Source organism: Candoia aspera, chromosome 5, assembly GCF_035149785.1.
Source record: "Candoia aspera isolate rCanAsp1 chromosome 5, rCanAsp1.hap2, whole genome shotgun sequence".
NCBI lineage: Eukaryota > Metazoa > Chordata > Lepidosauria > Squamata > Boidae > Candoia > Candoia aspera.
Genome location: NC_086157.1, coordinates 117175941 through 117242058, shown reverse-complemented (window position 1 = coordinate 117242058; position 66118 = coordinate 117175941). Strand labels below are relative to the sequence as shown.

The 66118-nt window shown below is 57.3% G+C and overlaps 5 protein-coding genes across 9 annotated transcripts in view; 3 read left to right on the top strand and 2 right to left on the bottom strand.

Moving 5' to 3' along the window:
• TRIM3 (tripartite motif containing 3) overlaps positions 1 to 5247 on the top strand; it is a 9775-nt gene extending 4528 nt beyond the window's left edge. For all 3 annotated transcript variants that reach the window (XM_063306078.1, XM_063306079.1, XM_063306080.1), the window contains 8 exons: positions 61 to 241; positions 453 to 1176; positions 1277 to 1380; positions 1465 to 1632; positions 2315 to 2483; positions 2575 to 2645; positions 3112 to 3252; positions 3994 to 5247. In XM_063306078.1, the coding sequence (XP_063162148.1) occupies positions 61 to 241; positions 453 to 1176; positions 1277 to 1380; positions 1465 to 1632; positions 2315 to 2483; positions 2575 to 2645; positions 3112 to 3252; positions 3994 to 4146 (1711 nt within the window). In that variant the 3' untranslated portion in view covers positions 4147 to 5247. The remainder of the gene's footprint in view (positions 1 to 60; positions 242 to 452; positions 1177 to 1276; positions 1381 to 1464; positions 1633 to 2314; positions 2484 to 2574; positions 2646 to 3111; positions 3253 to 3993) is intronic.
• An 8628-nt stretch (positions 5248 to 13875) lies between these two features.
• Positions 13876 to 18696, top strand: HPX (hemopexin). 2 transcript variants are annotated; one of them, XM_063306075.1, is made up of 10 exons: positions 13876 to 13977; positions 14282 to 14358; positions 14831 to 14911; positions 15180 to 15325; positions 15501 to 15654; positions 15804 to 16016; positions 16262 to 16378; positions 16774 to 16904; positions 17481 to 17625; positions 18396 to 18696. In XM_063306075.1, the coding sequence occupies exons 1-10, from the start codon at positions 13913 to 13915 to the stop codon at positions 18680 to 18682; spliced, it is 1416 nt and encodes a 471-aa protein (XP_063162145.1). In that variant the 5' UTR covers positions 13876 to 13912; the 3' UTR covers positions 18683 to 18696. The 2 variants fall into 2 exon arrangements, with proteins under 2 accessions (XP_063162145.1, XP_063162146.1); XM_063306076.1 differs by lacking the exon at positions 14282 to 14358 and having other exon boundaries at positions 13900 to 13977.
• Positions 18697 to 18787: 91 nt separating this feature from the next.
• Positions 18788 to 22314, bottom strand: LOC134499375 (uncharacterized). Its single transcript, XM_063306077.1, has 2 exons — positions 21776 to 22314; positions 18788 to 20144 (listed from the first exon to the last, which is right to left on the bottom strand). The coding sequence occupies exons 1-2, from the start codon at positions 21900 to 21902 to the stop codon at positions 18994 to 18996; spliced, it is 1278 nt and encodes a 425-aa protein (XP_063162147.1). The 5' UTR covers positions 21903 to 22314; the 3' UTR covers positions 18788 to 18993.
• Positions 22315 to 24518: 2204 nt separating this feature from the next.
• On the top strand, positions 24519 to 37527 carry APBB1 (amyloid beta precursor protein binding family B member 1). Of its 2 annotated transcripts, none has more exons than XM_063306074.1 (15): positions 24519 to 24966; positions 26344 to 26438; positions 27093 to 27691; positions 30106 to 30287; positions 31089 to 31145; positions 31231 to 31307; positions 32345 to 32408; positions 32835 to 32972; positions 33150 to 33277; positions 34388 to 34502; positions 34747 to 34831; positions 35069 to 35152; positions 36159 to 36274; positions 36415 to 36591; positions 36883 to 37527. In XM_063306074.1, exons 3-15 carry the CDS (start codon positions 27100 to 27102, stop codon positions 37051 to 37053), a joined length of 1986 nt encoding a protein of 661 aa, XP_063162144.1. In that variant the 5' UTR covers positions 24519 to 24966; positions 26344 to 26438; positions 27093 to 27099; the 3' UTR covers positions 37054 to 37527. The 2 variants fall into 2 exon arrangements, with proteins under 2 accessions (XP_063162144.1, XP_063162143.1); XM_063306073.1 differs by having other exon boundaries at positions 30103 to 30287.
• A 722-nt stretch (positions 37528 to 38249) lies between these two features.
• SMPD1 (sphingomyelin phosphodiesterase 1) lies at positions 38250 to 46462 on the bottom strand. Its single transcript, XM_063306071.1, has 6 exons — positions 46245 to 46462; positions 42811 to 43571; positions 41197 to 41368; positions 40914 to 40990; positions 39229 to 39374; positions 38250 to 39154 (listed from the first exon to the last, which is right to left on the bottom strand). Exons 1-6 carry the CDS (start codon positions 46452 to 46454, stop codon positions 38751 to 38753), a joined length of 1770 nt encoding a protein of 589 aa, XP_063162141.1. The 5' UTR covers positions 46455 to 46462; the 3' UTR covers positions 38250 to 38750.
• Between the last annotated feature and the right edge of the window lie 19656 nt (positions 46463 to 66118).

Sequence of the window (66118 nt, the reverse complement as noted above, 5' to 3'; positions counted from 1 at the left end):
TAGGGGGGGCTGCCACTCTGCTGCATACCTGGGCTCCTGAGGGACCCCCTTGCCTTCCAGCCTGCCGCAGTTGGCCGCAGCCATGGAACTTGTGTCCGAGATCAGCCAGCAGCTGGCGGAGCGCAAGAACGATGCTGTGGCTGAAATTGGGACCACCTTTGCCGAGCTGGAGAAGGCTCTGGGGCAGCGTAAGGGGCTGCTGGTCCGGGACCTGGAGGCCCTCTGTGCGGCCAAGCAAAAGGTACTCCCAGAGCCCTTTCCATGGCTGAGGCTCCTCCTGGTGCCCTTGGGTGGCCAGCCAGGGGCGAAGCCTCCCAGGCCATGGTGCGGGGTGGCAGGGGGAGGACATAGCTCACCAGCTCCGACCTTGCCAGGCCCGCTCTGCCATCCCTCCTAACCCCACAGGGGTCTGCTGGGCAGGGCCAAGCAGTCTCCCTCCCTCGCTCGTGCAGGTGCTGCAGGCCCAGCTGGAAGTCCTGCGCCGAGGCCAGGAGAACATCCTCAGCAGCTGCAGCTTCACCGAGCAGGCGCTGGACCACGGCTCGGAGACAGAGGTGCTGCTGGTAAAGAAGCAGATGAGCGAGCGGCTGAGCGAGCTGGCGAGTCGCGAGTTCCCGGAGCAGCCCCACGAGAATGCCCAGGTGGACTACGTGGTGGAGACAGAGGGCGTGCGCAAGTCCATCCTCAATCTGGGTGTGCTGCTCACCACCAGTGCTATTGCCCACAAGACCGTGGCAACGGGGGAAGGCCTCCGCCACGCTGTGGTGGGCCAGGCAGCCTCACTGACCATCACTACCAAGGATAAGGATGGGGAGCTGGTGCGCAATGGCAGTGCCTGCCTGCGGGCTGAGGTGCTGGCTCCTGATGGCTGCGCCCTGGAGCACGAGGTGCAGGACAACAAGAACGGCACCTATGAACTGCTCTATGCCCCACGCCAGGAGGGCGACCACGTCCTCTCCATCTGCCTCTATGGGCAGCCCATCCGAGGCAGCCCCTTCAGAGTCAAGGCTGTCAAGGCCTCCGACGTGCCCCCCTCCCCAGATGACGTCAAGCGCCGCGTGAAGTCTCCCAGCAGCGGCCACATCCGACAAAAGGCGGTGCGCCGCCCCTCCAGCATGTACAGCAGCGGCAAGAAGAAGGAGAACCCCATTGAGGATGAGCTGATCTTCCGCGTCGGTCAGTGCCTGGAAGGGAAGGAGGGTGAAAGGGGCTCTGCAGCCACTTGCTGCACAACAGGCCCATCCTGCTCTCACCCAGGGGCACCCTGTCTTGGCAGGAAGCCGTGGCCGGGAAAAGGGAGAATTCACCAACCTGCAGGGCATTTCCACCTCGAGCAGCGGGCGCATCGTGGTGGCAGACAGCAATAACCAGTGCGTGCAGGTAGGAACACATCCTCTGTGGGCCCCCAGGGTGGCCGCCCAGGACCCCCTTCAACAGGCTCTCCCCCCTCCCCCCGTGCACCAGGTCTTCTCCAATGAGGGCCAGTTCCGCCTGCGCTTCGGCGTACGGGGACGCTCCCCTGGACAGCTGCAGCGCCCAACCGGGGTAACAGTGGACCTTAATGGTGACATCATCATCGCGGACTATGACAATCGCTGGGTCAGCATCTTCTCCCCCGAAGGCAAATTCAAGGTAAGTGTCTTGGGAGGCAGACTGGGACTTGCAGGGCTTGGGGGCTGTGTACGGGGTCACTGGTGGTGTAGGTGGCCCCCATGAACCCTAGAACAGGGAGAATGACTGCTTTGGCCTGCCCCCACCCCCACGCATTCTCCTGTTGAGAGCCCACAGATCATCATTTGCCTCTTGATATGAAGGGAGTTGTGGCAATGATAGGAAGAATAAAGGTGGCACTGGGGGAAAGTGGCTGAAAGAGGTGAGTCTGAAAGTGCCGTTACTGGGAAAGGGGGGAAGGAGGGAGCTGCAGAGGGGCAACACCTGGCTTGAGGCTCGCCTGGAGGACCTACCTGGGAACCCGCCATCTGCCTTTGTGCAACAGTAGTCCGGTCCTCTAGCTCACCCCCTTCAGATGTGTTTGATTCCCATTCTCCATGCTTGGAGGAGGGAGTGGATGATGGGGGCTGCACCGCAACCACTCTGGAGGGCATCCTGTTGGGGAACGTTGGTCTACTGATTGGCTGCAGTCGGGACTGGGGTAGGCCGCACTGCCCTTCTGCCTGATCCTTCCTCTAAAGGGAAGGGACTGGCTGCCAGGTGAGGGGTCAGTAGGGTCTGCCTCTGGGGCTGACCTCTGCATGAGAGTGCCCTGGAGCTGGTACGTGCCTGTATGCCTTTCCCAAGCTTGCCTTCTCCCCAGACCAAGATTGGAGCTGGCCGCTTGATGGGCCCCAAGGGCGTGGCGGTGGACCGCAATGGGCACATAATTGTGGTGGATAACAAGGCGTGCTGCGTCTTCATCTTCCAATCCAACGGAAAGCTGGTAGCCAAGTTTGGGAGCCGCGGCACATCGGAGCGCCAGTTTGCAGGTACCCTCCACGGTTCCTCTCCTTTGCCGCAGATCCGGCTGGGAAGGGCTGGGTGGTGTTCTTTCCAACTTCCCTTGTTTCCTTTGCTCAGGGCCACACTTTGTCGCTGTCAACAACAAGAACGAGATTGTGGTGACTGACTTCCACAACCACTCTGTGAAGGTGAGGGGTGGCCCAGCCAGTTCCAGGGGATTCTGGGGAGCCGGTGTCTGCCTGAGAGCTATTTTGCGCACCATGGGAGAAAGTGTGCAGAGTTGGGGCTCCTTTCTGTTCCTTGGCTGCTCCTGTGGAACAAGGGCCCTGCCCCCCAGGCCCCCCGGAGTGCTTCCCCTGCCTCCAGGAGAAGTGTTCCAAGGCTGAGGCAGGCCCCAGCTTGGCAAGGGAGGGAGACGGAGTGGGGGTCCCTGTAAAGCATAGAGGCCCTTGCCCGCCGGAGGGCACTTCCCCTGTATTTGAGCCAAGCAGCTCAAGGGCTGGGCACAGAGCCTCCTGTGCCAGATGCAAGTGCGGGTCCTTGCACCAGAACCCACCCACCTGCTCTGCAGGCGGTTGCTCTCCTCCTCCTCCCCCTCCTCACTGGGCAGGGACTGTGAGGGCCCCGCCAAGCCGCCTCTCCCCCCTCCCTCAGGTCTACAGTGCTGATGGAGAGTTTCTCTTCAAGTTTGGCTCCCATGGTGAGGGGAATGGGCAGTTCAATGCCCCGACGGGTGTGGCTGTGGATTCCAATGGGAACATCATCGTGGCCGACTGGGGCAACAGCCGGATCCAGGTGTTTTGGTGGGAGCTGGTAGTGCTGGGAACTCTGCCAGGTGGATGGTGGAAGTGCAGGGGGGCCCTCCGCCCCGGCCCTAAGGCCTGCTGGTGGCACGGGTGCGGGCTCCAGGCCAGCAACCTCCCTGAGTTTCTACCAGAGTCCAGGCTGAGGAAAACGGAGGCTGGCTGGCACCGAGCCCCATCTCTCTTTCAGGCCCTCCTTGGGGTTCAGCTACTGGGGCAGAGGGGTCCCCCTGATACGGCAGCTGCAGCCTCTTTCCAGTGTCATGCGGGGCAGCAGGGATGAAGGCAGTGGTCCCCCGTAGGGCCCCTCCCCTTCCCAGGGACCTGGCCCTTGGCATCCTGCTCCTGAGGGTGGCTCACCCGCTAGCATTCCTGCCATGGGGTCCTTCGTGCTGCAGCTGTTAGCGTGTGGTGCAAGCTTTCCTCCTGCCACTGCTCAGCGATGCACCCCTTCTACGAGGTGTGCCTAAGCATGTTTCTCTTAGGTGGTGGGAGAAGGGTGCGGCTGCTCCCTGGTAGGTGAGGCACCCCTAAATTGTTCTGGCTGTCCTTTCCTACCCTCTCCTGAGCCAGCCCTGTTGCTTTTGAGATGTGGCAGCCAGAAGTGTACACTACCTTCCATGGTGGGGCCACACCATTGATCTGGGCGGAGAGAAGCCTCCCGGCCCATGAGGTCAGCTGGGCTGCAGCACGGTCTCCCTCAGGGTTCATGGCCCCAATCCTCTCTTTCCAGGTTTTTGACAGCTCAGGCTCCTTCCTGTCCTACATCAATACCACCGCAGATCCACTCTACGGGCCGCAGGGCCTGGCGCTCACCTCGGACGGACATGTGGTGGTGGCCGATTCGGGCAACCACTGTTTCAAGGCTTACCGCTACCTGCAGTAACCATGGCAGGCAGGCCGGAGGGGGGGCTCTCTCGACCCTCCCAGCCAGCCTGCTGGACTGTGTGCTTGGGGGTGGGCTGGCCCTCCGTGGGGCCTCTTCCCCATGCCGGGTTGGGGGCTCTGGCAGCTGTTTGTGAAGGTGCCAATAGCCACAAAGGCAGCTATGCAGCATTGGGATTGCTTCCCGGGGGAGTGAGCATGGGTGGCCCTGCAATGTCTCCAGAGCAGGCTGCCACAAGCCTCTGACCTTTTCCACAGGGAGCAGGAGAGTCCCACGCAGGCACTGCCATGTGGCTCCTGCTTTTCTGGTGCTTGGCAGGTCTTGCCCCCCTGCCCAAGATCCCTGGAGCAGGAATCCCTTGGAGTCTCCCAGCTCTCCCCATACTGCTCCTCCCCTCGATTTTCTCTGCACTTTATCCCTGCCCAGAAAGGGGGCCAAGGCAGCCTCCCCTGCCTGGCAGCAGAAGGCCGGCCCGGCAGCCCAGCTGGCCACAGGGACAGGGTGGGTGACCCCCTCCTCACCTTGTGCAGAGCAGTCCTCGTGCTTGGCAGCTCCAGGGTTTCCACAACTGCTGCTCAACCGCTGCGCGTGCCTGTGGGGAGCAGCAAGCCCAAGGGGTGCTTCAGACCCACCTGGGGCTGCTGGACTCTTGCCTTTCCCAGGAGCTGGAGGTTGGGGCTCTGCTAAGACCCCGGGCCCCCCACCTCCCTGGCCATGGGGTGGTTGCCCCCCCCGGCTTCCATTTTCCCTACTGGGTGAGTTTCTGGAGCACAACCAGCAGTCTTTCTCGAAGACAACTCTTCCATGGAAAGACCCTCCGGCTATTCCGGCACCCTTCCCCATATGGAGCGGGGCGGGGTCCTGACCCGGGCAGCTTCTGTTCTTTGGGGGACGGGAGAGATGGGCTGCACAGAGTGGAAGAGGATGCGGCGTCCAATTTCTCCGGCTCCCCGGAAGCGCCGTCCTGCCCCAGCCCGGATCTGCAGCGAAGCAGCAGGCCCAGCTCTTCCCCGATCTGAATGAAGCCGATCTTCCTGAAGAGCGCAAAACCTGTCCTCTGTTCCTTGGGCTTTCTACACCCACTCCCCCGTTTGGCTGAGCTGAGGCAGCCACGTGCTAACAAAATCATGTAAAAATAAAGTATTCTGAAAATAATAAGCATTTCTCATGTCAGGTCCTGGGGGTGGGTGGTGCAGGGCAGGGGACAAGGGACTGGGGCCACGGCTGCTCTCCAAAGGGCCGTGCATGCCCACTGCTGCAGAGGCCAGTCGGGGGGTGCCTGAAAGCAGCTGCCACCTACAAAGCACCCCCAACCCCTGAGCAAAAACTGCACTCTTGCTGCTGGAACCCTAGGAGGATGTTGGGCTGGCACCATCTTCCCTGCTCCTGCACTCTTGGCGCCCCGCAGACTCATGAGATGGGAAGGGCCTTCTCGCTCTCACCAGATGTGCACCTTCTGCATGCACCATTGGCTGTGAAGCCATTGATTCCCCCCTTCCTCTCTTCCCAAAGATGTGCAGTTGCCTTCAAAGCCACAATTTGCTGTAGCCAGTTTCTCAGTTTAAGCCTGCTGAGTGAACAACGTGGCCGGATGACCCCCCTGAGATTCTGCCCAATTCAAAATTCCCCAGTGATGTTCTCTTGAGTTGTTTGCCCTCGTGTGTAACCTTTCCTTCCTGGTTGTCTTTTCCTGTGCTACAAAACTCTTGCTTCAAGCACCATGGTGATAACTGTGAAGTATTCCAAACACAATTTGCACACAGACTCACAGTGCTTGTTTTTTTATTCCTTTCCTGCTTGCTTTTGGCATCAATTTACTCCCCCTTCCCTCTGCCACCACACCCTGGCTTGGTTCACCAAATAAGCCACAGGTAGCTGCATTCCCACCAGTGCTTTAACTCGTTTTCCTTCGGAGCCATGAACTGCCTCCACCGGCTAGTTTGTCCCCTGCGCTGAGCCACCATGTTGCTGCCACGTTTTAACGGGGCACATCCGCAAGCCCGGGCTGAGACTGCCATTCCTTCCCATGCGTCTCCCACATGGCTGCCGCGACCGGCTTCGCGTGAGAGAATTTGCCTAATGGTCGCTCGCCTGGGCTCTGGCCTGCGGGGTAAACACGGCTGATTATGATTTATCCAATAAGCCTCAGTAAAACAACCCAACCCCGCTGCGGCTCCGCGAACAGTCAGAGTGACAGGCGGTCACCCGACTCTGCATCATTTAGGGGGCGTCAAGCGAAGAGCCTGTGGGAAATAAGACTCGGCAGACCCCCGCGGGGGGTGTGACCGCCCGCTAAGCATCCGGGCGAGGGGTCGGCACAGCCCTCCTTCGCCCGCCGCTCTGCAACCCTACCCCGGGGGCGCCAAAGGGGCCGCCCCAACCTCGCCTCGGGGGCCTTTAAGATTCGACCGAGAGGGGCGCTGCACAGCGGCATCCCGGTTTCCCCCCCTTCATTCACACCCTAGGGAAACACGTGGCGGCGGTGTCGCGGTCAGCAGCCCCCGCTCCGGCCGCCCCCAAGTTTCCCCGGTCGATGGAGCGAAGGCCGGGCTGGCTGTCGGCCCCTCGGGGCGATCCCAGCGCGGGCAGCGGGCTCCGGCCGGGAAACCCCGACCCGGCGCCCGCCCGCCCGCCAGCTGCTCTTCCCGGACGCCGGAGGCCCCTGCCCGGCCCGCGCGCGGGTTCCCTTCCTCGAGGCCAGCGGCGGCCCGGCGAGTCCCCGGAGCCCAAGCCCTGTCCTGCCCGAGGAGGCCCCGGTCCCCAGCCCCCGCTGCCTCCGGGCCAAGGGCCGCCGGTCGCCGGGACTCCCGGGGACGCTCCGACCCTGCCCGCCCTTCGGAGCGGAGCCCCCAGACAGCCGGGCCGCCCTGGCTCCTGCCCCGCGAGAGGCCGCGGAGAGGAGGGCGGTCCCGGGTCGGCCCCTCCCGGCCACCAGGCCTCCAAAGACCACCGCGGGCGCTGCCAGGCCCCCGGCCTGCCTGGCTGGCGTCACTCAGCCGCCCCGCCCCTCGCCCGGAGGGGAGGTCACGGGACGGGAAGCCCCGCCCGCGCCCTCCCGGCCTCGGCAACAGCGGCTCGATTGGCCGCGGCGCTGACGACGGAGGAGGCTTCCCAGCCGGGCGGGGCGCGCTGCTGCCCCTAGCGGCGCTGCGAGGCTCCTGCGGCCGTGCGAGGTCAGCGACGTTTCTCGGCTGTTGGTTCCAAAGATGAGCTCCGAATCCCCCGGGGTGGAAAAGGCGGGCGCGCCACATCATTCGACTTTCACAGGGACGCGTCCTCCGCTGGTTGCCCGTGTAAAAACTCAGCCGGTTCTGCAAATGCAACCCGAGCCTTGGGAAGTTGTTGGTATTTGTTTGTTCTGCTTGGGAGCAAGTCACAGAGACATCAGGTATCCATGGTAATTAACTACTTCTTAAGTGTCCAGCAAGGATGGGGAGCTCGGGCACCATTGTTCTCAGGTTAAAATGTAACCAGAGGTCAGAAAAGTGTTGCATGACCATGTATGGGAATCTGTAGTTTGAAACCTGTCCTCCGCTTCCTTGCTTGATTTGCATTTAAATAAGCCAGCTCTGCCAGAGCCTGCTCCTTGCTCGCTTCTTCTGCTTTTGGAACTCAGCAGCCTCTCTTTTTTGCTCCTTCTGAGAGCGGGAGTGTGGGTGAGCTTGTAAATACGCCTTTTTGTATTTAAGAAGCTTTTGAACCCCGTCCGGGAATCTGGATGAGCAGCTGTTTATGTTGTATGTTTTGTTTGAATACAACTTTTCTGCTGAAATGCCTAGTGTCTTCTTTCTGAACTCGTGCCAAACGCTTTCCAGCACTCTGCACATGCTGTGCAAACTCCAACTCATGCTGCAATTAGCTCCGTGTTACCGTGAGTCTGTGTTGCTCACGTGTTGAGCAGGCAAGCCCATTTCTTTCAGTCGCCGCAGCGGTGCATCCCAGGCCACATTGAGCACACCTGCTCAGCTTCCGAATTCAGCCACCGTGGCTTTTCCCCAAGGGGTTCCTTCTTCAAAGGCAACGGGGAGAGAGCGGCTCCGCAGGTTGGTGCTCCCTGTGGGTGGAAATTGCCAGATAAAATTTGGCCCAGAATGAGAAAGAAAACCACTGAAACAATGCTTCTGAGGGCCAGAGAGGGTGCTGAGGGGGTTTCTGTTCTCAGCGTTCTGAGGTTGGTGGGTGCAGCAAAGATGCTTTATTTAAAAATAAATAAATAAATGGAATGACCAGCTGCTGTGAGATATTTTATGGAAAGTGCCATATAAATGTTTTTGACTTACGACAGTTGTAGGTGGCCTCCCGCACACCCTCCTCTAGGCCTCCTTCTTGGGGGGGGGCATCCTTCCAAAATGTAGAGCTTTGGGGCTGCATTGTAGCATCTCTCCTGTGTGGCTTGCAGATCTGTATTTGGCACAATGCAATTGGGCATTGCGCTGAAACTTCTGGGAGAGCAGTGTGAATGAGCATGGCGAGTTCCCTGCGTTCTCTCCTCCTGCCTTCAGAAAGTGGCCCCATCACAGCAAATGGGGCAGGCCAAAAGGGAGTTTGGGCACACAGTGGGAAATCCCCGTTTCTGGATAAGCAGGCGGCAAACGCGGCCCTTTGGGGGAGTGGAATAGGTTGGCCACCATGGGACTTGCTTTTTGCAGTCCTGAAGAGGGTGGATTCAATGTGAAGATGATGATGCCCCCCCAATTCCTTTTCAAAGCTGCCCTTTGCAACCGTTGAAATGGGAACTCACTCCCTGCAGTGCAGAAACCTGGCTGAGAGATGAAGAACGGCTCTTGCCTCTGGGAGGAAATCAAAGAAAGTACTGGGGGTGGTAGTGGCACAGGCCGGGCTTGAGAAGAGGGCCTTTGAAAATTCCTCGGCTCCTGTGCATTGGGGTTGGAAATAGATATACTCACATCAAAGCTACGATAGGGGAGGTACAATAACTGTCACCAGGCCTCTGAAGGGTTGTCTCACATTGCACCAGAGGGCAGGATCAAATCCAGTGGGCCATTTATTTAGAATTTCTTTGATTTCTATCCCGCCTTTCTTTTATACAACTCAAGGCAGCATATGCAATTCTCCCTTCTCCTCCTCACTATAACAACAACCCTGTGAGGTGGGTGAAGTTGAGGGAGGTTGACAGACACCCAGGTGGCTTTTGTGCCTAAGGGAGGCCTAGAACTCACAGGCTCCACCACTAAATGGTCTCTCTGTGGCCAGAAGGACAGGGAGGTCGATTCGGGTTGGGTATTAGGCAGACCTTCCTGACCATGGGAGGTGACAGCCAGTGGAACCGGTTAGGGTTAGGTCCCTAATCCTAGCCCTGAGTGTCTGAGTTTCAACTGGGAAACTGAGCATCCTAAACCAAGCCAAATCCAAAAACGCCAGAGAATTCCTGGAAGCCTGGCACTCAGACAGAGCAGCCATCAACAGGCACATAGAGGCAAACAACATTTACATACCATTCAGAAGAGACAATAGGAAAGCCGAAAGACCAGAACACCTCCTCGCCAGCAATCAACACCCACATTTGCAAAGATTAACACCAAAATTAACACCAGATGAACAATCAAATGATACTTTATCAAGGAACTATTAACTCGGTCAATCAACCAAGCAGCAAACAACAGCCAATCAAGGAACTCCTAAGGAGAGAACAGCACCCCCACCAACCCAGGCAGGGCAAGCCACCCCCACTCCCTCGTCACACTGAAGATATTGCCTAGTCTGGCAATGAAATGTTTGCAAGAAAACAACCAGGCTCAGAGAGCACCCAGGACTCCAAAGTTGGACTATATATACCTTTCTAAAGACAGAACTGGACATGGGACTTGAGGCGTAGTCTGACCGAAGCAGAATAGGAAGGGACGAGTATTTAGAACTGACGCATTGGCCGTCTTTGCAGCCACATCATGCTGCAGCCCCTCTTCAATATGAAATCACCTTCTACTCTACTCTTTCCGCAAGTGGTACTGCAAAATCAGATAACCCCCGTTCTATAACTGTGAGGGTTTTTTTCCCCTCAGTGCAAAACTGCACTGGTCTCTACTAAATTACAAGCAACTAACTTTCAGCCCATTTCTCCAACCTTTCAAGATAATTTTGAATTTTATTTCAGTCTTCTAGGGTATTAGCTATCCCATCCTATTCTGTGTCATTGGCAAATCTGATTATGTTCCCCCCCACATCTTAATCTAAAGCATGAATAAAAAATGTTGAAGAGAAGAGGCCCAACAGTATGCTTTGGTAGAGCTTATTAAGCAATCGAGCAGGTGAAATGTTTTTCCATGGGGTCTCTGAAATGACTGAAGATACCTAAAAGCACAGGAAACACAGCTTTACATTCTCCTAAGCCACTGCAGTGCCATTAGTTAAATTGTCAACTGAAATGCCACACAATACAGGCTTCGGAGTTCTTTGGAGCATCCAACAGACGGCTGTACGTGTGTGTGTGTGTGTGTGTGTGAGAGAGGGGGGGGGAGGGTGTCTCCAGCCACCTTGCAGAATCCTCCAGAGCACCCACCAATCGGCATTACAAGGCGTGGTGGTACTGTGAAGGATCAGGACGTGGCACACACAGACAGTGGTTTCCTTTCCTTGGGAATTGTAAATGAGCAAAGTGGGCAATGGCTTAAAAGATTCCAATGGTATCCTTGGTGGAGGGGGAAGGATCATCTATACCTCCCTCTTTTCCCCTTGGGACCCTCCTGGCTGAGGGTCAGGAAGAGACTCTTCCTGATGTGACAGTTCTGAGGACTTCCTCATAGCTGGAGGCTTGGCCGAACAAAGCCCCACTCGGCTTCAGACACACACACACACACACACCCATGCCAGGCACATTCCTCTGGTATTACTTTGCAGCTTCACTCTGCAAAGGGTGTGGAACAATAATTGCTTTGGCTTCTTCCTCAGGTTTCTGGTTAGCCTGCTTATCATCTAGAAAACAGGAATGTGTTTTACCCTTCAAAATTAGTCAGATCTGTGCATATTTGCAGAGAGAAATTGGATTAAAACATCTACTAAACATGATATTGAGCAGCAGTATCTCCAGCATTTTTGTGGTGCATCTTTGCACATTTTTCTGAACACAGCAGAAGCCACTGTGTGTTTAAAATGTATTTATGGAGCAACAATTACATCTGGGAAAATTCCCATCACTGCAGTGGTCCTAGGATGTAAATCCCCCCCCCCCCCCCATTAGTTGCTTTAAAAGTTAGAAGTGCCAGAGAACATCATGGAGCAGCCACAGGCAGAACAGTATTTGCATGCCTCAGAGGATGGGTATTGCAGAACCAGAAAAGGTGAAGAAGGTTATCCAGATGATCAAGAAAATAGACTACTGGACTCCTACAAAATTTTGAACTAAAAACACAATGAGGGTCAGCAAAACGTGTGTGCATAAAGTAGGCATGGTGTGAAGAAAATGGATGTCACTAGTTTGGCCCAGTCTTCATGCATTCAATGGTGGCCATTACCAAAGTGACATGAATTACAAGTACTGCTGGATACAGTTTAGAAAGTATATTTTCTATTATATTTGGTAGCTCTGCGAAATGGTTTTATAATGTGTTTCATATTGAAATTTTATTGTGTATTTATTGTTTTATATTGTAAACCGCTCAGAGTTCCTCCGCTCGGAGGAGATGGGCGGTGACAAATTTGACAAATAAGTAAATAAATATACTTCTGTTGATGCAACATCAAACTGCATCTGTTTTTTCCGCAGTTCCTTTTTCACAAATATTATCAAGCCAGATATATCCCATCCTAGTTCTACCCTGGAGTTTTGTTTTCTAGGTGAAGAACATTGCACTTGTTACTGTCAAATTTCATTCTATTGCTTTCAGCTCATTTTATTTCTGTCTTCCTGGGTATTAGCTATTCCATCCAAGTGTGTATCCTCTGCAGGTTTGATAAGGATCTCTTCTGCATCATCCTTCAAGTCATTAATAATGATCCGGAAAAGTGGAAGGCCCAGGACTGATTCTTGTGATACTCTGCTTAAGGCCTTGATAGACTTATTGTTTACAAACTATAATTGGCTGTCATAATACAGACATTACCTCCATAGCTCTAACATGAGATCTTGTTTTGTAATTTTGGAGCAGCCCATCCCTGTCCAGGCCTGCCCACATGGGTCCTGTGGAAAGCCCTGGGAAGCCTGCTCCTTTCTCATCTGCTCTTGGGTGGGGGGCGGGGGGGCGGGGCTGGGCCCCACTTTAGTTTCCCTTCCTGTCTTTTTCAACACGCCACCTGAGGTGGGGGGGGACACTCGCTTGGGAGGACTCTGCCCTCAGGTTCCAAAGCTCCCTGGACAGCAAGACCACGTGTCTGGCTGCAGAGGCCAGTGCCTGCCTTTGGTCTCAACTGTAACCTGGTGGCCTGGCCTCCACTGGCCGGCGAGGGCCTTCAGCAAGCCCGTCCAGCCTTCAAGCAAGGGGGAAGAAGCCACCAAAAAGCTCTGCTGGGCCGGATCCCCCCCTCCCTTCCAAAACGGCACCTTCCCACAGATGGAGCAGACATCTCTGGGCACATTTTGTTGAGAGTTTGCTCAGGAAAGGTCTGGAAAGGGAGTGACCTTTAAATCTCCTAATTGTCCATACCCATCCAGGCTGTTTTCCACTTGATCAAAACGGCACCATCCTGGATCTGCAGTGTCCCTAGTGTCTCCCCGAAATCACCCATTTTCTGGATTGCACAGTTCTTTGCCCCCCAAGCTAAGCAAAGGGGCTGGGCTGACACCGAGCCCCAAGGAAACTAACCTCTCCCCAAACTTAGCGTCCGGTGCTAGTGCAGCTCCAAGGTCCCAGCCATGTTCATTTTCGCCTGCAACTAAGGGGTCCCTTTGATTCTTCTCTCGTTCAAAGGAAATTTTCTGGTTTAGCCCCTACCGAAGGGAAAGCTTGCAAGGTTTTGGCCAGGCAAGGCTGCTCTGGGGCCTGGATCCTTCCCTGCTCGGAGCAGGACAGCTGAGCTTCCTGCCCTCTGGCTACCTGACAGAAGGGCAGCCCCTGCAGTCAAAAGACATCTTAAACCTTGGCCCATTTGCCACCACCCAAGACGCTGGGTGAGACCCCTCGTCCAGAGGGGCTGGGGCCAGCTGCTGTCTCACGTTAGGGGAGCTGTTCGGCTCGATGGCGGCTGGGCCAAGCGCGGGAGGTGGGAGGGGCAGCGCTGGGCACTCCTGAGCCTGGGTGGGTGCTCCTGCACTGAGCACACAGAAGCTTGCCCGTCTGGCTCTTGCCCTCGGCTGGCTGGCCCGGCTGGGGAAGGGAGTGGGCTGGGGAGATGGTGCCTTTCCTCCTCTGCAGCTGGCAGGGCCCCTTCGATCACTCAGTTGCAGCAGTCAAGAGGCATTCCACGCCGAAGCCCTGGGGTTGGCCTCACCCCACAGCTGCAGCTCCCAAGTTCTGGGTCTGCTCCTTTGCTTAGCAGGGGGGATGGCTCCAGGCCAGAGGCAGGCTCAGCAGCCTGGCCTTTGCCATTCATGGATTACCAGCAGCTGAGCTGCCACCTTTCCTCAGAGGGGAACTGACTCCTGCGTGGCAATATTTATTTTAGCAGCAGATCAAACTCAGCTGTTTAGCAAAGAAGGTCATGGGGGGGGGGTGTATCTGCCCTCCAGGGGAGAAGCAGCCATCACCGGGGTGCAAGGGGTTACAGTGCGTAGTCCGGCTTGTGCAATGTGCCGAGCGCATTCCTGGGTTGGGAAATGCCTGGGCTCTCCCTTATAAGAGGCCGGGCACCAAGGCTAGACTTGCAGTGCAGCACCATGGGTGGCCTGTCTGTGGTTTTCTGCCTTGGCTGGGCCCTGGTGCTGGTGGGCACCCACCCCTTGTGAGTTGCCATGGGAAGGGGACCGGGAAGGCCACCTGTGGGGGAAGGAAGGCTGTTGTGTACGGGGAGGGGAACAGCGGTGTGTTTGGAAGGGCCAGAGGCTGGAGTCTCTGCCTTGGCACTTCAGTGACCATGCTCCCTTTCTTTGGATGGGGGATTTGCAGTGGGGGGAGGGCTGTGAGCCAGGAGCAGACCAGGGATTCCTTCTGGCTCCTGGGCTGCGGGAGGCATCCACCTTGCTGCAGGAAGGTGGGTCAAGGTGCAAGGACAAACATTAACAGGGCAGGGGGAATTTCTCTGGCAGGGGATATGGGGGCGATGGCAACAAGATGGTCGGCAGCTGGCATCATCTGGACTCAGAGCCTCCAGCCAACAACACTGGTGGGTGGGCTGCCCTGTGGGCAGAAGCAGAAGCAGCCTCGTCCAAGCTGCCGCTTGGCTGAAGCCCTTCTGGGACGGCCTGTTTGGGACGGTCTTCCTCACCCCAAATCTCTGTCTCCTTCCCTGGGGGGCAGGGCAGGATTCTTCCCTGGGGAGCCCACTGCACCCTGCCCTGTAGGTGCGTGGCCCATGATGCCTGGGGCCCACCTCAGACAGGGAGCAAGGAGCACTAAGGGAGGGATCTAGAAAGACCAGGAGAACCTGGGGCTGGGAGGGGGGCTACCTCCACCCTGACCTTGGCCCTCAGCCAGTAGGTTCTCCCAGGCTAGCAGGAGAGGCGGGGGGTGGTGCCCCCCTGCAAACAAGGGGCTGTGGAAATGAGCCTCCTGTGCAGAACAGGTGGGGGCGTCTCTGGCTCAGGGGCCATCACTGCAGGGGGGGGGTTGCTTGATAACTCCTCCACTCCTCCCAGAGTTACTGCGGCACTGTGAGGATGTGGAAGGCTTTGACGCTGTCACATTGGACGCGGCAGGCACCATGCTCTTCTTCAAAGGTATGGGGGGGCGGGGGATCAAACAGAGGTCTAGCGATCTCTCCCCTACCCCAGAGGACACGGGCAGGGTGGGGAAATGGTCAGCGCAGCCCTGTTAGCAGAAGGTGGCGCAATGGCTCAGGACAAGGTCTTCCAGCGGCTCAGGGCCCTTTAAATGCAGCCGGATGCCGCTCCTCCAGAGGCAGCTCCTGTTGTCCAGAGGGCCCAAGCAGCACGTGAAGGGGGCGGTGGAGTGCCCTCAGCCGTGCTCTCCGGGCCCTTCCTGCAGGCCTCTCTGTCTGGAAGGGGTTCACAGGCACCTCTGAGCCCATCGAGGCCTCCTGGCCCGAGATCCGAGGCCCCATCGATGCTGCCCTCCGGCTCCACTACCACAACCACCCAGACCGTCTTCACGACCATGTTCTCCTCTTCCAGGTGCGCGATCTGTGGTGGGCTCAGGGCCAAGGCTGCGAGGGCAGGAAGGCCCCCCCGGCACCACGGCAGGGAGGTGGGCTGGTGGGTTCTGGCACACCGGTGCCCTGGGGACCAAGGGGTGGTCGGGAAGTCTGTATGAAACGCGGGTCTAGCCTTGCCGTGCCTTGCCTTGCAGGGCAAGCGGCTCTGGGCGTACGGTGAGGGGCGGCTGCGGCCTGGTTACCCCCGGCTGATCGAGGAGGAGTTCCCTGGCGTGCCGGCCGACCTGGACGCGGCGGTGGAGTGCCACCCAAAGGAATGCCCCTCCGAGACGGTCCTGTTCTTCAAGGGTGAGAGGGAGGGTGCTCCTGCTCTTGAGGCCTGGGCCTGACGGGGTGCTCTGCGTCGGGAAGGCCTCCACTCGCCGCCCACCTCCTGGGCTCCAGTTCCCAGGCTCCTACGGTACTGCACTGACCGCTGCTGCCTCCTTTCTGCGCAGGCCCGATGGTCTTCGCCTTCGACCTGAGGACGAAGGCGCTGAAGCAGCGTGCATGGCCGGCCGTCTCCGGGTGCTCAGCAGCCGTGCGCTGGATTGAGCGCTACTACTGCTTCCAAAGCATCCACTTCCTGCGCTTCGATCCAGTGCGGGGTGACGTGGCCGCCCACTATCCACTGGATGCCAGGGACTACTTCATGAGCTGCCCTGGGAGAGGTGGGCCCCCTTCCGACTGTGGCTGCTGGGAGAGGCGCCGCTGATCCCTGGGACAAGGGTCTGGGCTGTGGAAGCTAGGCCTGAAAGTGCGAGGGGGTGCGAGAAATCCTTGGTCCTGGGCCCGGGAGGAAGCGAGGCCGCAGGCTCAACTTGGTGCCCTAGAGGAGGGGAAGGGAGGGGGCACCTCGTAGCCGTGAACCAGGCAGGTGGCCACTCCCTTCACCCCTTGCCCTGCACCCCTGCAGGCCATGGGAAGGATACGCGGAAGAACGCCACGCTCTGGGGCATCGCCCACGCCTGCAGTGGACGCCCTTTCCAGGCATTCTCCTCTGATGACTCTGGGCGGATATACGCCTTTCGTGGTCAGTAAGCGGGCCTGCACGTGGGGGGGGGGGAGTCGGAGGGGACTGGCGAAAGGGTCGTGCACTGCGAGTGCACTCAGCGGACCCACAGTCAGGGAGCGTAGCGTGGGTTATGTACCACGTGCTCCCGTGGGCTGGATTCACACCTGTTGAATCCCAGCCCCGAGTTAGCCGGCCACGCCTCCCATCTCCCTAAGGGGCCAGGAGTTAACGGGAGGGTTTCCCGAACACGCCACTGGGTCCTGATCCAGCCGCTGCGCAGTCCAGCCAGAGGGAGTGAGGCGGCCGGTCTGCACCTCCGGGGCTGGCAGAAGGCGGGGCGGAGGCGCCCTGTCCTCGCGGCTCTTCAGCGGGGGCTGGCGGGGCTCCCACTGCGGCCGCTCTCCCCCACTCAGGCGGCCAGTACTTCCGCGTCGACTCCGTGCGAGACGGCCTGCATGCCTGGCCCCTGAACCACACCTGGCCGGCGCTGGAGGGGGAGGTGGACGCGGCGTTCAGCTGGGCGGACAAGCTCTACCTAATCCAGGTGCGGCTGCCCGGGGGCGGTGGGACTGTTGCGCTCTTCAAAGGTGCAGGGCTGCGGCCGGCACTGCCCCATCGCAGGGCGCTCCCTCTGGGTCGCCGGCCCCGCACCTGCCCCTGGCCTCGGCTGGCGCAGAGCAGCCCCTCCTTGTTCCGGCGCGGGAAGCCGGCGCGCGGGGATTCTTCCGGGAAGGGAGCCGCTGAGGTGCACGCTCCTCGGGGCGTCCTGCCTCCGGCTGCTGCTGCGCTGGCCCCGGGGAAAAGAGAAGCGCCAGCCGGGGCTTTGTCTGCCCTCTCAGTAAACCCGAGGCCTCCGGACCCCGCTCCCCGCCCGGCCGGTCCCGGCTCCTCCCCAGCACATCCGTGCCCTTGGCTGCCTGTCTTAACCGCCGGCTGCCCAGGTCGGAGGGCGGGCCAGCCCCCGAGCCAGAAGGACCGGGACCGAGATGCGGTTTCTTTTCAACATGGGGCAGCCACCGGGGGCAGCCTTGGGGGACCAGCCTAGGAGCTCCCCCGGGTCGCCGTGGGGCATCTGAGCCCCAGCGGCTGATCTTTCCCTCTCTTCTCTCCCTCCGAGCAGGGCTCCGAGGTCACGATCTATAGGTCCGGCCATGGCTACAGCCGCGTGGAGGGCTACCCCCGGTCCCTGTCGGAGGAGCTGGGCGTGTCCCAAGCAGACGCTGCCTTCACTTGCCCTCACTCCGGGGAGCTGTACATCATCCAAGGTGTGCAACCCAAGAGTGGGGTCAATGGTCGCTTTTCTTAAGGGGGGGGGGCTCAGAGGGCAAGCCTACCCAAGGACATCCTTTCTTCTCCTAGCTAGCCGCCCCTCTGAAATTCCAAAGCAAATCAGAGATTTGGGGAGGTTCTTTTGCAGGTGTGTTGCAAGTGGTTTAGGTCTCTGGTGGGCTAGAGAAGGAGGAAAAATGCTACCCCCAAAGCAGATTGAAATGCTCAACCAGCCCTTCCAGGGATGCCCCCTGTGAGGTATTACCCTGAAATAACCAGACCAAGGGCAAACATGGATTCCGCCCCCCCCCCCCGCCCCATGGCTTGGTGAGGGAGGATTTTGTCATTTTGGCAGGCCCCCAGTACAGCACCCGGGGTACATGCCCCGCTCCCCCCACCCCGTTGCGGCCCTGGAAATAATGCCTCTCACCCTAACCCGGGGAAATGCAGGGACCTGATGGGGAGGTGCTCAGGGTGAGGCCTGGCCCTGGAAATCCCTCCTGGGGCTGAGCTGCAGCTCAACCAAGCCAGGAAGATCCCATCCAGTCCAGTTTTTAGGTGCTGGAGGGCAGGTGAAGTTGTGACAGGAAGCAGATGGGAGAGAGAATGAGGGGCTTTGGAGCCACGGGAGGGGGCTATGGAAGGTAGGGGAGGACAAGGGCAACCGCTTCTGCTTGTGGCCAGCCCCCACTCAATCTGGCATCCCAGATCAGGTTGCCCAGGGTTAGGTGAGCCCCACTGACCAGATTCCTCCCCTCCCTCCCAGGAAGCTATCTCAGGCAGATTGACCTGCAGCAGAGCCCTCGCCACCCAGGAGCAGCATGGCTCCTTCCTCATCCCCATGTGGACAGCGCCATGTGTACCACCAAGGGGGTGTACCTTTTCATTGGAGCTGAGTTCTACCAGTACACAGACGTGGCCCAGCTCAGTACTGCCACTGTCGCCCCCCCAGCCCAGAACACTGCGGCCGTCTTTTTCCGGTGCTCCCTGCCAGGGGCTCCCCAGCAGCCTCCTGCCCAAGGACAGCACCTCCCCCAAGACAACACCCAATAAATCCCTTGCCTCAGCGCTGGTGTGAATGCTCTGCTGAGGGGGGGGGGGCGCTGCAGACGTCCACTTGGCAGGGAGCACTGCAGACCAGCACAGGTGGTGTCTTGACCAAGACAGTGCTGAAGCCAAGCTGGACACAGGCTGGCATTGTCCCAGCTGGGACCTGCCGCCACTGCATTTGGAGTGGGGAGGGGGTCATGCAGGAAGGACTGAAACAGATTGGGCTTGGTGGAACAAGCTTTATTCGCAGCCTCTTAGCTCAGCTGCTAGCAAGCAGGAGGGTGGCCATGGGGCACCACTTGGCTTTGTGGTGCTTAGCCGAAGATGCAGACAGTGCCCGATGCCAGGCGGTGGTGGTATTCGTGCAGCAGGCTGGCAGCTAGCGGGAAGCTGCTCTTCATTTCCAGTTTTCCTGGCACCACAAGGAGGGTGACGCCGGGTCCCAGCCCTTCTCCAAGCTTCTGCAGCATGCGGCGGGCGAGGTAGCCGCTGGCACGGGCTGGCTCAGCCTCCAAGCTGGCATAGACCTCGGGAGGTGGGTTGGGCAGCTTCCATTCCAGCTCGCCGATCAGCTGGTTAGTGCGAGCTCTGTCTAGAGCAGAGGGGCTCTCTTGGTAGCAGGCCACCAGGTGGAGCCCCGTGGTGGACCGCGCAGTCACGAAGCAGCCCTGGGCCAGCACCTCTTGGCTGCCTGCCCCTGCCTCTCCCTCCCCCTCTGCTTGCCAGGCCATCACAGCCCAGCACAGCCAGTCGTAGCTCTGCTCCAGCTTCCTTAAGACTGAGGCCGCCAGCTCTGGCAGGTCGGGAGGTGCTGCCTGGCTTACCGCCTGGTCCACATCCTCCTGGGCTTGCTCACGGAAGTAGCCAGTGCACTGGCCCAAGGCCTCCTTCATGCGCGTGTGCAGCGCGGCCACGCGCGGGTCCCACACGCCCAGCAGCAGGGCCGGGTCACGCTTAATCAGACCCGCCTGGCTGAGCAGGCACAGCAGCCCGGCCCCCAGCACGGCATTCAGCTTCTGGCAGAACCGCGCCATCTGCGGGCGGCGCGGGCGGTGGCGCTGCACGGCCTGCTCCAACAGGGGACGCTGCAGGGCCATCACGGCGTTGCCCTGCAGGCGGCGCCACAGGCCCAGCAGGCGGCGCTCCAGCTTGTCCCGCGAGCAGGCCTGCAGGAAGAGCTCCGTCTCCAGGGGGGCATGGGGTGGCGCGGTGCGCACCGCCAGGCAGAGCTGCCCGAAGGCAGCGGCCACGCAGTCCTCGCAGGCGCCCAGCCCGCCGTCCTCCAGCAGCCCTGGCCCCGCGGCCAGCTCGCGCTCCAGCAGCTCCAGTTCCCTCCGCACGAAGGCCAGCTCCTCGGCGGTGGCCGATCCTTGCAGATGGGACACGGCCCCCAGGGCCAGCGACCGCAGCGACTGCAGGAAGCCCACCGGCTCCAGGCACTGGGAGAAGAGTGCCATGCTGCCTCCTGCCAGGAGAGGGGGAGAGGGAGGGAGGGCTCAGGGTGCTTGGCCCACCGCGGGGCGAGGCGAGGGGGCTGGGCCCCAGGCGATGCGGGGCCCGCCAGCCAGCCAGCCAGTCAGCCAGCCCTGCGTGCCTGCCTCCTTCCCGGGTGGGCAGGCCTTGAGGAGTGGAGCTCCTTGAACCTGGGGGCCACTTTCCTCCGTGCCAGGAGGAGGGTGCCCCGGCCTTGGAGCAGCCTTGTGGGGCAGCCGGGTGGCCTGCTCCCGTGGAAGTGGGGGGGGGGATTATAGTGGCCGCTTTGTTGGCTCTGGAAGGTGGCGGCGGCGGCAGCTACCTCGCAGCGATGGCGAAGGGGCTTTGGGGGCTCGCTGGGGCAGAATTGGTTTTAGCTCTGGACCCCCCCCCCCCGTCTGGCCCACCACTTAAGACAAGAGGGCTGATCGGACAAGAGGCCTGACACCAAGTTGAACTTCTGGGGGTCTGCAAAGGACCCCATTAGGGACACAGTGGCTGAGTACTTGGGAGGCTTGACCCCAGGGTACCCTCGGGGATGGGGTGGAAAAGGGGCAGAAAGGGACTAAGTGGGCAAGTCTCCCCACCCCTTCCCCTGTGGCAGCACAGCCTCTGGGGGGGCTGGGGGATCTTGGGTCTTCTCCCCCCCCAAGCGAGAGGAAGCACCCAGCAGCCTCCCTCGGGTGCCCAAGAGCTTCAGGGAGTTGCTCCGCAGCCCAGTCCGTCACTGGCGCAAACAGAGGCGGCTACGAATTGTTACCAGACTGGACTGATAGGCCTCCAACACAGTGAAGGAGCTCAAGCTGCAGGCAGATCAGGTTGGACTGAGGTGACTGGCAGGGTTCCCCCCCACCCCCGGCTGCGGTGGGGCTATCAGGGAGGCCCGCAGCAGCTCTGCCTTCCCCTGTGCCATCTCCAGTGCTGGGACAGAGAGGAGGATGGGGCAGGCCCAATTGCCCCATGTCTGGCCAGGCTGCGGCTCCTCTTGTGGCCACCTGGAGGCTCTCTGCCCTTGCGCTGCCCTCCAGGGTGAGGTGGGCAGGCAGCCCCTGGGGGAGGAGGAGGAGGAGGAGGAGCCTGGCCTTCCCAGGTTGTGCTGCTCTGATCCCCAAGGGCATCAAGAGGGCCTGGCACACCTCTTGAGTCCTTGGCCAGGGAGCACCAGGAGGGCAGCTCGGGACAGGTGATGCCTGGAGGCCAGCCAGCCAGCTTGTTCCTCGGGGGAGGGGGGGATGATCAAACCTTCGTCAAGATGGGTCAGGAGACTGGAGGGCAGCTTTTTCACCTTAGCTGGCTTCTCCGCCTGCTCCTGCAAACAAGGCAGTCCCATGGCACAGTGGGTGAGCCCTGCCATTCTGTACCTCCATTTGAGGGGGGCACAAACAGCTTGCTCATGACCGAAAGCCTGTCTCCCCCATGCTCAAGGGCAGGGAAGCCCAAGGAGCTGAGTGCTGATCATCCCCCCACCCCCCTTGCAGCAGGGGCCCTCGCCTCTCTGACCTTCCCCCAACTCCGGCCCTCGTGTGCCTTCCCTGGGGATTCTGCCTGCCCAGTTCCCTCAGAGATGCCCGTGCTCATGCCCCAGCTGCGGGCTGGAGGCCGGGATGTCTGGCCTTGCCTTACCTGACTGCCCGTGTCTTGCAAGTCTTCCACCTAGACTGGGCACCTGCTGGTACCTGCTGCGTCCCTGATAAATGCCCAACTTATCTCTGCCCCGCCCGAGCCACGTGCTCAGGAGTTGGCAGGGCATCTAGGCCTCCTTCTGATGGTCTGTGTGTGTGTGTGTGTGAGAAATGTAACATTACTCCCCCTCCTGAGGATAGGCACCATTTCCTGGATAGAATGCAGAGGTGACGTTCATGCCTTGTTAGGTTTTTCCTGCCTGTTTTGGAGCCTGCTGGTGTTTTTGCAGGCCCAGGGAAGGTCAGGCACCGTTTTCATGCAAAGGAACCAGCAGCTCGAGGGCTCTCCAGGGCTCCGGACAGTCCCTGCTCGTGGGCCTCAGTCCCATCTGGCAGCCCTCCTTCACCTGGAAGCAAGGAGTCGTATTTATTTGCCTAAGCCTCTTAACTCTTTTAACGTTGGCCTTTTTGTTACCCCTTTCTAAGCCCCGCTCCCCACCATTGAGGGAGGGAGACTGCATGCCAGTTTTCTAAGGTCATAAGCCCTTAAGGCTCATGGAGTTCACACTGCTTTGCTACCTGGTGCTGAACCACTCTATCTGTGTGCCCCATTGGGAGGAGATGCCCCACCCTGCCTTGCGGACTTGGCATCAGCCTCAGCAGGACCCAGCAGGTGCCCATGGCTGAGCAGCCTGTCTACTCTGGGGTGGGCAGGTGGCTTCCCTGCTTCCCTGCCATCCCCTTGGCAGCTTCAGTGCAGTCCCTCCTTCTGTTTGCCTGGACTCCCACATGGGATAGGAGAGGCTCAGCCAGAAGGGGCAGGGGTAGGGATAGGGATAGGTAACGTGCGCAGGGGTGGCTTCACACATGCATGGACTTTGCCCTGTCCTTTGGCTCAAGAATCCATCATTTTCTGGAGAAGACTTGGCAAGAGCCCCAGGTAGCTGCATGAAGGTCTGGGCCCATTTGGGGGAAAGTGGGCACACTGCAGACTGATGTAGCTCACTTCCCGGCCTTCGGGGGCCATGCTTCCCCCTTAAATACTCTCCTGCACGTATCTTCATCCTTGTGCGTTCTTGGGGAGAGGTGTGGAAAATTGATGTGCAAAGTGGAAAAAGGTGGGGGCTGCTGCACTGGCTGGTGCCTGTCCCTGCCTGCCTGTCAGGCCTCCTTGTTGGCCCCCAGGTCGGGGCGTTTCTGTGCTTGCCCTGGTAGTCCAACATAGCTTCAGAACATTTCTGTAAACAGCCCAGAGTCCCTCCTTTGGGGGGGAAGTGGGCGGTAATAAAATTTGACAAATAAATAAATAAATAATGGCTGCTGTGGCTAGAAAGAATTCTCCTTGACTGGCACAGAGAGCTGCCTTCTCATGCTGGCCCAAGACTCTGAGGCAAACCAGCCAGTTGCCCTGCCTGGCATGCAGACATCCAAGATGTGTCATGCCTGAGCACTGCCCCCCCAAGTCAGCCATCCTGGCATCTGAGGCAGAAATCCCGATCTGCTTCTTCTCTGAAGCCTTTTTGCCAGTCCCTCGCAAGAATAAATAATAAAAATAATGAATAAGGACCAACACCGGCTTTTTATGTATTTTTAATTCAAATATGTGTTTTTTCTAAATATATAAAACATTACAGTTTCTAATAATCTTATTGTTTTATAATCTGCAATATCCTCTCAGCAACAGACTCCCACCTTTCTCTGTTAAACACGTTTCTTCTCCTTCTGTGAGGATGTCCATTTTAACCCAAAAGTCTGGATTTATCATTTGCTCAAACTAGCTGCTGTAGGTGCCCACCACCCTTTGCCGAGGGGTGCTCTGCTACTGGCAGTGCGGCCCCAGGGGAGCTCCCCTGGCTGTTGTGGCAACAGGACTCTGGGGACCCCAGTTGGTGGGCTGCCCATCATCATCAGCAACTAGAGTGCCACAGGCCAGGTGCCCCCAGACAGGCCTGCAACTAGGGTCTGTGTCACCTGGGGCAAACATGGATTCTGCCCCCGTTCTGGCGCCCCCCCCAGTTGCAGCCCTGCCCCCAGAGCCTGGAGGAACAGGCCAGTCCTGTGCCTTGCCCCTGTGGGCACCAGGAACATAACTTGCTTTCCCAAACTGTGGGTGGTGGCGGTAGTGGTGGGAACAAAAGCCCAGAAGACGGCTCCCCCTCACAGCTGCCCCTCCAGCACTTTCCTGCCTTCTGCTCCCCCAGAGTTGCTGCACCAGCCCCATTTTGATATTCATGGCACCCCCCAAAGCAGTTCCTAACCTTCTGGAGTTGGGGGCCCCGGGCATCCTGGCCCTATGATTTGCACGGCTGCCTTTCGAAGAACACTCGGGGTCACCGCCTGCCTGCTCGCCCCCTCGCTGTTCCGGCGGGCGGTTCTTGCTCCAGGAGAACCACCTCAGAGGTGGCACTCGCAGCCCGGGGGAACGGCAAGAAATGTCCGCGCCGCCTCGGTGTGTTTGGCCTCCGGGCGGTTGTCAAGGGGGCTCCTCCTGGCCCGGGTCACAGTGGAGCCCCGGCGTCCGGCTGCTGGGGCCGGTGGGGGGGGGCGTGTGCCCCCCTGCCCCGCCGAGGAGCTGCCCGGGACAGCCGGCGTTCCCACCGCCCGGGCAGCTGGGGCGGCCTCGGTGCGCTTTTGGAGCGGCGCCCCGCCTCCAAGGCCTCTCCAGCTCCCGGCGGCGCCGTCCTGGGCGGGGTCCCTGACGCGGGTCGCGCGGGCGGGCGAGGGGCGCAGAAGAGGCTGCCTTCGCCGGGGGTGGAGGAGAGCCGTAGACACGCGCCGCCGGCAAGCAGCGGCCGAGCCGGCTGAAGGTGCTCGCGGGGAGCGGAGCAGCAGCGCCTCTCCGGAGGTGCGTCCGGCGCTCTCCGCCGCCGCCGCCCTCTCGCCCGGCCGCCCAGCCGTCCCTCGCCCCCTTCGGGAGGGGCCTGCCGGTCTCGGAAGCGGAAACGACGCCTCCCCCCGACCCCCCGCCCATCTCCATCCTTACGAAAGCGTCGCTGCGGCTGCAGGTACCCAGCGCGGCGACGCGTGGAAGGAGGTGGGGGTTGCCTGCGCTACGGAGCGCCCCGGGAGGCCGGAGCCGGACCTGCCAGCCCCCGAGCCTCGCGCCCCGTCGGGGGCGCGGGGGTGGGGTGGCCGATCGTCGGCAAAGTCCTCCCGGCTGGACGAGGCGAGCTGGCGGCCGGATTCTCCTCGGTACCGCCTAGCCACCTGCCCCCCCACTCCGCCCCGCAGAAGGATGGGCCTGGCAGGGAGGGGCCTTTGGGCGCGCTGGGCCTGGGAGGGGCGCCTGCCCGACGCGATGTCCCGCGGCCGGGGTCGGGCCGGGGGTAGGAAGGACGGCCGGGCGATCCGACCAGGCGGCTGCGCTCTCGAAGACGCTGTAACCAGGGCGGGCGGAAGGCTTGGGGGCTTCGTGGCTACCCTCCAAGGCTGGCATGCGGGGTGAAGGAAAGGAGGCCGTGAGACCCCGGGGTGGGGTGAACTCCCCAGGCCGCCTTCCTGACAGCCAGGTCTGCCGGGGAAAAGGCTTGGGTGCGAGGGCCTTCCTTCCACCCCGTGGGTAGCCAAGGGTTCAGGAAGGAAGGGAGGGAGGAGCCCTTCTTGGCCAGGGGGTTGCAGGGCTCCGCCCAGGGATTCAAGGAATTGCTGGCTGGATATGACCAGAGACAATCCATCCGGTTCCAGGGCCAAGGGGGATGGGGGTCCTTGTGTCCAGGTGTCCACCTCTTGAGCATGATTGTGCATGGTTCTGGTTGGCACATTTGGAAAAGGGTAGGAGAGAGCTGGAAAAAGCCAGAAGAGGCAACCCACAGAATCAAAGAGGATTAGAGCCATCCACGGGGGACAGGGCTGTCAGTCTTGAAAATGCCATGTGATCTCTGGGCTGGGGCAGGGAAGCAAGTACGGGAGAGGGATATGCCACCCTCTCCTGCTTGCAGACACCCCAGAGCTTCTGCTTGGCCACTGGGAAGAGGAAAATGCTGGGCCAGGATGGGCCATAGCCTCATCCAGCGGGCCTGTTCTTACACTCTTACGGGTGGTTGTAGCCACTGACTCGAATGGTTTACAAAGGGAATTGGATGAGTCCGTGGAGGACTTGGACACTCCATGTTACTTCCAGGCCGGTAGCACGGTGCCTCCTGGTCCCCGCTGAAGGGAAGAAGGACAAGGCACAGATTTGTCTTTTGTGTCCTGCTGGAAGGCACCCCAGTGGCACCTGGCTGGCCACTGCAGGAAGCAAAATGCTGGATGAGGATGGGTCCCCTCCTTGTCCAGCAGGGCAGTCCTTGTGGTCTTAAGATGTGGGGAGGACCACTAACTTGGATGGCCTTCAGAGGGTGCTGGATTCCTCTACGGAGGGCCGGTCCACCAATGGCTACAGGGACAAGGGAGGAGATGACTCCCTCTCCTGCTTGGGAGCCCCCAGGGGCATCCGGCTGCCCAGAGCAAGGAGTGTCATGCTGGACTGGGACAGTCTTGGCCTGAACTGGCCGAGCCCATCCACGTGGTCTCTGCCCGCCCCGGGCTGCTTGGGTGGACTGACCTCCTTTCTCTTCCCTGTTGCCCCAGGAGCCGAATGCTGTCCCCCCAGCCAGCCTTGGGTTGCGCCTCTGGTTTCCCCCAAAGCATGTAGCCGCTGCTGCTCTCCTGCTGGCCCAGGACAGGTAAGCGCTTGGTGAGGCCCTGCAGAGCCTGGTCTTGGCCTGGGGGTGGCAGGCCCAGTGGGCTCCTGGGAAGGTCGGCGTGTGCAGAGCTGTTCAGAACTTTGGCTCACCCAGCGTCGCTGACCTGACCTGGTGGGGAAGGGCGGGGGAGGTCTTCTGGGCCCCTGGACCACTGGCCCAAAGAGCAGGGGTTTGCCCCTGAACTCGGGCCCCTTCCCGGAATCCATCTTTCAGCTTCTGTTCCCGAAGCCTGTCTGGCCAGGTCCACACAACATGTTTAATTTGGCAGCTGATTCAACTTATTTATTTACACCGCAGGCCAGGCTTTATGAAATCCATCAAGGCGAGCCCTAACCAAACTAAGGATGTTATGTGAATGGACCCACCGGGTTTTTAACCAATGTGTTTAAACATGTTGTCTGAACGCAGCCATTTCTGTCTATCAAGGTGGAGTCACCCCAGACCTGCACCCTGAACTGCAGGGAAAAATCTGCCCCTGCTAGCATTTGGGGGCATCTTCTGCCCTGAGGAGCAGCCACGTTGGGTGGGTCCAGGAGGTCGGCAGCCTGGGGCTCCAGGGCGGGTGTGGGCATGGCATCAGGGCCACTCATGTGGAGTTGTAACCCTTCTTCTCCCTCCGCCTGTGCCCTCCAGCCTCCCAATGCCCAGCACCATGTCGGGCTCGCTGAGCAAGAGGAACAGCCTGGCCAATGACAACAGCTGCCTGGGCCTGAGCCTTGCCTTGGTGCCCCCATCGGGGGGCCAGATCCTGCCACATAAGGGGCGCTGCGCCTACAGCTGCGGGGAGCTGCAGAGCGTCCTTGGGCTCCCGCCCTCCGTGGAGGAGCCGTCCAACAGCAAGTGGGTGAAGGAGGGGCAGAACCAGCTGCGGCAGGCAGTGGAGCGTGGCCGCGACCAGAACCGCAATGAACTGAGCCTGCCCAGCAAGGAGCTGAGCACGCTGCTCCTTCCACTGCCCAGCCAGGAGGGCAAAGACCAAGCAGAGGAGCAAGAGGAGGAGGAGGACGAGGAGGACGAGGAGGAGGAGGATGAGGAGGAAGGGTCCACCCCAGTCCAGAGTGAGCCGGTGACTGAGTCAGAGCAGAGCTCAGAGCGGGCGTTGCCCCGGGGGGAGCAGGGCCGCAGCGCCAGCCTCCTCTTTGCCACCCGCAACAGTGCTACCAGTGATGAAGACTCCAGCTGGGCCACTCTCAGCCAGGGCAGCCCAACGGGCAGCTCACCGGATGAAGCTGGTAGGGGCCGCTCCGGGGGGGACACAGAAGAGGGCAGAAGGGTGAGCCGTGGCAGGCCTGCCCATCAGTGGCTCACTGGGATGCGGGGGGGAGCCCAAAGGCAGACAGCTATACCGCCATGTGTCTGCTGAGCAGAGCCAGGCGGCTTGGGCAAGCGAGCCAAGCTGCATACTGATGAGGGAGGAGGGAAAGGCCTCCCAAAGGCAGCAACAGAGGGATCACTGGTTTCCCCTTCCCTGCACATTAAAGCTGGTCTTTCCTTTGGAAAGGTCTAGGAGGGCTGAGGGAGAGGGACTGGCCCAAGGTCACCCAGCCGGCTTTCGTGCCTCAGGCGGGACTAGAACTCACTGTCTCCTGGTTTCTGGCCCGTTGCCTTAACCACTAGACCAGGAGAGCCTGGGACTGCTTCCTGGCACAGGCCTCCTCCATTGGCAACATTGCCCCTGCGGCTGGCTTGGCTGGCTCCAAAGGGCCCTGGGGGAGCAGTGATGTCAGCAGGTGCCTGGCACAGCCGCCTGGGGACTGCCAAGTGCTAAGCAACCAGCCTTGGGCATCCTGCTCTCTGGTCCTGCCCCCGGCAGCTGTGGCTGTCTCCAGCAGCTGTCACTGTGGGCCGGGGAGGCTTACTACTCCCGCTCAGTTCCTTTCAGCCCTGGGGGAGCCGTGTTGCCCGTGCCGCTCCTTGCCTTGCGAGATGCACGTCGCCTGGGAAGAGGAAGGGTTTTCCAGGTGGATGGGGGGGTGGGCCGAGTGACGTGGAGGCCTGGGAAGAAGCTGGTGGGCCCCGGGGCTGCAGGGGGGTGGGGGGAAGGCCAGGGCTTGGTGGTGGCGTATTTATGTCTGGCAGCAGCAGCTCCCTCCCTCCCTCCTGCAGTGCTTCTGTAACCGGCAAGGGATTGCTGGCTGTGCTGCCAGCTGGGCCTTATTCCTGGGGCCTTGATGCTTGAGAGGAGCAGCCACTGAGTGGGGGTGTTTGCTCCCCGCTCTCTGGGCTGCCCTAATCTTCGAGCAGGGGGGAGGCCTGCAGAAGGAGGCAGGGGTCACCAAAGAGACAGAAGGCGTGTTAAGGACAATGTAACAATTGTACATTTAATTTCTCTCTCTCACCATGAATGCACACGGGAGAGAGCTGGGGGAGGCAGGGGGTGGCAGGGGGAGATCCCAGGAGCAACAGAATGGTGCGGGGAGGCTTAGGGGGCAGAATCCCTCACTCCTTCCTTCCTTCTTTTGACCCCACTGCAATCCAGTGATGCTTGGCTTGGCTTTGCCCTTCCCAAGAAAAAATGGCCCGCAGGTTGCCCTCACTTGTGGGAGGAGGGGATGATGGTTTTGCTGCTTGCTGGAGGAGGAGGTGCAGAATAAAGGGGCTGGGGAAATCTTGTCTGCCTGCCCCATGGCCTCCCCGGTGCAGGCAAGCCTTGCTGAAGAGAATGCAGCTGTGCAGCAGCCCAGCAGGTTGAGTTGGGGGCAAGGGAGAGACTAGTGGGCTCTTGAGCCGCTGGACATCTGCACAAGGCAGCATTTAGGTTCGGGGAGACCTGGCAGGATTTCCAGCAAGAACAGTGGGTCTGTCTGTGGGCCTGTCAAGGACTTGCAGGGGGCATTGATAGGAACTGTGACATCCCTGTGGCTGTTCCTGCCCAGCTCCTCCCCAGCCACTATGGCTGATAGGAGTTGGGGTCAGCAACTGCCCCAGGCTCAGAGCTGGGGCTGAATATGACCCCAAATCTGGGAGGGTTAGGGCACTGAGCCCCGAGCTCCATGAACCCTCAGGTCTGGACTGTGGGGCAGCAGAATTGACAGCATACTGCGACCATGCCAACGCGATGACGTCCTCATGCAAATGCTGCCATTACATAATTATGCCCTGACCTCTGACACGTGCACACAGACATCTGCACAAGGGCGTTATTGTGTGCCAGCCACCTTACAGGTGGACCAAGGCCAAGGAAGCAAGAACCACACAGGTTTCGGGAAGGTCTCATTCATGCTAGTCCTGGGGGAGGCACAGCATCTTGGAACCTGCAAGAGGAATTTCCTGCCCCTTTATGTGGGTTTCCTGAAGGCTGAGCCTCTCGGGGTACTTCGAAATGCTTCTTCCCGCTTCCTCCTCACCTGGGCTGAGTTGCTGTTTGTGAGCTCAGCTGGCAACAGACTCGCCTCCCATCCCTCGATGGTTGTTATCTGCTCTCCCTTTGCCAGCCTCCCCACAATCCCTGATTGTGCAAGACCCATTATTTGCCTCCTTCCCCCCATGGAGGCCATGATGAGGAATGGCAAGAGTGGACAGGGGATGCGCAGCACTACCCTGCAGTACCCTGTCCGTGGCTGCTGGACAGTCGAGCCGGCTTCAAGGCAGTTGGACTCCCACTCTAGGCCACCTGCCTTTCTGACCTCCCTCTTCCTTTCAGCAGACTCTTTCTGGCTGTGTAACTCCCTGGAGACAGACTCTGACCTCCCAGCAGGATGGATGCGGGTTCAAGACACATCCGGCACCTACTACTGGCACATTCCAACAGGCACCACTCAGTGGGAGCCTCCCTTGCGCAGGGGAAGTGGCGACTTGGCAGGACACACCCCTCCCAGGGAGGCTCAGGTGAGGGGTGGGAGGGGGCCCTGCCCCATATGACAGAAGCCCTCAGGGAGGCCTGATCCCTGCCAGCCAGAAGGGCCACCTTTGGGTGATGCCAGAAGCTGGACAGACGCTCCCTGGCTCCCTGTAGCAGACCGGTCCGAAGTGGAGCCACAGGCAGGGGCTGGTTTCCCAAAGGCAGAGGCCCCTCGAGGTCAAAGGGAGTGTCCAGAGGCCTGGAACGGCCTCCAGCTTAGAGCAGGGACGCATCTCAGGCCATTCCAGCCCCCTGCAGAGCTGCCCAGGGAGCAAGGCTGGGATGGCTCCAGAGGGCAGGCCTGGACCTGGGCTTTAGTCACCGGATGGCAGACGCCGGTTGCGCTGGGGAAAAAAGTGGGCGAGTCCTGAAGCAGCTGGGCAGAGGATGAGTGAGCCGCGGGTGGGGGCTCCCCTCCAACAAGCAGAGTTGCCTGCCAGGGCTCCTGCCCCGAGCAGGGGCTTCGCTTGGCAGCTGCCGTGTGAACTGGCGGTTGTGTGAACGCAGCCAAAGGGAGCCGGAGTTTCTGTTCTGGCTGCCGTGCTTTGCAAGAGTGGGCGCCTTGTTCCGAGGAGTGCGTATTGTCTGACCCCTCCGCAGGGGGAGCCTCGTGGGGGCAGATGGGAAGCTTCTACCTGTGGGGGTGGGGGGGTGGCTGGGAGACCTCTGGGGCTGCTCTCCCAAGCACCCAGCAGCTGTCGGGAGCAGGAGGGCGACAGTGGCGGGGGCAGGGCAGGGTGTCCGTGGGGGAGGTGCTCTCTGTTCATTTCCTCCTCCTCTCCCTGTAGCTCACCTGGATGGACTTTGGGCAGATGGACCCTGCTGCCAATCCAGACTTCCGGCAGGTGAGTGGCTGCCTGGGCCACGGGGATGCCTGGGCGCAGGAGGAGTGGGGTGCAGCTACCCCCACGGGCTTTTTCTCTCCCCCAGGAGGTTCCACAGGAGGGGGCGACCCCTGAGCCTCAGTCCGGCCAGTCCAGCTTATCCCTGGAATCCTCCAGCATTCGGTGAGTGTGGATCTAGTGGCTGTGGGACTGGAAGAGGGCCCAAGAACTTGGGGCAGGACTTTCCCTCATGGATCCAACCGTTGCTGCAGAGGCCCTGTGGAGCCTTGAGCTTGTCTGTCCCCAGCCCACAAACCTCAGGGCTGGCATGTTGGTGCCCAGAGACTGCCTGGAACCTGTCTCCTGAAGAAAGAACAGGTGTTTCCTTCCTCCCAACTCATGGCAGCCTCAGAAGGATGGAAAAAAGGATGTTTCCACCCCACCCCCCAAAAAAACCCAGCGACCCACCTAGGAAGGAAAATAGGCCCTGGTGCACTTTGAGTGCAAATTGGCATCCGATCTGACACTGCAGCCTTGCCCCTGAACGTTTTGCCCCTGCTTTGACCAAGCCTTCCGTATCCTCAGGGGTTCTATCCACCACCTGGCATTTCTGCCTGAGTCTGTGATCTTTGGGGAAGAGAGAATTGGCTGCATGATAAGGGGGAAATGGGCTGCTAGGGTGGGGAGGACGGAGACTGAGCAGTTGGAAGACCCCTCTGTTTAAAACATTTCCAGCGTGCTTTTAAGGGAAGAGTCTTCCCAAAGCAAGTTTCACGTTTAAGCGGGATAAGAAATTAATCACAGCAGTATTAAATCAGAGTTAGGAGCTGGCAGACTTTTAGGTCTCTTAGGACCTGCTGGTGAAGAAGCCTGGAGAACCATTTGGAGGAAAATCCATGCAAACGGAGGATTCAGAGCACAGCATGGCTGTCGGTGGAAGGAGGGCCCTGGGACCGCCTTGGAAGGCACAGGGGCCTTCCCTGGGCCGTGGGGAGTGCAGGGAGCTGGCCTGCTCTGAGGCCACTTCCCTTCTCTTCTTGGGGGTGTCCGGTCTAGGGCTTGGGTCCACAAAGCAGCAGCTTGTGGGGGTGGGGGTGGCTTTCCTTGGGGAGCCTGAGTGGGCTGTGATTGGTCTGCGGTGGTGGTGGTGCGTTTTGGAGATGCCCTGAGGCGGCCTGCAGAGGACCCAACTGACTGCCGTGGGCTGTTTGTCTTCCCAGGTCTTCCCTGAAAGAAGGAGGGGAGCAAGCAGACTGGCTCCTGGGCATTTCCCCAGGGTCAAAGGTAAAGTTGTCCCGGTGCCACGAGGGTGGCAGGCCTGCAAAGGAAGTCTCAGTTTGATGACAGGCAGGCTGGACCTCTGGCCCAGGAGACCTCCTCCTTGAAAGAATGCCCCTCAGCCCACTCCTCGGCAACGGGGAGGCGTCACCAGCCTCCGGAAACAGGAAGTGGGCCAGGAAGAGGCAAGGCCTTCAGTCTCTGGGCAGAAGCACTCTGTGGAGGCTGCCCTGGGCCAAAGCCCGCAGTGAGGGCCTGCGGAGAGTCCTGGAGGGGAGGATCAGAGAGCAGGCAGTTTGCTGGGACCCTCAGCCCCCACTCCGAGGCCTTGCCTGGGGCTGCCCAGGGTTCCCCCACAGCCACTTCAACCAGGGAGGGAGGGAGGAGACGTCCAGCCCCACCTCCCTGGACACCCCATCTCTGCTTCTGCAGCACTTCTCTGTCTACTCGCTGGGCTGGGTGGAGATGTCCGAGGAGGAGCTGGCGCTAGGCAGGAGCGCGGTGGCGGTCAACAACTGCATCCGGCAGCTGGCTGGGCAGGAGCCTGCTCTTCGGGGCTCCTGGATGGAGGTGAGCATCGGCGGGGAGGGCAGAAGGGCCTGCTCCCTCCAGCAGACGGACGGTGGGGGGCAGGCCGGTCAGGGCTCTGGGCCGGCTGAGGGAGCCTGCCTGGGAGGGGGGCCTCTAGAGGGCCCAAGGGAGGGGCCCAAGTGGCAGCTGTCGTCCCCCCCGCTACACTCCCCGCAGCGCAAAGCGATGCTCCTGGTCCTGGAGAACGAGACACTGAAGCTGCTGGACCCAGAGGAGCGGATGGTGCTGCACTGCCTGCCCATGGCGGCCATCCGGGTCTGGGGCGTTGGGCAGGACAGCGGGAGGTAGGTGGTACAGGTGCATGAAGGGAGGTGGCTGTGGTGCCGAGGGATGGACCCCCACCAGAGCAACCGGCAGGGGGGGTGGGCTTCCCCGGAAGAGGCAGGACCAGGTCCCTTCACCCTGGCCAGTGAGGCAGGCAAGATGCGCTCCTGGGCTGGCCCTCCTCCTGGCCGGCCACAGCTGCTCCCCGGTGATCGTGGCAGCTGAACCGGTCGGAAAGCGTGCCTCTGTACCCTTACTTTTTCTGGGCACACAGGAGAAGCATCCCCCTTGTGGGGCAACTTGGGAAGCCGTGCCCACATCGGGCGGCTGGGCTGGTGGTTGTCCCAGGGTCTGGCACCATCCGCAAGCAGGCCTGGACTCGGGGTGTCAAGAAACCTGGCACCATCTTTGCCTCCAATGAGAATCAGGCCAGTCCCAAGGAAATGCCTCTTCTGTCTGTTCTCCCTTCTGCACGGGTGGGAGGTGGGGTGGGGGGTGGCAGCAGGGGCTGGTCTTGGGGCTGCCCAGTTCCTCCCAAAGGGTCTTGCAAGGAGCAGAGCAGCTCTGATCACTGGATGTTCTTCTGACTGGCCCAGTCCAGATCCAGGAGGGTGGAGTCGGCCACTGTTTGGGGGCTTGCTGCTGCTACTGGCAGCCTGGTGCTCCCCTGCCCCCCCATGCCAGAGGCAGGCCTGAGCGACTTCTGGTTATGGGTCCCTTCCTTGGGGCTTCTGGCAGCACACAGGAGGGTTTGTGGTCTCTATTTGGGAAACGGGGGTGGGTGGGGGAGGCTGCCACAGTCTGACCAGTGGCCTGGAGAGTGGAGTCTGGAGCGGAGCGAGGTTTTCCTGCCCCCTGCTAATGCTGTGGTACCCATCCTTCTCTTCCCTGGGCTTCACTTTGGGATCCAGGGAAAAGTAAGCCCCTGTCCAGCACGCATGCGCGCGCACACACACACACACACACACACACACGCGCTTTCTGTTCAGCAGAAGGAATGGTTGAAAACAGCTCACACCCACCGCCTGTTTGGCAGCGATCCTTCTTGGCTGATGGAGAGGCTTTGCTGGGGTCAGCCTATGACCTGTCATCCTGCTGCCATCATTCTCAACCTGGTGTCTCTCCTCCAGGGAATTTGCATACGTGGCACAAGACCAATTGGCTCAGATGCTGAAATGCCATGTCTTCCGGTGTGACACACCTGCCAAGAACATTGCCACCAGCCTCCATGAGATCTGTGCCAAGGTCGTGACCCACCCCCCCTCGCACTTTTGTGGGGCTTTGCTGACTTCCAGCCCCCCCATCCCATTTCTGCTGGGAGAGTCCCACATAGCTCCTGGGAAGGCTGGCCTCCCTCTGGGGCCAGGCGCCCCCCTCAGGCCCACTGCCCCCCATTTCTGACACCACTGGGGACAGAACCCATGGGACGGTGGGAACCAGCTTGGTCTCTCTTGGGGGCAGAAGGGCCTGATCCACTTTTCTCCTCTAGATTGTGGCGGAGCGGCGGAACGCACAGACCACGCTCAATGGGCTCTTGCTGGACCCGTCCAAGATGGTGGAAATCCCCTTCCAAGGTAGAGAAGGACTGGGGGGCGCTCAGGTGCTCCTTGCCTTGGATCCAAGCTCTGCACACCAGCCATCCCCTCAGGCACAGGAGGGGTGCGAAGTCCCCCCTCCGATTCCCCCATTCCCCATTCGCAGGAGGGGGACCGGAGGGGTCACATAATGCCCGCATCAGCCCTGGGTATGCTGGTGGGGGGGTCGCCATGCAGGTAGACTGCTATTGCCCTTTGCCTTCTCTTTTTCCCCAGTTGAGTTTCCAGCACCCAAAAGCGAATCGGTCCAGAAATTCCAGGTTTACTATTTGGGGAGCGTTTCCGTGGCCAAGCCTGTGGGTAAGAGAAAGGTGGGAAGGGGGGGCAGGTTGCCTCTGGATGGGGTCCCAGAGAGGCAGGAAGATTTGGGTGGCTGCCAATTCCAGGCCACGTGCAGCAGAGCCAACCCTGCTTGGCTCCGCCTTGGTCGCCTCGTCCCTGCTCCTCTAGTGGACGTTCCCTTCCTACAGGGCTGTCCTGCCCCTGGCATGGCCAGGGGAGCCCTTCCCTGCACCTTCCTCCTCAGGGTCGCCACTAGGGTCTCTGTCACCTGGGGCAAACATGGATTCCACACCCATTTTGGTGCCCCCCCCGTGCAGAGCCGGGGGCACGTGCCCCGCTTGCCCTCCCCCAGTTGCGGCCCTGCTCCTCCTGTGTCTCCCCCTCGGCTGTGCGTCCCTTCTTCCCATTGCCCATGGAGGCCACCAGCTTGGCAGGCAGGCGGGCAGGCTGCCTCCTTCAGAGGGTCTCCTACGGGTCTGCTTTGCTGGTGTCGTGCCCCTTTTCAAGGCCTCTGGCCCTCTTCTCCTTTTCTCCTTAAGTCAGCGTTTAACGTCTCCCAAGGCTGGCCCCCTGCTTGCATGACTCTGAAAGGGGAGGCTCTTCCTCCTTGTTGGGGGTCAGGTCCAGAAGATCAGATCTCATTGGCCCTTATCCCACTTTCAGTGTGGAGGTTGCCCACAGGGCAAGTTGGAAACTTGAGCGTTACGTTTTTAGCAGCAGATAGCATGATCAAGATAGCCCCTCTTATCCCCCAGAACAGTGGCATCTTCCCAGTGAGAATTCTGCCCTGCATGCCAGGCAAGTGCCCATGCCACCTTCAGCCCGGGGTGTGCATGCTACCTTCAGCCTGGGGAGTGTGTACAGTCTGTATCGTGGTCCTCCTCAGATCCCAGAAAATGCAGAAATCAGAGCCCCCTTCCTGGCTGGCTGCTCTCGACGGGGCCCCACTGGGCCAGGCTGTGCTTAATCACGGGCTTTGGCCCCCCCTGCTCCTGCAAGACCTTCCCTGCCTTTGCTTCTCCAGGCATGGAAGTCATCAACACAGCCCTCGAGGCAGCCCTGGCATCCAGCAGCAAAGAGCAGTGGGCGCCTGCCCAAGTCAGCGTGGCACCGGCCACCCTCACCCTCACCCATCAGCAGGTAACAACGGTGCAGGCTGTTTGGGTGAGGGCAACCAGGGAGCAGCTGTGGACGCTGGCGGGTGGGGAGGCCAGGGAGGGGTCGACAGCACGGCACCCCTCGATCCTGTTGGGTCTGCCAGCTCCCTCCTTCCCCTCCAGACTGACACCGTGCTTTGCGAGTGCCGCGTGCGCTTCCTCTCCTTCATGGGCATCGGGAGGGACGTGAGGTCCTTCGCCTTCATCATGGCGGCCTCGGCTGGCAGCTTCCGCTGCCACATGGTGTGGTGCGAGCCCAACGCCGCTGGGCTGAGTGAGGCCATGCAGGCCGCTTGCATGGTGAGTCGCTCCTGCCCCGTCACCTTGGCTGCAGTTCTGCCACACTGCCAATGGGAAAAGGGCAGTGGGCGCCCGACTTTGCCAGGTCTGCGCAATCTGCCGGTGGCACGGCTGGCAACCCATTTCTGCTCCCCTCCAATGACTGGCTGAGCCCAACCTTGCCCGAGCAGCCGTTGCTACAGAAACAGGAATCGCAGGGGTTGGCCAAGCAGGCCACAGCCCTTGCACCCCTGCCACGGGTGCCAGTAACAACCCAGACACCACCTTCACCACCCTGTCCCTCCTTTTCAGCTTCGCTACCAGAAGTGCTTGGATGCTCGGCCCCAAACCACCAGCAGTTCCTGCCTCCCGGCCCCCCCTGCTGACTCCGTGGCTCGCCGGGTGGGCTCCACAGTTAGGAAGGGCCTCCAGGCCCTGCTGGGAACCCTCCAACCCAAGCGCCAGGGGGCCCAGACACCGTGAGCGCCAAGCGGGGAGGGGAGCCTGCTCACCGACCCTGGACCCTTGACACAATCGGTGCTATGGGCCTTTGCGGATTGGCCTTGCAGCTCTCTGCCTGCCCCGGTGCGTGTATGTGTGTTCTGCATGACAGTGAGTGCAAGGTGTGTATTTACGAGGTACGCGTACATCTGCACAAATGGGAAGTGTGGGGCCTTCACACCAGCGGGAGGAAGAGGTTCCCATCTAGGGCAGCCGGGCCGTGGCTGCTGGACCTGATCCCTGCCCCGGGAAGGCCCTGGGATCGACCTGCCGCTTCTGGCTGGAGCTGCTGTGGAGGACCTTGTTGGTTTCTGACCCCGCGCTGGGGAGGCGGGCAGGGTCCCAGCACCCCTGCCCAGGAGCACAGTGGGGGTGGGTGGGGGGAGAGCTGCTGCCTCTGCTATTGCAAGAACTCTCTGTCTTGTACTAACCCACGAATAAACTCTGTTCCAACGACATCCGTACCGCTCTGGCATGGTGCTGTGGGAGGAGAGGAAGGGACCTGGCCTGTGGGCAGGTGTGGCTCTGGCCAAGGGGGAACCTTGCCTCCTTTCCTGGATTTTGAACGGCGCTGCCAGCACCCTCACCCCACCCCACCCCAGAAGCTGCTGGGGTCCAGCTCCTGGGCGGGATGCGTGGCAGGGCTGTTGAGTGCGCCAGCGGTCTGAGGAACACAGATCACCCCCTGCCCCCCCACGGGGAGCAGAGCTTGGCTTCCCTGCTGTGAGCTGCAATCAGGGCAGAAAGAGGGTTAACCCTTTCTCCTCCCTCCTGCCCTGCCCACAGTGGGGTGGATGCTCCTGGGTGCTAGAGCAGAAAGGAAGCTGCATCTGGGGTGCCGCATGCCCTGCCAAGGTTATGCCCTTGTCTCCGTCTCTCCCCTGGGCTTGGGGGCAGCCAGCTGGTCACCTGGGAGGCATGGAAGAGATGGCCAAGGGCCACGAGGTGAGGGACTGACAATGGCTCAGTGGGGATTTGGGCAAAAAAGGAGACCCTCTTCCAGTGGAGGAGAAACAGAAGCTGTTTATTGCCTGGGGAGGGGGCAACGAGAAGGGAGTGGCATTAACTAATGGCCCCCCTCCCCTGCAGAAGAATCCCACACTGGCAGAGGCTGGGCAGGGGCTCCAGTGTTGCAGGCCAAAGAGGAGGCTAGAGAAGCGCAAAGAATTCCTGAGAGTGAGCCCACCCTGGTTTTGCCCTGGCGCAGAGCCCACCGCTGCAGAGGAGTCCTACAGCGGGTCCCCAATGCCACTGGCCACAAACGCCATTCAGGCCTCTGCCCTTCTCTTCTGGAGAGTGCTCCAAAGATGGGGGGAGCGGGGCGGGCATATCTGACAGCTGGCAGGCAAACATGCCCACAAAAAAGGGATGTGTGTGGAAAAGTAGAAGCTGCCAAGCAGCTGAGGGGAGCTGTATGGGCAGAAATAAAATGTGGCCGCTGCACCCCACCTCCTCTGAAGAGTCTTGGGGCCACCATGCAAGCACGTTCCGCACCTCTGCGGGGGCGATTTGAAGGGCAGTCTGGGGAGCTTGGCTGGCACTCCAGCCTAGTGGCGCGCTTGAGAGAAGGGGGCCTTCGGTAGGGCTGCGTTGCGTCCACGTCCACAAAGCTGTCCTCTGCTGGAGGGCAGGGTCCCTCCGCCCCTTGGCATTCCAAGGAGTCTTCTTGGCCCAGAAGCCTAGCAAAGCCGGTGCTGCCGCCACCAGGCCTGGATTTCCAGAAAGGACAGTTTAAAAGACTGGCAGAGCTTGGGATCGTCCGCACGGCCAGTCCGGAGGGCGCAAAGCATGGCTGCCTTGCAGCCATCACTGCATGGCTGGGCAGGTGGATGGCCCTTGAACCTCAGGTACCAGAAGCGCCGGAAGAGCTGCTCGTCTGTCTGCAAACGGTACAGGAGCAGGTCCCAATCCGCCGGGAAGCCCATGGGAAGCCCGTAAGTCTCCCGGGCGCTGTAGAGGTGCTGCCACTGAGCCACAGCACTGGGAACATTTGCCTCCGTCAGGTTCAAGATGAATGTCTCATGATCCAGGACCATGTAAGAGCTGCTGGGGCGGATCCCATCCACGTGATAGATCCGGTACCCTGGAAGGCACAACGGGGGTTAACGGCTCGGTTCAGGAGGAACCCTCCTGCCAAGAGCGTGGGCGGCACCTCACCTGGGTTGAGCCCGATGTAAGTGGTGACGCTTGGAGCCAGGAAGGCGATGCCCACGGGTCGCGAGAGTGTCTCCTCATCGTAGAACATCTCGAATTCATCCAAGTGAGTGTGGCCAAAGAACTGCCCGGCCACCGTGCCCTCAAACCTGCAGGGAGAGCCGGACCTGAGCGGGGATGGGCACACCAGGTTTCCCTAGAACGTTTGCCTGGCTTGGGGGCCAAAATGAGGTGAGCAGCACCTGGCCCTGGGCTGAGTGGTCTGAACGGGGTGGGGAGAGAAGGGGCACACCAGGAACTCAAGCAGCACAGCCCGGCCCCTGTGACAGCCAGGGCCACAAGGGTGGCAAGGAGGCACCCAAATCTTGGGCATGGGCCACTGAGGGGAAGCCCATCAGCCTTCTGGCATCAAGGGGTCACGGGGCTGTCCATCTGCCACGTGCTGAGAGGCTGGAGGTCCTGTCCCATTCAAGGATGGAACAGGTTTCATGGCCAGTGAATCAGCTCCCCCCTCAGCAGCTGCGCTTGGGAAGTGTGCAGGTGTGCCATGCTGTCAGAACCCAGAGCATAACCGGCCTGGTTTAAGGACTTATCGAGGGTGGGAAGTAAAAGAGGTGGCTGGCAGAGCTGACCTTGGCCAACCTCGAAGGGCTAAGCAGAGCTGGACCTGGTTGTGACCAGGCTGGAGACCTGCCAGGAACCCCCAAGTTTGTAGATTAGACTACTGAAAGCCCTCCCCAAAGGTGGCAGTGAGGTCCCAATTTCCAGGTTGCCAAGAGTAGCTCAGGAAATCACCAGGAGCTGGCCTGGGACTGGAAAGCGGAAGGGTGTCCAGCAGGTCCCCCCTTCTGCATGTGGCAGGAGTTGGACATGGTGGCTCATCATCTAGGAAGGTGGTACGCCTGCCCCAAGGGAATAATGGGCCTTCAATTTCCCCAAGCCAATGTGGCATTCACACAACATGCTGAACTACATCTAACCACTGGGTCTGCATTCACCCAAAACACCAAATCTGGTTAGTGAATTAACCTGTTTTCTGGACTCAGGCTGGGTCTGCAGAACCCCCAGAGCCATGAGAAATCTAAGCAGGGCTGATGTTAATTAAGCTTCCCTGGTGGAAATGCAGCGGCTTAGCCTTCACCTGACCTGGCTAAGTATGTTGCGTGAACAAGGTTCAGATTCTACCTACCAAAAGAATTCTCCAGAACCAAAATGTTCAGGTTTTCCTGGCAGCTTTGGGAATGGGAGTGGGATGTTGTTGTTTTTTTTAACTGTTGTGGACCCACACCCTGGTTGGACCCCCCTTCAGGAGTCATCTAGGAAACCTTCTGGGGATGTGGTGGGGTTGCCTCCCTGGAATTAGAGCAGAGTAACTGTAACCCCATAGCTGAGCCTGGGGCAGCTAATCAAAGTTACTGATGGGGGGGACTGCAGACAACTGGCGGGCGCCTCAGTGATGGGGTGAAGGGACGAGAGATGCCTTCAGCCCCCTCCTCCCACAGTGCCTCCCCAAAGCTGGCCTGCCTTCGAAGAAGTGGAAGGAGGACCCATTTTCAGCTCTGGACTCTGGAGACACCCCAGGACAGCTGCTTGCTGGTGATGCCACTTCCTTGGGCACAAGAGGGGTACCAGGCCTGGGCAGCAGTGCCAGGCTGAGCACAGCAGGGGAAGCAGCTGGTGCTTTGTACCTGTTTATGATGCGATAGTAGTTCCACCCCCAGCTTCGCAGGCAGTGGGAGGGAGGGATGTGGCCAATGATGTGGACCTGCAGGCAAGAGGAAGGTCAGTGGCAGCAGTGCCGGGCCCCCCATCCCAGGAGAGGAGTGCTTGTCTGAATGGGCAAGTTCCCCGCCTGCAACCTGGGAAGGACCTGCCCTTTGCCCTGCTTCTGAGTGGGCGACTTCAAGCTCCTGGCCCAGCCCTGTTCCTTCCCAGCACCACCCCTGCCCGCCCCCTGACCTCCTGGCTCACCTTTTCCCCACTTTCCTCCGCCCTCTGCAGGATGCCCACCAGCCACTGCAGCTGCCCGGCTGGGTCTGTAGAGTTGATCAAGAGCCAGAAATTGCCCTCGGAGCAGAAATTCATGTTGAGGGACACCAGTCGGAGGCCTGGCCAGATGGGGAGGGAGTAGAAGCCGCCCAGCCTGCGAGGGGGGAGGCAGAAGATTGTCAGGGCAGGAGCCCCCCAGGTGACCCCGCCTCCTGCTCCCCTCCCAGGTAGAATCCCCTGGAGTTATGGGGCACCATCAGTTAAGAGGTGTCCACCTCTGCTTCACAGCCTCCAGAGATGGCGCCCCATAACTCCAGGGGAATCGACCCTGCGCTGCCCCTGAGGCTTTGCTACCCCCCCACGGCCAAGCAAAAGGAGGCTGCCCTTTCCTTCCAGGGAGGGAGGGACTCCCCTTCCCACCTACTGGCAGAAACACTGGCAGAATTAAACACGTTTTTGTCCCCTCCCAAAACAAAGTTTCCTTTGCATGCAGAGAAGTTTGTTGTAACTTCAACAGAATTGTCGCAAAGGCTTTCCGTAGGCTGTGGGGAGGGGCAGAAAATGACCTCCGGTGCATAGAAGAAATATTATCACACGCTGTGCCAACAGGGGACCTCTGGCCTCCAATCCCAAGTTCCTACAGCACTTAAGATTGTTTGTGAAAGTCCACTGAGCCTGGCACGGGGGGTCCTAAATATAAAGGGTAGCAGCTGCGCAGTTCTGCCCGGTGAACACGGGAGCCCTAGTTCTCCTGCGTGGCACAGCCCACGCGTGTTGCGAAGCACAAAGGGATGCCACTGCAAGAGCAGTCAGTGGTTTTGCCACCCACGGCAAGCAAGGCAGGGGAGGGAGGGAGGAGGAACCAGGAGAGCAGGTTGCACCCATCCCAGTCAGCATTGCAGCAGAAGCAACACCTTTTTGTGGTGAGAATCTGAGAGCTGCCCCTGGAGACGGCCTGCAACACATGCGTCTGCTGCTGCCCTCCCTCCCTCCCGACAGCTTGGCCTATGCGCAACAGCAGCCCGGGGAAGCAAGGCAAGCCACTCTCTGGGCTGCTCGGGTACACGCCCACGGGAGTGCGTGAGAGGCCAGTCCTGGAGACTCTCTTTGGTCTGTCCTGGCCCCTGGAGGGAAAAGGACCCTGCTTGGCTTGAGGCCGGCAGAGACGGGATGTCCTTGAAGAGCCTCAGAAAGCAGACCTGGGGAGGAGCCTCCCCCTGGCCAGGAATTTGGGGCAGGGCTGCCAGGGAAAGGGCAAGAAGCTACAGTGGGGGGCCAGTGCAGTCGGGCAGCATATAAATTTAATTTGCCGCTGTTGGGAGACACATCGCCAACCCAGGCCAGGTCCCTCCCAAGGCCCCCTGGGAATGGGCAAGGATCTGGCACCTTGGAAGGGTGGGGGAAGGGCCCAGCACGGACTTCTGCCCAGGCCTTGACTTCCATGCCCCACATGGGCCTATCAACAGGGTCTGCAGGGTGGTGGCCACTCTGGCCAAGCCTGCTCTGCCACCTGCAGGGGTGCATCTTCTCGTGCCAGCAGGCAGCCTTCCCCTCCCCGCCTTCTGGTGCCCCTGCCCTCCAGGCCCCTACTCCTACCTCAGCATCTGCAGGGCCTGCGGGGGCAGCCACTGCTGCCAGGCGTCGGCCATGGCATCATACAGCCAGGCGGAGGACTGATTCCCAAGCACATAGGGCGGGGGGAAGGCGTTCACGGGCACCGACTCGTGGTTGCCGACAGCAGGGTAGACGGGCAGTGGCCCCAGGTGCTTCTGGATGAGGCTGGTGATGGTGGTGAGTGCGTGAAGCTGGTCCTGGCGGGTCTGCTGCCAGATGTTGTGAGCCGGGATGTCGCCCGTCCAGTAAGCGGCATCGTAGGGCCCCGTGGAGGCGAGGTGCCGCAGCATGTTCTCCAAAGTGTGGAGGGGCAGGTCGCATTTGCTGTAGGAGCCCCAGTAGCCGGCCCCGGGCCCCTGTGGCCGCCCCCCCCGGCAGCAGAGTGGGTCCTTGCAGGCGGGGTTGCTCCCTGGGGCATAGTGCTGATCCCAGTGCAGGTCTGTCAGGAAGAGCACGTGGGCGGTGGGGGCGCCAGGCGGAGGGGGGGCCGGAGGGTGCAGGGGGGGCTTGGGGGTCTTGGGCAATGTGACGTTCCAGCTGGACAAGATGTCCCAGTGGCCGCAGTGGGCCCCCAGCAGGAGGCCGCAGATCTCAGCCGGGCGCAGGAAGGAATGGATCCAGATGGACACCATGTCTTGCCCAAAGAGACGAATGAGCTCCTGACACACGTTGGGGGGGGCCAGGTGCAGCTTCACACAGATCCCGGTAGCCAGCTGCTGGATGTGCTCCAGGCTGGTCTCCATCTGCAAAGCAGGGGGTGACGTTAGTACGGGGGGGGTGGGGGTGGAGAAGCAGCCCTCAAATCTTCCAGCAGAAAGGAGGGGGCTGGAAGAAACACAGGCAGAACTTCCCCCGGCTGCCCCCCTTATTTGGTAAGAAAGGCAGCTGACAGGACAGCCCCCCCATGTGCACTCCCCCACAAGTCCTGCACCTCCAGGGGCCAGAAGTGAGGTGTAGGGCCCTCTGCAAGGCCTCAGCTGGAGCCCCTGGGCTGCCCCAGGCCTCCTCCAAGGCCCCGAGCCCAAGGAAAGAAGGGTTCCTCAGAGCAGGTGCGCACAGGGGCCGCTCTTCTCCAGCCCTCCGACCCTGAACCTGCTGCTTGCCTTGGCCCCTGAGAGCCAGCTGGGCTGCCAGAGGCCGGACGGAACAGGTGGGAGGGAACCTGGGAGGTGCCCCAAAGCCTACTGGGAGGGAAGGCACCACCCGGCCTGTCTCGACTTTCCCTGCAGCCCACAGTTCGCACCGTGCGCCCGACTGGCCCCTTGTGCAAAGGCTGCTGCCTCCGCAAAGGTAATGCAGCAGCCACCCCTGAGAGGAGCCCCACCCCTGCACCCCGGGGCAGGTCCTCCGGGTCTCCTCTCCCTGTGGCAGAGGGAGGGGTTTGCAAGAGGCGAGGTCTGAAGCAGGCCCCTCCATGCCCCCAGCCACCTTGCTGGGTCTCTCTCCCGAGGGATCTCAGCAAACGCAGCATGTAAGATTTGGCTGCTGAATTTTATTTCTTTCAAACCATATCTTGAGATCTCTCTCTCACCTTCCTGCTGAAGGGGCCCTCCCTCAACAGAGCTTATGTTGAGAGTCCCCCCAGATCCTTGAAGCCAGCAACCCCAGTGAGGGGCAGACTGGCTTGCCAGCCTGCGATGCAGAGGGGGCTGCGAGGAGACGCACCCCCGCAAAGCAAGGCCTCCCCAGGGCCTGTTTCAACTCTCCTACTCTGCCAGGCCTCTGGATGCCCTCCAAGCAGCCCAAGAAGGCCCCCCCCGACCCTGACCTCACCCAACCAGAGTCTAAGCCTTGGAGTTGGACCCCCATGACCCTCGAGAGGGGGGGGAAGGTCCCCTGCGACAAGGTCCTTCTCTGGGAGATGGGGGAGGGGCAGCTCCTGGGGGCAGGCCCTGGGACGGTGCATCTTCCTCTGCCCCCAAGCGCTCCAGATTCTGCTCTGCTCCCCCCCCCGCCTGATGAGCAGACTTCTCGGAGCCCCACACTTCTGGACTCAGAAGCCTCCTGGCCGTGCCCTCCCTTCCCCCTTGCTGGCTCCTTCAGGATCACCCAGCCTGCCTCGTTCCGAGCTCAGGCCTCGTGCCTGGCTCAAGGCAGAGAATCAGGCAGCCTCCACCAAAGGGAGGGGTGCGGTCCTGAGGAGTGACCCTCCTGGAGAGGCTGCTCTTGCAGACCACAGTGAAGAATAAGGCAAGCCGGGGGGCCCTGCGGGGGGGCCGGGCTCTGCGGCAGCTGCCACCGAGGCCCAAGAAGGGGTCCCTTGGCAAAGGAGGCAGGGGAGTCTTGCAAGGGGCGGGGCAGAAATTCAGCACCCCCGTTTCTCTGATTTGTTCAAGAGGATGGAGGGGGCAGCTCTGAGTACAGCTGGTAAAGGCCTTGCTGATATCTGCCAACCTCTGGACTCTCTGAACATTCTGGGAATGGGGGACCTTTTCAGTCCAAGGGCTGTATGTCTGCCTTCGTGGGGGCCAAAGCCATAGAGGTCTGGACACCCCAACCCTCAGGGTGGGAGGCCCAGCTGCCGCTGGTTGTCCCTGGGTCTCCCCCTCCCGCCTTCAATCTGCCCTCCCCACCCCTTCAGCAGCTGGGGGAAGCGCCTGACTGGGGGGCTACTGCATCTGGGGCAGAAGAGCCAGCGCTGCAAGGGAGGCAGGCAGGCAGCGGAGGCAATCCTGGCTGCCTGCAGAGGAGGTGGTTTCCGTCTGGGAAGATCAGAAGAAGCAGAACGAACCGGAGGGGCCGCAACCAATGCCAAGCTCAACCCGGCACCCAGCAAGGGTGCCCTGAGCACGGCTGCCCTGCTGTTTGGGCTCCCGGGATAGCTGGCTCCGGGGCTTCAGTCAGGGAGGGAGGGGGCCAAAGGCAGCAAGCAGGCGCCCAGCTTCTTTTGGAATCCCCGAAGACTCAGACCGTGGCCAGAACGGGCCGTCCCTGGGGAAGCTTCTAGAAGATGCCACCCGGGGGCCTTCTCCATCCAAGGCCTGAAGGGCGCCCCTGGCTGCCCTCTGAGCTCGGCTGCAGGTTTGCAGGCGGTTCGTCACCCAACCAAGCAACGCGCAGCCAAGGGCGCTTCCGCTCCCGGGCCGGAGGGGGGAGGACTCCTCGGAAGCCGCCCAGGACCGGCGCCGGCGTCAGGGAAGTCGCGGGGAGGCTGGCGAGAGGGGCCCGCTTGGCCGGGTGGCCCGGGCCGGAAGGAAGGGAAGGGAGGAAGGAAGGAAGGACTTGCAGCCGCACGAGCCGGGGGCGGGTGGTCTGGCCAGCTGGCTGCCCCGGCTTAGCGTACCAGGGGCCCAGAGAAAGCGGGGGGCCCCGTTGGCCCGGCCTGTAGCCGGGCGGAGGAGGGCGACGGCGCCCTGGGCCGGGCCGGGCCGGGCCGGGCCGGGGCCGGGCAGCGGCTCTGCCGGGCGGCCGCTTACCTGCATGCCGGCGTCGACGGCGGTGAAGAGCAGCCTGCAGGCGGGGCAGCTGAGATTCCGCCACCCGAAGCGCGCGCCGGCCGCCAGCAGCAGCTCCTCCAGCGGCGGGGCCCCCGGCTCCGGCCGGCTCTCCCGGGGCACGGCCAGGCCCGCCGCCAGCGCCAGCCACAGCGCCCCGGCCAGCGCCAGGCGGATCGCCGCCGCCCGCATCGCCCGGCTCGGCTGCGCAGGACGCGAAGGCAGGGCGCCGCCACCCGTCAGCGCCCAGCGCCCACTGCCCGCGCGCCCAGCCGGAGAAACCGGGCGGGCGGGCGGGCGGGCAGGTAGGCAGGCAGGCGGGCTGGAGGGCGGGTGGGCAGGCGGGGCGCGAAGCGGGGCCGGGAGGAGCGCTCGGAGCCCCGCCCCTCAAGATGGCCGCCCCGTTGCGGGGCCAACCTTTTCTGCCGGGTTGGGCTGTGCAACCGGTCGAGAGACGCCCCGCCCCGCCCCGCTTGGGCCAAAACAGCCGGGCCGGCGGCGATCTTGCAAAGGAGGCGGGGCCGAGAGCGGAGACCTGTCATCCCCCCTCTCCGCCCCGCCGTGCAGAGCGGTTCCTCCCGCGCCCCCCACCAGCCATCGAGGAGGGCCCCTCCTTCTAAACATTTTTAAAATGGTTAAATTTTAGATTTTTATCCCGCCTTTATTTTTTATAAATAACTCAAGGCAGTGAACATGCCTAATACTCCTTCCTCCTCCTGTTTTCTCCAACAACAACCCTGTGAGGTGAGCTGGGCTGAGGGAGAGTGACCGGCCCAAGATCACCCAGCCGGCTTCTGTGCCTAAGGCGGGACTAGAACTCACAGCCTCCCGGTTTCTAGCCCAGAGCCTTAACTGCTAGATGAAACTGCTTAATGAGCTTTTTACTGGATGTGCTATGCCCAAATACTCTCTGGCTTTGTTGACACACACACTGTAATCCTTCCTATCTTTCCTTTCTGCTGCCCCACCAAGAACTGTACCCGTTGTCCATCTGAGGAAACAGGCTGCTGCTGCTGATCATGTGCCATCCAGTTGGTGTTGGCTCTTAGGGGCCACATAGACTTTCTCCATGACGATCTGACCCCAGCCTGGCCCTTCAGGTCTTCCAACGGTGCCCCATCACCGCTGTAACTGACTTCCGCCCCTTGCTGCTGGTCGTCCTGTTACCTTCCTTCCACCTTCGCCGGCATCAGAGCCTTCTCTCAAGAGCTGGGTCTCTGCACTGTTTGACTGATTATGTTCTGTCAAGTCAGTTTTGGCTTTTAGCAACCACAGAGATAAACCTTCTCCGGGATGATTTGTGTCCAGCCTGGTCTCCCAGTGGTGCATCTTTCCCAGCATCCGAGCCTTCTTTGGAGAGCTGGGTCTTTGCATCACGTGTCCAAAGTTGGATAATTTGAGCCTGGACATTTGTGCCTCGAGGGAGAACTCTGGGCTGATGTGTTTGATGATCCATCAGTTTGTTTCCTGGGCTGTCCATGGTCTTCTCAGGAGCCTTCTCCAACACCAAAGTTCGAACACATCGATACTCTTCCTTCTTCAGAGTCCAACTTTTGCTTCCATAGAGTGTCTCCGAATACTTGCAGTGATCTGATCCTTGTAGGTATAGACACATCTGGGCATCTTAATATCTTTTCCAAGGCCTTTGTGACTAGCTGTCAGCCCTGTCAGGTAGACCAGACTAAGAAACAGACACTGTGCAGACCTAAAGCTACTTTTATTAGAGCAGCTAGAGCAGTGTTTCTCAAACTTGGAAACTTTAAGATGTGTGGACTTCAACTCCCAGAATTCCCCAGCCAGCCATGCAAGGGCAGAGGGCAGAGAAGTATTGTCGCTTCACTGCCCTTACCGCAACTAGGTAGGCCTTAATAGTGACTCTTGCCCATGATATCAAGTTGATACTACCTGGAGCGCTGATCTAACTTGATCTAATTCATCTTCTAATCCTAGAGGACCTTTTTTTTTCCTGAGCCGGAGGAAGCAGTTGGCTGTTAGATGCGATTAACAGCCAACCTGATCCCTAGGTTAATGCCCATTCAAAGCTGCACCCAGGACGGGCAGCTGTAACTTGCAGCTCAGCGGCTGCACTTTCTTGCTTCTTCTTCCCCTGCTTTTTGTAACATCCTGCATCTGGCGGATGACTCAAAAGCTACACACACACTGAGTGGTCCTAATAAAGGCATCATCCAGTTTTTGATGTTGATCTTATTCATAATCCCGTTTTGCTTCTTCTGGAAATCCAAAAGTCATTCAAAGTAGAGCTACTGTTGGCAGAGTGCTAGAAAGCATTTGACCCAGGAGAGATCAGAAAAGTCACACACCAGGCATTTCTATAAAAATAATTTTATTTACAGAAAACAAACATATTTAAAGGCTGTTTGCTGAGGAGAGATTTCTCTCAGCTGCATATTCTCTGCAAACCTACACTGAAGGGAAACTGAAACTAAAACAAGTTCAGGCAAGTTCCTCCCTTAGGCAATGCAACCATTAACACATGAAAAGGGGACAATTAAATTCAACCTCTTCACCTGGCCAAAATGATTAGTTACCATAGTAACAATATATTAACAGCTACTGTATCTGGGCTGTGAAAAGAGTCAAGAGGGCTACCAAATAGAAACCAGGAGTTATTGGTATGAGTTGCTGCCATTTAGCGGTGGACCAGATCTGACCATGCAAGGTTGCTTCTTTCAAGCTATTAAAATATCAAATTCCGTGTCTCCCTGAGATATTATTCATGTGTTGCTTTTTGTTTCTATCCTGCTGCAATCCAAATTGCTATTAGGATTTGGGAACTGACGGCCTGAGCTTCTGCCCAGATCCAGAAATCCTGCTTGCTTCTGATTGCATTTACATCCCTCCCTCTCGCTCTGCGTCCACCCATCCCAACGGTTCCCCAGGGACTGTGTTGGTGATGCCCCCCCCCTTTCTCACTCCCTTTGTATTCTTGGCCACCAGCACTGAGAATACAAACCACAGCTGGCTTTGCACAACAAGCCCAGCCTGGCTCTGAACCGGCTTCCTGGTTTCTCACTGAATCAAATGGCCTGAACTTAAGTGGTGGCCAAAAGCACACGGCATGCCAAGCCACATCAATAACCAGGCTTAATACGCTTCATGTTTGGGTTCCAGGAAACTCCCTGAAACGAACACTGTGTTTGTAGTTAAACATTCAAATATTTAATCAGTCATGGCCGTGACTTGAGGGATGCGGGGTGGGGAGAGAAGATGTTTAAATTTGAGTATAAAATAAAAGAGAAAGAGATTAATTTAAAAATTATATCGGTGTCTGTTGCAGATGTTTATGATGAATAATAAACTCACTCTTTGAGTGAGATGGGTGGTGATTGAATTTGAAAAACAAACAAGGTACAAAGAGACAAACTGTCAGAGTCTCAGCGTGGGTGGCCATAAATAAAATAAATAAATCATAAAAAGCTAAGTTTAAGTTTCTATCTGTGTGTATCTTGTAAACAAGCTGGGACAGGCAAGCAAATGTGTCAAAGACACAGGAAGCAGCACCTGATGAAGGAGCGCTGCAGTTACCAAGTTTGGCATGGTGGAAAAATAATACCCCAAGAAATGCCAAACAACTGGAGAGGTGCTGGCGACTGTATTAATTCCAGAGCTAGCAGGTTACAGGGAGTCACTGGTCTCTTGAGACTGAATGGGCCGGAGCAAGACCACTGGGTGCCAAAGGTCTTGCACAGGGTGTCGACCAAGGACTGCCTGAGCGCCTGTCTACGCTGATAGGAGGCCCTAACAGGGAGGAATCCCTTCCAACCGACAAGAAAACAGGATAACTGCAACAGGCATGAAAATGTTACACGTTCCTTGAAAGGCAGCCTAGTAGCTTTGATATACTGTACAATTATTACTCTAACAACCTGTACTTGGCTGCAAAGAGAGATGAAGACATATAGCAGTACACATACTGCCTTTTTCTCAAGTTATAAACTCTGTAACCAATTAGTTACTAACAGGCACAAATTGGCACAGTCAAAAAAATTCCATTCTTAAGCATCCATATGAGATACAACACACATAAAATACATGTAATGCTAAGAGGCTGTGGAACAGCAGGCTTCAGCTCAACCCTAGCAAGACCGAGTGGCTTTGGGTTTTGAAGGCCCCTGGATCTGGGGACTTACCATCTCTTCTTCTGGATAGGGTGGCACTGCCCAAACAGAACCTGTGTGCAGTTTGGGGGTTCTCCTGGACTCATGGCTCCTGCTTGAGGAGCATTTGGCAGCTGTGACCAGGAGGGCCTTTGCACAGCTTCATGTTGTGTGCCAGTTGCTGCACAGGGAGTCTCTCCTGGACCAGAAGGCTCTCCTCATGGTTACTCATGCCTTGGTCACCTCCCGTATAGACTACTGCAATGCACTCTATGCGGGGCTGCCCTGGAAGAGTATCCGGAAGTTTCAACTAATGCAGGATGCAGCTGCATGGGCAGTTATGGGTGCTCCCCATTGGGTGCATGTTACACCTCTGCTCCTTGAGCAGCATTGGTTGCCAATGAGCTGCTGGGTTCAATTCAAAGTGCTGGTAATGACCCATAAAGCCCTATATGGCAGGGGACTGGATTATTTGAGGGACTGCCTCTCCCCAGCTACATCGACCCATCCTATCATGTCTGGCAGGAGAGGCGTGTTATGGGCCCTGTCTGCTAAGGAGTTCCATCTGATGGGACCCAGGAGACAACCCTTTTCTGCCATGGCACCCGCCCTTTGGAACATTATCCCCCTCAGGTGAGGTTAGCCCTGACCCCACTGTCCTTCTGCAAGGCCTTAAAGACATGGCTGTGCTACTGGATGTGGGCATCTGGAAATGTAGTGGAGCCCATATGACGGTGATGCTGAATGCAGATTGTTTTTAGATCCCAGCTGTGGATTTGTTAATTTAATTGGATTGGTTTTATATGTTTTTTAAAATATGCTTTGATTTTGTAGTTTTTAAATTGTAGACTCATGCGGTTGAGATGAGTGGCCATATAAATCAAATAAATAAATAAAACTAAGCATAAGTAAATAAACATAAGTACACAAATGATTCAACCCAAGTTCTTGTTCCAATTCCCCACATTCAGTAATGTTCAAGTGGGGTTCACGTACTCCGTGTGGAGTAGGACCACCTTCTTGCAGCAGCTGGCCATGCACTGGCTGCTCCCCAAATCAAGCATCAGTGCTGAGGTCCCACCTTGACCACAGGGCAGCTTTGACTGATTCTGCATCTGGCCCTGAGGTTGAGCCTTATCGCTGCTTTGCGTCATGGCCAGCCCAGCTCCGGCCAGCCAGGTCCAGAGTGGCTGGACCAACTGCTGCTGGAGAAGCAGCAGATGCAGCTACTGCTGGTCTCTGAAGATGAGGCATCTGAGCTGCCACCCCCCCCCCTGCAAGGGCTCCCCATGTGGACAGCAGAGCAGAGCAAAGGCACTCTGCAAGGCTCCTCGCCAGAAAGGAGCCTCACCCTTCCACATGAGCAACATGGGGGCTGCTTCGATCTAAGAAGAGCAGCGTGGTCAAGCCTCTCCATTCATTGACCCAGACTCCATGTGCGGGTTGACTTTTGACTTGAAACCTCGTGACTTTTACTCTGGACCTGGACCAGCTGATGACCCCGTTACTGGACCCTTGGGCTTTGCCTGACCACTCTTGTGCCTGGTGTTTTGGATTTGGACTTTCGCTCTTGAGGCAAGCTTGCTGGACTTTTGAGGACTTGACTTCTCTGGTGTGTGTGTGAGGGCATTTGCACGCATGTTTCCTCTGCTGCTTGTTTATTTGCTTAAAAATTTTCTAGTAAAGTTTGCCAACCTCTCTGTGTGTTGTGGGTGCATGGTGTGAAACAGGACACTTTGCTTATGGGGGCACAGTCAGGGAAGCAGACTCAACAGTGTCCAGATAATCCACTTTCCTCAGGGCAGCTGCAGGTCCACCATCTTCACAGCAACGTGAACAGGAGGTTGCAGACCAGCAAATGTCCAAACTAGCTGGGTGGAACAATGGCTTCTTGAGATGGTGGGGGAGGGAGGAAGCACTGCTCCCTTCAAGACAGGGAAGTACCACTTCCTCTTTCAGGTCTGCATTCACCACCACTGTTACCCAGCCTCCCGTCAGGAGGTCCCATGAATTGAGGAACAGAGAAAGTCTTCTCAGGTACAATCCGATCAAGAACATATTTCAAAAGGTGACCAAGATCTCAATAGGATGGTCCACTAGAGCATTAGGGAAGTCCCCTTCGGTGTTCAGGGCATAGACATTGGCCTTGAAAGACAGGAGGAAAAGCTGATGCCAAGGCAAGGGTTAGATAGGCAGGGCTTGAGTCTGGGCCAAGAAAATAACTTGAGAAGATGGTCTCAGAGAAGCCCCTCCCTCATTCACACGAAGATACAGTAAAGTGAGGGAGGGGAAGCCAATTCAGATTGCAAGATTCTGTTATTGCAGCTGTTACAATAAAAGTAGTCCTGACCTATACAGCATTGGTCCACCTTGCTGGGCTGACATCTGGAAACATCTGCCATCACAGTCTTGATCTTTCTGCCTTGTTCTCTTTCCCTGTCAGGGTTCCAAACATTTGCCCACACCTTTGTGCTCAATTGGTACTGAATAGTCTCCTCCTTTGCTCTCCACTAGGTGCAAGTTCCCCACAATCCCCCAGCTTCCTCAGTCGCATGCGCAAGGAGCCGTACTTGACACTGTCACCTGGCGGCCACCTTGGTCACGACTACTCCCTCCGCTCACCCTAACCATCCCGACAGACTCCCACTCATCCCATCTTCTGCACCGCTCTCTGCTCTCACCTGGGTCTAATCACTCTTGGTTTCTGTCCCCAGGAGGTCTATTCAGCTGCCCTCTTCTGGAGCAAGGCATTGCCCTTCCTCCCCACCACCACCAGCCCGCTCTTCTCTCTAGACAGCCCAGCTGTTCCTCCTCAAATCCTTAGTAGTTCTTGGAGGCCTCTCCCCATCAATCTCACACTGCGTCACTCTTCTTCCCGGGGCAGGTCCAGCTGCAGCCACAGCTGTCTTTTTCTTTCCCTCTTTCTGGAAGTTCATTAATGGTGGCAACACATCTGGCAGCTATGGAGCTCAGACTGGTGATCTTCTGCCCACTGACTGGGGACCATCAGTTTCCTGCTCTCTGAATTGATCACTGCTAGCCAGGGGCTGGTTTGTGCTCTCGGGCCCTGAATGGGGATCTCCAGTTTTCTGCCCTCAGCGACGTCTTCCTCCTCAAATACAGGTAGGACTCCACTCCCTCACCATGGCCGTGCTGCTGCATCCCCCAGGGGAGGCTCCCCTTTGCTCCTTTCAAGTAGGCTGCCTGCAGAGATTGAAGGATCAGACCAGGATTAATCTTTTGTTTCCTTACCAAATTTGTTCATTTATTTGTGTGTATGTGCACATTCGAGTCAGTTTTTAGATGCTTAGGGACTGCCTGGACCAGCCCCTGAATTTTCCTTGGCAAGGTTTTTCGGAAGTGGCTTGCCATTGCCTCCTTCCCAGGGCTGAGAGGGAGGGACTGGCCCAGAATTACCCAGCCGGCTTTCCTGCCTAAGGCAGGACTAGAACTCAGTGTCTCCTGGTTTCTAGCCAGTGCCTTAACCACACACCAAACTGGCTCTCTTATTTATATAAATAGAAATATATAGTAAGTATAGTATTTATAAGGCCACCCAACCCAAACAATATGACTCTGGGTGATGTACAACAAAAATAAATAATTCAGCAAAAAAAGCCAAGTATTTATTTATTTGTTTGTTTGTTTCTATTTGGATACCACCCAACTCCAATTGACTCTGGGCAGCTCACAACATAAAAAACAAACAGCAATGTGTAGTTCAGCTAAAACAAACAATGAACAAGATGGGAGAGTGGGTGCGCTCCAGTTCCCCTCAGTTAAATGTTGTCATCTTGAGGGATGATGTGCTTCTCTGGCATTGCCCTGCCCTCTGGAATGTCATTCCCCCAGGGATCCATATGGCACCCACTCTCCAGAGGGCCTTAAGACGTGGCCCCATCTCAGGCCTGGGGTTAGTGTGTTTGTGAGCCCTTGTCATGTTTTTTATTATGGTTGTTTTTTAGTCCAGCTATTATGTTTTGCTATTATGTTTTTAACTTTTTAAATTGTATGTTCCAATGTTGTAAGCTGACCAGAGTCTTTTGGAGTGGGCGGCCAAGAGAAATTAAACAAATGAACAAATAAATATCCAGCCAACTGCAACGTTCATCCATCTTCAAAGGGGTTCTATCCAGCCTTACTAAACCCTGGAAGATGAGCCAGTTCTTTAAGGCCCTCCAGAACACCATCAGGGTGGGAGCCACTGGGATTGCAAGGGAAACTCATTCCAGAGGGCAGGAAAAAAGACACTGCCAAAGAGAGCAAGCTGGATGAACAAACCATGGAAATGGCAAAAAGAGAAGAGACACCAAAGCCAAGAAAAACAAACATCTCAGGAAGAAACTTAACAAAGAGTTTCAGGGAGCTGTTAGAAAAGACAATGAGCAGTAATACGATATCATCAGTAAAGACACTGAAGATGGAAACAGTCATGGAAGAATAAGGAAAGTCTTCCAAAAGATCTCTGAATTCAGAAGGAAGTTCCAATCTTGAACTGATACTCTGAAGAATACCAATGGACAGATAGTAACGGATTCAAAGAAGATCAAACAAAGATGGAAGGAATATACTGAAATACTGTACAGGAGAGATATCAACATCCAAGGTACTTCAGAAGATACTCCATACCTACAAGAACTTCTAGTACTAGAAGATGAAGTTAGATCAGCACTCTGGTCATTACCAAGACAGAAAGCTACAGGAACTGAGGAATATCCACAGAATTATGACAAGCAACAGAACATGAATCAATCCAGGTTCTAATCAAGCTTTGCCAGCAAATCTGGGGAATGACACAATGGCTAACAGATTGGAAGAGGTCAATCTACATTCCAATATCAAAAAAATAGACTTAACAAAAAGTGCAAACGATTGTATAGCATCCTTATTTTCACGTGCTAGCAAAATAATGCTCAGGGTCATCCAACGCAGATTGGAGCCCCACATGGAAAGGGAGATGCCAGATGTTTAAGCTGGCTTTAAAAAAGGCCAAGGAACACGAGACATTATTGCTGATGCACTCTGGATAATCGAGAAAGCCAATGAATATAAAAATGGGGACAGTATGTGCTCTTTAGGTAGGAGGAGGATCTCCTTTGGCCTTCAGTGGGGTAGATCATGTCAAGCTGTGAAATGTGCTTAGAATAATGGGGATCCCAGAACATCTGATTGTTTTCATGCAAAACCTATATACAGGTCAGGAAGCCACAGTGTGAACATGGCGAAACAGACTAGCTCCAGATTGGCAAAGGAATGAGACAAGGCTGTTTACTCTCCCCTTATTTATTCAACCAATATGTGGATTATATATTAAGGGAAGCTGGACTGGAAGAAGATGAGCATAGTTTTAAAACTGGAGGAAGAAACATCAATAAGCTGATGTCTCTACTCTGCTGAAAATGCAAATTATCTGCAAGCTCTAGTAATGGAAGTCAAGGAACATAGTGAAAACATGGGATTAAGATTAAAAATAAAGAAGAGCAAACTAATGATGACAGGTACAGAAGCCAGCCTTAAAATTGACAATGAAGACATTGAAGTGCTGGAGAGCTTCTGCCTTTGAGGATCAACCATCAACAGTAAAGGAACCAGCAGTCAAGAAATACACCGCAGACCAGCACTCAGCCCTGATAAAAGATGATGTTGTGTTTCTCAGAAGAAGGCCAAGCTGATGAAAATGGCAGTTCAGCTAGCAAGCAACTGAATCTATACGTGCAGGAGCAGACCAGCTGCCTTGATGCTCCAAACTCTTTTAGAGAGGACTTGGACTTGACAAGGGCTTCAGCCTCAAGAACACATGAAGCCAAGCTGGAGACCCTGAAGTTACCCAGAATTAGGAGTGGCTGCTGGCAGGGGAAGCCTGGTGAGAGCTTCAAGGCCCCTTAGCTGCAGCTGCACTTCAGTGGGGGAACTTAAGGCTGCTTCAGAATGTGGTCCTGAGTGGAGACATTTCAGCAACTGTCCTGTGTACCTTATGCCTGCCTGTGCAAAGTTTGGATGTCTGAATTGAACTCCGGGGACCTTGATTCTGGGTGTGGGCTGCTGGCTGGCATCTTAACACTTGGTCTGACTCGAGCAGTGCTACGGCTCCTGTGGCTTTATGACCAGTGACCAAGAAGGGTATGGCCAGGGCCTCTAGCTGCTGCCTAAAACAGAAGGTGAGTCTTTCCGAGTCTTTCCAATTCTCACTGTTCTGGGCTGAAGGTGTCTTCATTTCTAGCTGCCTTCCTGAGCTCTGGGGGGAGGGTGGTCTTTGCACTGCAGCGGGCTGCATACATAATGGTCTCCTGAATCTGGATCCATCTGGGAGCCTACTCTTACAGATACTGTAGAAAGTGGACCTGGCTTAAGAATACTCTGTTGACAGTGAGCATCTTGCTAGCAACCTGACAATAACTTCTTTTGCAGTTTGTGAAAGTGGTTTACATATGATGAATTTGTAAAACTTCTGATAAATGGGCTGGGCAGCATGGCAGTGGAGTGGATATATTGTTGATGCAAAAATTATCCCCAAGCAAAGCTTAAAAATGGTTCCTGAGCAGGCGGTTGGGTTCCACAACCTAAATGTCCATCCCTACCTCTGGGATTCTATGCTCCTGTCCCCACTTGCACCTTAACATGGCAAAACACAAGCCTTTTCTGCATAGCTTTGCCCTCCTTTGGACGTGTGGGGAGATGTGGGCCCCCTCCCCTCTGTTCTTGCCAGCTCCACCACAGCCATTTCTCTCCCAGCCATTGCCCTGTCCTCAGCGCCTACTGGCCTGAGTGCTGCTGGGGCCCTTTATCTACCACCTTCACCAGACTTCCAGTAGGGGAGGGAAGGGAAGCCCACTTCCTCCTGGGGAAGAAGAAGGGGGCTTGGTCTGGCATGCCAGCTGGCTGCACAAACTGGGTGGGGTCTGCCTCCCTCTTCTCTAGGGTTTTCCTGCCCTGTGCCTCCTCAGATGTTTCTTTATTTCACATAGTTTTAACCTGGGAGATTCCCAAATAGGGAAGTGGGGGGTGGGCAGATACCCTGTCCCCAAGAAGCCCAGCCAGAGGCACTCCCTGTCCCCAAGAGAGGGCCCTGATGGTGGGAGATTTCCCCATGGTCTGGGGATGTTCTGAAAGGAGGTGGCAGGAAAGCCAAATCTGGCTCTCTTTGTGGGAACTGTGCCACGTCTTCCCACCCAGGAGAAGTCCTGTGGATAAGAGCAAGGATAGTGCAGGCCAGCCAGCCAGTCCACATTCATGAGAATGCCAGTGAGGGTTAGGGTTAGGGTTACTCTAACCTGATGGCTGCCCTTCCAGCTCAGGCCAAGACCAACCAGTGGCTGGTCCATGGAAGTGTGGGTGCAGGTGGCGGGCAAAGGTGACACAGCCCAGGAAGCAATCCATCCTTAGCTAAGACTGTGGCTGTGCCGTGCCAGTAGGAGGAGCACAGCTGGGCGCCCCTCCCTCCCTGCTTCTGAGGGCCACCGGCGAGAGGAAGAGGGAGGGAAGCAAGCTGGAAGCTGCTGATGGAAACCAGGTGGATTCTTGGATATTGTGACTGGTTTCTGAGGTATGAGAAGGGGGAGGATGGTGTTGGGAGGTGCCCGACCAACCTGATCCAGAAGGCTTTAAGTTGAATCCTGTGGGGGAGGCAGGAGACGCTCAGGAAAATAGTGTGGTGCCAAGCCCAGAACCAGAAGGAGGAGGCACTTGCTCAAGAGCACCTCGTACAGGAAACTAGGTGACCCCAGGATCCCAAGACATCTGTACACAAGGCAGGATGTGGGGGACAAACCAGAAGAACCAGATGTCATATCGCAGGAAGGCCAGTAGGATCAGGTGTGACTGAATCCTGGTGAGAGGAACCGGGAGCGGAGCCCAGCGGTCGAAGGGCAGAACTTGCTCCCAGGGAGGAAGGTGATCTTCTACATGGAGGGAGGGCGCACCTGGGGGGAATCTGAACTTTAGGGTCCTGTTGAGAGCCATGGGGTAAGAGGCAAGCAAAGGGAGAGAAATAACAATGCTATTGCTGCTGGGTTGTCCCAGGGACCAGATTGTAGAATTTAAGACAGGAGAGATGCAGTATTAACGGGAGACGCCAACCAGCCAGGCAGTGGTTGGAAACCTGCGAGATCCTTCTACTTCCTCAGGGCCCTTGCTGACTGTTCCACTTCCAGAAGACTGGAGAGAAGACAAAAGGACCAGCCCTCCTAAACCGGTTCTGCATGCACAGCGGGGGGCTAAAGAGGGAAACGCACCGGACTTGCCATTACCCACCATCCTACAGGCAGCCCACATTTGCTGTACCCACTAGAGTGGGGCTGGGCCCCCGGGAGAATGAGAGGGCTGCTTTCGTTGTGGTCTTACTCGGCTGTGATCCCAGCACCCCCAGCCAGGCCAGCAACACAGCCAGAGCTGCCTCTGGTGAGAAGCTGCTGAGGTGTTCCTGCTGGTTCTGTGCTCTGCCACGCCAAGGGGGCAAAGTGGGTCATCTTGGCCTTCTCCATCGGGGCTTGGCACTTCTGTTTCCTGCAAAGGGCAGAAGAGGCTGGGCTGTCCCCCTGAGCCAGCACCTTCCCCCAGTGTAGCACTGATCTCCATTCCTGACCAGACCCTTGTTCTGCCAGGGGTGATGAGATGGAGCCACAGAGACGCTTGAGAGGCACTAGTAGTGCGTGAGCAGCTGCTCTAAGAAGGACTCTGGACTGACGCTGTGGCCCCTGGCATTCCCGCTGCACGACCTTGGCTGTGTGGGGCTCCGATCTTTCTCTCCCCTCTTTGCCTCTGATGCACAGGCAGACATGGCAGCTGAGGCTGGGCTCACACGACATGCTGACTCTGCCCATATTGTGTAAGCAAGACCAGAGTGTGTTACAGAATTCATCTTCCCATTGCCTGAGCTGCTGCTCAGGATCAAGACCAGAATCCATGCTGGACTGAAGCCATGTGGACTGGACAGGACTGGGGGTGGGTGGGGGGTTACCATACTGGGCTGCAACGTGTTACAGGTTTCTGTTTCCCTGTGGTGCCATCTGGTGGTTACGCAGAGCCTTACAGCCAGATCCGGTGGCCCTAAGACCAGAAGCAGCCATATTAGCTAAGCTTTCACCCCGGTGCACACCCCGTGGGAGTCAGGAAGGGAGTCTTGGCACCTGTAACCCGGAGTGATTTAGTCTCTAACAGAAATATTGCCCAGGCTCTCGCTGAGGCTGCCTCACCTGTAGGGCCAAAGGCAGGGAAAGGGCAGGATCTGGGGACAGCATCTGGGCAGGAACTGTTTTGCCTTTCTGGGATGGACTCCTGCCTCTCTGCACTGCTTTGAGCCTGAGCCGCGAATGCCCTGGAATCCCTGGCATCTCCACCAGAGGGCAGGCCAGGACCAGGGTCCTGCTGCTTCAGGAGGCTGGTCCAGGTCTGCCTCTTGGCCTAGCTGAACTGCATGGGTGTGCGCAAGAGTGTGTTTGCACACAAACGGGAAGGGGAGGGTGCATATTCCCTGCAGTACTTTAGAAGAGCCGGGAAGACCTGGCTGTCCACCCAGGTCTTTGGCGAAAGGGAACGAGGCTCCTGGCTTCCTTCCATCGGGTCTGTTGCACTTGCAGTCTTTATCTTTTTTCCTTTTCTGGAATTTCCTTGCTTTGGTTGTTGTGAGCCACCCAGAGTCATTGGGAGGTGGGTGGCAAACAAATTCAGTTAGTTATTACTAATTATTATTAGAAGTAGTAAGAGATGGGGAAGAAGGTTTCCATTCTGTCAGTAACTGATGCTGGTTTTCCATCTGAAGATCATTGTCAAGAGTCAAAACGCATTTGGAAAATTTGGGGAGAACCAAATTAAACACAGCAACAAAATGATCAAGTGCTGCAGAGGAGGCTAGATGAGGCAGAAAGGACCAAGGAGGACTATGAAGGAGCTAGATGACTTGCCAGCTGCTTGCCAAATGAACTCCAAGAGCAGGGAAGTGATGGGGCCTCTGCTCTTCTCTGCTTCAGCAAGAAACACAGGCAACCTATGGGGCCTTTGAAGGCTCTGCCATAAACGGCTTGATGCAGCCAGGATAGCTCCGTCCAGGAGACCCAGCCATGAGGAGCAAGTGAAGGAGCCGCAGCACACGTTCCCCCTCCCGCAGCTTTCCCCGTTGCTGGTGGGAGCAGCGACGGGTTGCCTGAGCTGCTGCTGATCTGGGTTCACAAGCATGTTATTGGGAGACAACTGTCCCCTGATGGTCCCAGGCAATCAGGGATCCTGTAGTCATGGCGTCACCCCTGGAGCGAGGTCAGAGAATGCGGACAAAGACCTCCCAGTCTGCCTCCCTCTGAGGTAAGAGACCAGCAGGGCTGCCTCTCAGTGGGTCCTGGGATTCTTCGGAGCTGCTGACTGGGGACCAAGCCAGTGAAAGGTCCACACAACAGCTACATGTTAGGCTCCAGAGCCTCACAAGGAGCAAGAGAACCATGCTACAATGTCTGTTCACACAAGATGCTTAATCTGATTACTGAATATACTGATTTTCTGGGCCTCCATAATCCAGTCTGAAGTTGGCTGGGCTGATAGAACACAGCTATCCAAGGGCAAGCCTAACCCAGCTGAACCTGCTATGTGAGTGCAGCAACAACGCCTGCAACTGACCTGCGTGTTGGGGGAACACAGAAATGGCAGAGGGTCTACAATCTAACCCAGTGGAAGAAATCTAGCAAGATAAAGGACAGCACAGCCAGGCCTTCTCCAGGAGCACTCCCCTTCTGGCCCATAAATGAGGATCTCGGCCCCCATCTCCTCCCTCTGCCCTCTTTGCAGGTGGGTGGGTGTCAGCTGACCTGTAGGTCTGGGTTCTCAAGGGTGGGGAAGGGCTTCTCTTCCTCTGCAGCTGGGATGTAAAGTTTATTCAGACCCCAAGGTCAGTGCATGATGACACCATGGATACTGTTCTGGCACTATGGCAACCAGTGACCAAATAAAGACTACCTTAGGAACAAGGGATAAAGGCAGTCATGTGCTCATGGAGGACACAGTTGATCTGGTCCTGTTCCAGTTGAGTTTCTGGCCTGGTTTTGGTAGTGAGAGATAATCTGTTTGCAGGGGAAAACACAGGGGGTGCAACTCTGTTAAGATTGGATTTTGCGACCATGGTCTTCTGGTGAGCAGATATCTGGGGGCTAGAATAGGAGGTGCTATTCTTCTGTGGTTCCACACCTACTCCAGGATCAGTAGCAGAGCTGGCTTTAGGATCCCTTTGCTTCACCCTGGGTCTGCTAGGGTATGGCCTTCTCAAGTGTTCATTATCAAGCCATTGGCTGAGGTCAGCAGGGCTTGGGATGGGGTGCAACCATGGTGTGAATGACACTAGCTACATTTGCCCAATCATCAGAGTCAGGTGAGGCACTGCAGATATTGAATGGATGGGCTGTATGAGGACCAATAAATTGAAGCCTGGGGTGCATCAGCCAGCTGTGCCAGGTCCAAGCACTGGGACTGCTCCTGGGCAGAGGTGGCCTGGTCCACAGTAAATCAAGACAGGAGATATTGGAATCAGGAGCTCTGCGTGGACATTCTGTATCAAACCACTTACGACAGCTCATAACTGTCAGCCCCACTAGATGGATCAGACCAGGAAATTAATTCCACAGGGAGGCTAAAACTCCTTTTATTGAGATTGGTTCTAATAACAGAATCTTGCACATCTGATTCAAAAGAGACAATAGAAAAGCCAATATACCAGATCATCTCCTTGCCAGCAATCAACACCGAGGTATGCAAAAATCAACACTAGGATTAACACCAGATGAACCATCAAACAGCACAATACACCCTAATCAAGGAAATATCAACTCAGGCAATCAACCCAGCAGCAAACAAGGAGAGAACAGCACCCCCACCAACACAAGCAGGGCAAGCCACAGTATATAAACAGAGAGCAAGGCCCGCTCCCTCTTTGCACTGAAGATGTTGCCTGGTCTGGCAATGAAACGTCTGCAAGGAAACAACCAGGCTCAGAGAGCACCCAGGACTCCACATCTGATTGTGCTGTACCTCCTCCTCCTTCTTATACTTCAGTGAATCAGGGAGTTGCCTGTCTGAGCCACTTCTGAATGTTATCTGGACATTCTGGACTTAAAAAATGCTTCAGCCCCCTTTGACTGGGCAACAGCTCCTGCATATCTTGGTCAAGGTCATCTTCCTTATTGTGAGGTTTAGAAGGCTGAATTTTATTCTTAGCATGGCAAAGAAAACAAGACCATTGATCCTTTTTATGCTGATGTTAATATTGATATTCTCCCATGTAACCCAAGTAACAAGCAAGGAATGCAGAATGTTTTCTGACACTGCAATTACCACAGGTGACCATGAGACAAGAAGTGAATGTAAGAGATGAAACTAAATCTGCAAAGCACGGGTAAGCATGAAGCAGGGCCACTGTACTGCAATGAACAGAATGTCCAGCCAGGAACAAACAGAAGGCCGGCTTCCCTGCTCAGCAGGGCAGATCAGGGAAACAAAAACCACACGTCAGCCTCGCTGTTTGGGTCCAAGTATTTGCCTCTTTGAATGATGCAAGGTTGGGGGCTATGCTACGCAATTAAGTTTGCACTGTGGGTTAGCACATTTTCCCTCTGTTTCTATGTAATCCTCACTGACCTAAGCTCGGGGATCTGAATTCACTTTGGCTGGGGCCTGGTGATCACTGCATAGGTATCTTAATCAGGAAAATCAAACTCAGATCTTGGTTGCTCCAATTCTCATTTTAGTGGAGCGGCCTTTCCCCACGACATCACTCTCTAAATCAATGTTTTTCAACCTTGGCAACTTTAAGGTGTGTGGCTGGGGAATTCTGGGAGTTGAAGTCCACACATCTTAAAGTTGCCAAGGTTGAAAAACCCTTTTCTACACAATCCAGAAAGCAAGATTCTTACTGATTCAGAGTAGATTGGACTATGGGAAGGAAAAAGGAATTAAGTTACAGGATCTTGGAAACTGGGCATGCATCCCTTGGCCCTCATTTATCAGTGAGGTGATGAGGCCTCCCTATTGCCTTTGATCTTCTTTCTCACGGAGGGTCAGTTCAATGGGAGGGATTCTAATTACTTATTTGATACCACAAACATGTTATTGCAATATTTTGGAAATAACCATTTTCATTCGTAGGCTCATAGATTGATTGACTGATTGATTGATTATTTATTTATTTATTTATTTATTTAAACAGTTTATGTAGCCACCCATCTCATGACAGTGACTCTGGTTGGAGCGCGGAGAACTGAAGCCAACTACATGGAAATTAAAATATTAGAAACCTACGTTAATAATAATACATAATTCTATCACAATGGCTTTTGGAGAAGAGAGCTGCAGGTTATGCTGCCCTTGAGCATCCAGTGATCTTGTTCCTCTGGAGATCCCAGGCATCTGAGGAATCCTTGTTTACACCAGTCCTCCAATAACTCCTCCGACGTGTCAACAGACAACACCAGAGTTTCTCCTCCTGGTAAAAATCTTACAGAAACCTGCTATGAGGCCTTTTGAAAGTTATGGAGAAAAGTGAGCAGAAAGAAGCAGGGCTTGAACTCTGGAGCTACAGTATATTGGACCAGAACTGGACGGGAGCTTCCTTCTGGATACCCTCTGTAGGAAGGGGACCTTCTTGACAGATCAAGGCTCCATTCCCGGGCAGGGGCTGGGCAACTGGCTTTGGGCCCATTTCATTCCTGACTCTGGCTGGCTTTGGGTTAGGAAACAGTCTCGCTTACCCTGGTAGATGATTTGCATTGGGGAACAGAGGGGAGAAGTGTAAGGTTTTTTGGACCTCTCGGCTGCTTCTGAAATGGCCGAACGTGGCACCTTCTGGACTGTTTTTTCAGATTGGGGAAGGAGCCCCTGATGCCCCAGTGGCTCTGACCCTTCCTGGGTGAACCGTTTTGGGGGAGGTGGCCCTTTGCACCTTCTGCTCCCCCCCCCTCTGTAGATTCTGTTTGGTCCCCGCTGCTCTTTAGGATTCTCTGGAAGCTGCCAGGCGAACCACTGGGGCTGAGGCGCCATCAGTATGAGGCGACGCTCAGCTTGAGCTTCTGGTCGCCATCCAACAGGGTGAGGGTGTCTGTAGGCAGGTGAGGATGGGCTGGATGGCAAAGAGCTTGGAACTGACCCAGACAAGGGGGAGGCACTGTGGGGAAGGAACTCAGCCAGCCTGCGTGGAGAAATTTGGTGGTGGCGGCACTTCCCCCTGGACCAAGAGCTCTGGTGCATCTAGGCTGGACTCCTGTAATGCAGTCTCGGTGTTGCTGGCTGCAAAGGCAGGGTGGCAGTTAAGCGGGTGTAAAATGGTGGCCCTGATCACCCACATGTGACTAACCTCTTGAGAGGATGATGGTGTAGCACGAGGGCCCCCAAAGCCTCTGGTGAGTTCAGTGACCCTGCACACTGAAGGAACCTGCACAGTGCATTTTCCAGCTACATTTAAAATGGTGGATTTAGCTTTAAACAACCTTCTTCAAATAAATGTTCCATATGTTGGGACTACAAGCTGACCCCAGGCCAGGCAAGTGAGGCTGTTGAGGTCCTGCCCCAGTGCCTGAAGGCTGAGTGAGCTTGGATGGAGAGCAATTGACTCAATCCAATCAAGAGTGAGTGGCTATAGATATTGGGGCCCCTGTGATCCAAGGATATTCCATGTATACTCCTGGATGGGGTAGCTCTTCCCAATCAAGAGTAGTGTGCAATCAAGGGTCCTCTTGGACTCATAACTGCTGCTTGAAGAACAGGTGGCAGATGTAGCCAAGGGGTCCTCGGCACAGCTCCATCTGGTGAACCAGTTGTGCCCCTTCTTGGGTTGAGAGGCCCTTCAGACAGTCACACTTGCTGTAGTCATCTCAAGGTTTGACTACTGCAATGCACTGTACATGGGGCTGCTCATGAAAACTGCTCAGGAGCTTGAACCGGTGCAGGATACAGAGATGCAAACAGTGATGGGCATGCCTTGGTATAACCACGTGACACACCTCTACTCCGTGAGCTCACTGGTTGCTTCTGGATGTGATTAAAGGTGCTGGTCGTTAAAGCTGTACATTGCACAGGGCCAAGTTATTTGAGGGATGACCTATCCCATGGTTTCTGCTGAGCCAAATACATGCTGACATTGTTGGTGTGCTCTGAGTCCCTTCAGTTAAGTGCCATTTGTCAAGACTGCCATCTCTCAGGAAGTGTGCCTTCCCTGTCATGGCACCTGCCCTCTGAAATTCATGTGGCCCCTTCCCTGTTGGCATTCTGTAAAGTCTCGAAGATCTGGTTGTTGTCCCAGGCCGTAGGTTGAGATGGAGGGCCTTTCCTGGATGTATCTTCATTTATTTTTGTTTATGGCTGTATACAGAGAATGGATCCCATCTATTTTATATGGTGTTTTTTTTTTAATGGTGCATTATATTGTGAGATGCCCAGGATCAGTTGGAGTTGGGCAGCACCTAAATTGAAACAAACAAACAAACAAACATATTTGCCAGAACTCCAGGCCACTATGGCTCCATTAGGTGGGGATTCTGGGAGCTGTAGTCACCACCAATCCATCCCCCTTCTCAATCCATCAATCCATCCCACCACCAATCCTTCCAGAAAAATAATCCAGACATGGCCACATTCAACAATTCAGAAGCAGCTGAGAAGTTCAAGAAAATTTACACTTTCCCTTCTATTTCCCAATGCAATTCATCTATAGCGGTGTCTCTCAATCTTGGCAACTTTAAGTTGTGTGGTCTTCAACTCCCAGAATTCACCAGC

Coding starts and splice junctions, on each gene's coding strand:
- HPX (XM_063306075.1), top strand. CDS start 13,913: ATGGGTGGCCTGTCTGTGGTTTTCTGCCTTGGCTGGGCCCTGGTGCTG. Junction 16,017..16,261: donor CATGAGCTGCCCTGGGAGAG/GTGGGCCCCCTT, acceptor GCACCCCTGCAG/GCCATGGGAAGGATACGCGG. Junction 16,905..17,480: donor ACAAGCTCTACCTAATCCAG/GTGCGGCTGCCC, acceptor CCCTCCGAGCAG/GGCTCCGAGGTCACGATCTA.
- LOC134499375 (XM_063306077.1), bottom strand. CDS start 21,902: ATGCCCTGCCAACTCCTGAGCACGTGGCTCGGGCGGGGCAGAGATAAG. Junction 20,145..21,775: donor TGCAAGACACGGGCAGTCAG/GTAAGGCAAGGC, acceptor CTCTCCTGGCAG/GAGGCAGCATGGCACTCTTC.
- APBB1 (XM_063306073.1), top strand. CDS start 27,100: ATGCCCAGCACCATGTCGGGCTCGCTGAGCAAGAGGAACAGCCTGGCC. Junction 27,692..30,102: donor CAGCTCACCGGATGAAGCTG/GTAGGGGCCGCT, acceptor TCTTCCTTTCAG/CAGACTCTTTCTGGCTGTGT. Junction 32,973..33,149: donor TTCGGGGCTCCTGGATGGAG/GTGAGCATCGGC, acceptor CACTCCCCGCAG/CGCAAAGCGATGCTCCTGGT.
- SMPD1 (XM_063306071.1), bottom strand. CDS start 46,454: ATGCGGGCGGCGGCGATCCGCCTGGCGCTGGCCGGGGCGCTGTGGCTG. Junction 41,369..42,810: donor CAGGCCCTGCAGATGCTGAG/GTAGGAGTAGGG, acceptor CCCCCCTCGCAG/GCTGGGCGGCTTCTACTCCC. Junction 40,991..41,196: donor CGGAGGAAAGTGGGGAAAAG/GTGAGCCAGGAG, acceptor TCTTGCCTGCAG/GTCCACATCATTGGCCACAT.